General features: G+C 41.8%; 1 protein-coding gene across 1 annotated transcript; it reads right to left on the reverse strand.

Annotated features, from left to right (window-relative positions):
• Positions 1-9266: 9266 nt before the first annotated feature.
• LOC100394515 (putative polypeptide N-acetylgalactosaminyltransferase 8) lies at positions 9267-45253 on the reverse strand. Its single transcript, XM_035298973.3, has 11 exons — positions 44752-45253; positions 40146-40443; positions 33698-33864; positions 29770-29953; positions 28885-29082; positions 28210-28324; positions 23543-23728; positions 20717-20854; positions 20078-20173; positions 18932-19102; positions 9267-12741 (listed from the first exon to the last, which is right to left on the reverse strand). The coding sequence occupies exons 1-11, from the start codon at positions 44975-44977 to the stop codon at positions 12589-12591; spliced, it is 1932 nt and encodes a 643-aa protein (XP_035154864.2). The 5' UTR covers positions 44978-45253; the 3' UTR covers positions 9267-12588.
• Positions 45254-69997: the final 24744 nt, after the last annotated feature.

The following is a 69997-nucleotide window of genomic DNA, read 5'->3' on the forward strand; positions in this document are numbered from 1 at the left end:
CTTTTTCATAAATCAACCACAAGCCATCTGTCAATCTGTCTTTCCCTTTAGGTATGTCTATTGGAGATGAATGCACATTCAATATATGTGGTCCGCCTGAGTCATTAGCAAAGTATCCAACCACTGATATACTGAACAATGAAATGACTAGTTAACATAGATTGAGAGTTCATGTGCCAGTCACATCTCGTCTTGCCTAAGTCTCCCACCAAACTTACAGAAACGATGCAGCTGAGATCATGAAGCTCATGAGGACACCAAGTCACACAGCACTCAGTTGTGATTTGAACCCTGGGGGGTACCTGACTCCTGAGCCATCACCCTTGTTCTCATTGAGACAGCCTGTGTCCCTTCCTTTCCACAAAGCATATTCATGACTTGTGGGGCTTAAAATGCATGCCCATGACTTGAATATGGAAGAGAATAACTATTCTCTATAACTGGCTTCATCTGGCTCTGTAACCTCTATTTTTGTTGTGCCACTCTTGGGTAAATACCTACGAGTAGAATAGCTAGATCTTCTTGCGGTTGGGTGTTTAGCTGTTTAAGAAACTGTCGAGCTGTTTTCCAATGTGGTTGTACCATTTCACATTCCTACCAGCAGCATAGGAACGTTCTGATCCCTCTACATCTTCCCCAACACTCCAATCTTCTAAATTTCAGCCCTTCTACTAGATGCAGACTTCTATTTATTGAGTCAGTTTTTATGTTGTGATTTTTCAGGAAATCTGTTCATTTTTTCTAAGATATTGAGTCTTTGACATATAATTGTTTTTTGTATGTCTTTATCTTTTTAATGTCTGTTAACGCTGGAATATCTGCTCTCTTATTCCTGATAGTGCTTTTGTTTGTGTTTCTCTTTTTTTTTTTCATTAGTCATACATTGGGTTTATCTATTACAGTCATCTTTTCAAAGATCCAACTTTATTAAATTTCTCTATTATTTGCTTACATAGATTTTTGCTATTTCATAGACTTCACTTATTCATTCTGTTTTGCTCTTAAGCTCCCAGTATTTGAAGACTGTTAAGGATGTCTTATCTAGTACTGTTACTGATTTCCAATTTAATTTCAATGTAGCCAGAGAACTTACTCTTGAAGATTTCAATCTTTTAAACTATATTGAGACTTACTTTTTTTTGACCCAGCACTTAGTTTATCTGGGTGAATATATCATTGAGAACCGAAAATGAGTACATATTTTGCTGTTGTTGAGTGCAGTGTTCTACAAATAGCAGCGGGGTTGTTTTCCATTTATTCCTTCTGTTGTTGGTGCTACTGCTGTTAAAATATTGCTCTATTCTTGCCTTTTTGGAGAGGGTTAATCAAATCTTTCAGCATTCCATTTTATTCCTTTTATTGGGTATGTTGCTACAACTCTTATTTGTTTTTGTTTCTCTAGGGCAAATAATTCACATTCAGAATGTATCGAAGTCCATTTAGAGTCAAAAGATGTAATGGCCTTGAACAGAACAATTCCAGTTATGCGTCCCATTTTTGGTCTTCTTTTTATTATATCCTTTACTTCTACTTACATTCTTGATCTCAGCGTACAATGCTGTGAATTTCGCTTTAGTCTTTTCTTTTAAGAAAATTACAGAAATGACAGGAAGCATAGCTTTTTATGTTTAGCCACTTATTTAACATTTCTGGTGCTGCTCCCTCCCACTGAGGATCCACTGGTTTTTATCTTTCAGCCAGAAGAACATCTGTTTAGCCTTTCTGGGACTCTCCTCTGCTTTTTCTTAATCCAGCAGTTTGGGAAAAGCATCCGGCCTCTCGTTCTGCTTCCAGCTGCATCCTCCTAATGACATGCCCTAAGGATGCTTGATCCAATATTGTAAAAGAAACAAAAGCAAGATTTGTTTTGAGGACTGGTTGGCCCTCCTTTAAAAAAAATTAAAGACACCAATCCAGGAAGAGAGTTGGAAAAAAGTATCCCAAAATCGTCCCATTTACCTAGGCTGTCTTTAAAACCAATATCAATCACCAGAATTTACCTTTAGTTCCCAGGCAACAGGAAAACTGGATGGATGCATCAATGCTAAAAAGCTTGTATTGAATCAGATGCTTTCCTCAGAAGTGAAGTCCAAAGTGGAAAATACCTGACACCCTAGCTAATTTAAAGCTACTTAGATGGCAACTCCAGGAAAATTCTAGCTCAGCACCCCAAGATTTCTCAGGGGCTTGGATTTCTCTTTAACCTACTAGAAAAGAAATTGTCATCAGCAAAGCCCTTCCATAGAGAAACTTGAGATAAAATAGGTCTTTCAACAGGGATATGATTGTGTGAAAGGATATGAACTGGCAAGAACTGTGTTCCTCATTCTTAATGGAAGGTTAACATGATTAGGATCTCCAAAAGTCTCATGCAGCAAGATTAAATTCTATCTTAATTAACATCAAAATCTCAGATACTCAAATTTCCACTACGAGATTCAATTCTCCGTGTGCTCCCTTTATATGGGAAATCTGTAACAACCACAAAGCACACTCACTCCTTCCTCAGGCATAGGCACACCCAGACCCACCCACATATGCACAGGCCCATACATCCACATGTGCCCCCAGGCACCCGTGCATGGCTTCACACACACAACCCCACATGCAAGCACACCTCCATTCAACTTTCCCCAGCAACACGAACATGAAACCACATTACACACATGTACCTCTTCCCACAAGCACATCTTCCACATATGCACGTCCCCCTCCCCGCACTCATCCCTGCAGATATAATAGCACACATGATTCAGAATGTCTGTGAAGCCATTTCCAACCTGTTTTTGTAACAGCTTGTGCTTCTCAGTCCAAAAGATAGTGGAACTTATGTTTCCAGGAAATTACAAAATAGGAATTTCTCATTCTCTCAGCAGCATCCCCACCCTGCTGTACTAATGTTAGTCAGTGTTGCAAATAGCAGCAGCACATGTCAGACTGGCTGCCTCTCCTCCCCACCCAGTCCCTACTTTGCTTGTTTGTGATTGAAGAACAACAGACCGGATCTCATGCTTGGGCTGACCAATGAATGAGCAAAAGTGTCATGCAAGGCGACAGCCTTCTAATTCCGCATAAATTATTAAAACAATCCAACACAGAGACTTGTGCGATTTTCAGTTTCTAGGATGACAGGTGTGTCACCTTGCCTTCAAAGGGCCAACTCTGGCTCACTTCATTGGCTCCATTCTCAAGGTCTGATACAAGACCCAAAGAGGTCTATGCATCATGTGGCAAGAAAGTGGCATCCTCACAATCTGGAACCTGCCTCTGGTGAAAAGTGGTGTGTAGGGAATAGATGGTTGATCTTTTTACCTTGGCTGCTCACCACCCTTTAAGAGAAAATCTCCTCCAGATCTCTCTTCAAATCAAATGTGGGATGTCAGTGGTTCTAAACTATTGTGTTGTTTTGTTTCATTAATGCTGATTTCTAGCCCTTATCTGAGACCTACTCCATGAGACTCTCTAGAGTCTCTACAAACCATAATTTGGTTAGTCACTTGGGAAATGGAGGGGAAGCCAGGTTTGGAAATCACTGGCCAATACGGCGATACCTGTCCAGAGCCCGGACTTTAGAACACAATGACATCAACCACACTCATTCCACCCATCATGCCTCGAGATGTGGGCTCCCCATGCAGAGCACGCCTCTGTGCATGGTGGCCAGAGAGCACACCATCCCTCTTTGTGAGTTCTGACCCAGCCCCCCAGGCAGTCAAGGGCTAAAGGGAGAGGTGGGCCCCCCCTTGAGCAGAGGGGCCTTTGTAGTGTGGTGGAGGCTCAAGAGGAAATTTCCTGCCCTGTTCTGGAGCTTGGGCCCTCAGTCCTGTCTGAAGTCCCAGGACCCACAGAGACAGCTTCCCTAGACCTTGGAGATGAATCTTAATAATAATGGGGCAGGATGGGGTGCTAATTACCAAAGGACACTCACTCCCCATAGAGATCTCTTTCCTTACACAACTGATGAAAGTAAACACCCACATGGGGTATTTAAATAATGCCCAAGCCAGAATGTGTTAATAACCAGCAGAGTGGACATTCAGCAGCTTTCCATTTCCAGCACATACTCGACTGTAGGGAAAAGATGCTAGTAGCTACCTGAGGACCTTGGCATTGGAGGCCTAGTAGGTGAGCGAATTTGTCACAGTGAAATAATAAACTTGGTACCCCCAAAGACCACAGCTTCCCTTAATTGTTTAGTATATAAACGCTCCTAATTTTTTTGTAAGAATTCCACTTGCTTTCTAGTTCTGCTGCATACGTTTTCCATAAGGTAGTGGTTAAGGCTAGAGTGAGAGAAACCTGCTTTTAATGTATGACCCTGAGCAAGTGAGCCCATCTTTCTTAGACTCAATTTCGGCTTCTGTCAAATGGCTGTATTTACTTCATAGAATTGTTTACAAAATTAAGAAGGCCGGGCGCGGTGGCTCACGCCTATAATCCCAGCACTTTGGGAGGCCGTGGTGGGTGGATCACGAGGTTAAGAGATCGAGACCATCCTGGTCAATGAGGTGAAACCCCATCTCTACTAAAAACACAAAAATTAGCTGGGCATGGTGGCGCACGCCTATAGTCCCAGCTACTCGGGAGGCTGAGGCAGGAGAATTGCTTGAACCCAGGAGGCAGAGGTTGCGGTGAGCCGAGATTGCGCCATTGCACTCCAGCTTGGGTAACAAGAGCGAAACCCTGTCTCAAAAAATAAAAATATAAAAAAAAATTAAAATCATGAATATAAAGTATCAGTAAATATCAGCACAAAAATATTAGCAAATTACTAATTGGTAAATTACTAAATTAACTGAAGCCAGAGAAAAGGAAATTCCTTAGTTCCATAAGAAATGTGTATGGTAGATGTTTTGAGCAGGTTAATTTGTGGTTAAATTTTTGGGCCAGGTGACATTTTTATATGTATAATTTTATATCACAATTACATGTATATGTCTTTAGAAGCCTCCATCATAAGAGAACAAGAGAAGATTACTTTTTTTTTTTTTGAGACAGAGTCTCACTCTGTCACCCAGGCTGGAGTGCAGTGGCGTGGTCTCGGCTCACTACAGCTCCACCTCCTGGGTTCAAGTGATTCTCGTGCTTCTCGACTAGTTGGGATTATAGGCATATGCCAAAAGGCCTGGCTAATTTTTGTATTTTTAGTAGAGACGGGGTTTCACCGTGTTGGCCGGGCTGGTCTTGAACTCGTTGCCTCAAGCAATCCTCCTGCCTAGACTTCCCAAGGTGCTGAGATTACATGCATGAGTCCCCGCGCCCAAACTAAGAGATTACTAAAGAAAATGTTTATATGATATCTTGAAAAACATGCACCTAGAAGGAGCTTCTAAGGGTCACAGCCACCCAGTTAACTTTAGGGAAAAAAGTGCCAAGGTGTTATATTTTCAAGGATGTTTGAAGAATGTGTGAATGGAATTTTTTCTTTTCTTTTCTTTTCTTTTCTTTTTGAGACAGTCTCACTCTGTCGCCAGGCACCAGACTAGAGTGCAATGGCGCGATCTTGGCTCACCGCAACCTCCGCCGTCCGGGTTCAAGCAATTCTCCTGCCTCAGCCTTCCCAGTAGCTGGGATTACAGGCGCGCCCCACCATGCCCATCTAATTTTTGTATTTTTAGTAGAGACGGGGTTTCCCCATGTTTGCCAGGATGGTCTCGATCTCTTGACCTTGTGATCCACCCGCCTCGGCCTCCCAAAGTGCTGGGATTACAGGCGTGGTGAATGGAATTTTCTATGCAGTTTCACAGGGAGAGCAATTATTTGGGTGTCCTTCATAATTCAACACTGTATCTCTCTCGGTCCATTCTAATTTAAGGCTCTTTCCCTGCTATATAACTTCATTCATATTCTGCTTCTAGTGGAAATGGAGAATTAATATATAATAGTATTTTTAATGTTTAGGTTTAATTTTTTAAAGTTGTGAATTTTCAAGCTCTCAGCATCTCTTTAGATCTTTACAAGTCATGAGATTAAATACCATATTGACTACCATTTTACAAATAAAAAACTCTGAGAGTAGAGAATTTAAATCCTGTCTTTATTCAGCTTTTACCATAATGCCCCATTTTTCATCTTGAGTATAGTATCTAGCCATAGCTTTGTTTATTATTGAGTTTTCCTTAAATTTAGATGACAAATATACCTCCAAAATACACATCCAACTTAAGTCCTTCGCTAACAATATTTGAACCTAGAGTATTTAGAGAAATCCTGAAACAGAGACCTTTGCACCACACATACACACACAGGCATGAGAAGATCACGGAGGCTGTGGGGAAACTCATTGTTTCAAAAGCATTTGAAACACTTGGTTTGTCAAAAAATGTTATCCATTTTTTATTAAAATACCTGAAAGTACCACATTTTTATTTAAAATGCCTGAAAGATGTGTGTTTGCTTGTTTAATGGAGAACCCAGAGCAGTAAATTGAAGGAGACCACCTGGTAGGTTTAAGCAATGTTAGGGTAGTGTTTTCAACAGATTTGCAACAGATAGTATCTTTGGGACTCAGGAGTAAAAAAAAATCAGAACTCTCAGGAATTCTCCAAATCATTCGTCATTCTTTAAGTATTTCTAAAATTAATTATATGCTTTACTCATTGTTATGGATCTTTCATAATATCCATAAAAGTTATTTCATAAATAGAAAATATTAAGTTCAATAGCATTTATCAATACTATGGTCTGTAGCAGATATTCAAACTCTGGGAAATTCCAGCGAACATGATTGTGTATATTCAGATAATGTAATATTCAGGCACCCTAGTGAGCCTAGCAGCACTAGCTTGAATCACAGGTTGAAACTGCAGCTTAAGAACATATTTTGCTTCCAAAACCTGATATTTCTTAAAACACCATTCATAAGATTTGTATGAATATTTGCATAAAATATACCACATATAAAAACTTACTAATATGTATTTTATTTGCAACAATGACTCAACATTACAGGCAGACAAATCACAAACCCACATTTATAACATGGCTGTTGCTACCTCCAAGGATGATAAACTGATTAGATCATGACTGCTTTTTTTTTCTTTGCACTCCTGTCCTGGGTTTTGAAAATATCAACCTTAACCTTGGACTGTGTCTGTGTTTTCTGCTCTTGCATTCCACTGGGCATCAATGGTTTCATCAAACCAGTAACAGCGCCACGTCACTTGCAGAACTTTAATTCTCACAAGAGAATTGCAAAGCTCTTTTCTGTTTTCCCCATTTTTTCAACTGATTTTTCTTTGAATCTGGGATTTGGAAAACTTGAATTTCCTGAGCAATGCTAGGAAGGGATTACAATATGGAAAACCTGGTCAAGGTCTACTGCAGACCCATCAGGAAGGCCCACAAGCAGGGTCTCTGGAAAGCACAGTAGAGAGCCTGATGAGGGGGGAATAGCTGGGAGGCGGAGGCCCCAGCACACAGCCCCTGTGGCAACAGTAAAGCACAAGCCCATCTTCTTCAGTGTAGTCTCAGCTAGAAAATGTCCTGGAAGCAGAAGCACCAGCCTCACTTAATAGTCAATGAAGAGCCTTCAAAGATTGAACGGTTGACAGCTTCCTTTGAAAGGACGAGTCCTGACAGCCCTTATGACTTGTAAGAGAGAGAAGGAAAATACCAACATTAGGGAATGTTGACCTATCTGGTTTCATTAGTTAAAGTTAAAACTGTACCTACTTATTTTGTTAGATAAAGTTGAGTTTCTTTCTAGTTTTTTTTTTTTTTTTTGCTTCGGAAGCCAAATAGCCTTCTGGTGATATTGACAGATTCTGGTTTTTATAGTTCCAAAAAGATGGCAGATTTGGAATCTTGAGACGTATTTCTCCTTGGAACCACATTTGTTAAAATGATTGTGGGAGAAAATTGTTAAAATTATAACTTAAAGTCATGACCAGTTGATTTTACCCTTCAATCCTAGTGATAATTAACTCACCATGACATTATACGGACCTCACTCTATTTCATTATTCGCTATAAACGAACTTCACAGATTTCTTTAAATTTAGAAAATTAGTTGAAAGCACATTTCCTGTTGTTAAAATGTATTCCAAGTAAAATAAGGGAATTCTGTAAGAGATTAACTTTAAAATTCTAGAATGTCAATGCATTACAGCATGGCTCCCAGCTCTGTATCCTTTAGGTCTTATGCAGATGAGAAGGTTGCTTCCTCTGAAGAGAGAGTTGGGATGCTCAAGCCTCATGTGGGTGACGTTTAGGGTCTAGAGAAGAGGAACAAGCAGGCACATGATGGCAGTGACCCCTGAGTCTCCAGGCCCTGCTCCCTTTGGAAAAGTGCCAGAATCCTGGGGAAGTAGAGGCTCCAATAAAGAGCAGGACAGATCCAAGCTGCAGTTCTGGGATTTCTGTTTGAAATTTGGCGTTGTAGGGAGAAAGACAAGCAAAGCTGCCTTGTAATTTTAGTTTTGGATAGGAGGAATGACAAAAGAAACTCTCTTGTTTACTTTAGGGTCAACAAGAGAGGAATATTTTGTAACAGTAAACTGTGGTTCTTTAAGGCTCCTGTAGCATGGCTTATTCCCATGAGGGGACAAGTTGGGTATGGCCATCTGGAAATTGAGAGGTAACATGCGATGGGGAGAAGATGGCCATTTGCAAGATGCCCCAGGGATTTTTCACTCTGAGCCAAAGAGAGGAAAAGAATGACAGGTCCATAGTTCCAGAGGTCCGACTCCTGGAGTCAAACATGGACTTCTCTGTTGGAGTTTTGGTGACCTTTCATACTCCAGGGTCATCAACCACTTTACTCATCATATTTCCTGTTGTTTATAAGGTAACACTGACTTGTAGTAGAGATGCAATGTTCTTGCCAAAAATCAGAGAGAGCGGCCTCAGTAAATAATTAACTTGGTTGCCAAGGGAACAGTGTCCTGAGTGGACTGAAGACAGTCACTGAGATAACCTTCACATGTCCTGGCCAATGGAGGCTAGAAGCAGACAGTGACCAGATAAGCAGACTTCCATGTAGATCTCTGGACAAGGAATGAATAGGTGGTTTTAGGGCCAAGGAAGCAAATCAATACCTTCTTTGTTGTAACTAATAGGATACCCTAGAGAACAGAGTTGCTGGCTGAAACTCAGGACCTCTGGGAAGCTGGGAAGCCTAAGGGGCTTTCTATCATCCTCAGGTAAGTGTGAGAGAACCACAGATTTCCCTCAAATAAAGTACACCAAACTTGAATTAAGCTGCTATTGCTTATCACTGCAGTTCAACGGCGAGAGATTTTTAATGTCTATCTATATAGGCATTCTTTGAGTTTAATTTTTTTTATTTTTAAACAATTAGAGATGTACAGAAAAGTTGCAAACATAATACAGAGAATTCTTATAAACCCTTTACTGTTCATCCAGATTCACCTTTCCACATTGGTTTTATCATTCTGGGTTCCATCTGTCTGTCTATCCCTCCATCTATTTTTAGTCTATCTATCTCCCTCCATCCACTCCTCCATCGAATCTGCCTACTGCTCCATCCATCCATCCATCCATCCATCTATATAAAATCTCATAGATTATGCCCCTCCCCTCCAACTCCATCCAGTGACTATTTTGTAAAATAGAGAACATTCTCTTATATACCCAGAGTGCAATGATCAAAATCAGGATACAATACTATTATCTAATCAACAAACCTTATTCAACTTTCACCTATTGTCTACTGCTGTCCTTTACAATTAAAGTGGGAAAAAGCCCTCAGGTCCGGGATCTAATCTGGGATCACACATTATGTTTTGTTGTCCTGTTAGTCTCCTTTAATCTGGAACACTTCCTCCGTCTTTCTTTGCCTTCCTGAGTTGACATTTTTGAAGCATACAGACCATTTCTTTTGAAGAATGTTCCTCAATTTGGGTTTGATTGATGTTTCCTCAAGATTATAGGTTCCGGTTCTGTATTTTGGCAGGGAAACCATAGACGTGATATTGTGTTCTTCTTGCATTATATCAGGAGGCCCATGAGTCTTGTTTGTCTGACAACTGGTGATGTGACCGTTACTCAGATAAAATCACCGTTATTTACTTTAATATTCAAATGTCCCAGATTTGGCCAGTGGAAGCCCCTTCAGCCTGGTCATTGTGGTTTGTGACATGTCCCTGTAATTTTTTTGAGCAGTTTATAACTTTCTAAAATAGAAAGATATCCCAGCCCCAGCCCTAAAATTAGCTATTTCTCCAAAGACTCGTAATTCCTTTTATTGGAAAATATTTAGAAACAAGATCTCTGTGTTGCATGCTGGGTGTGATTTACATGTGTGTACATGAGTGAGTACATATGTGGTCATTTATAAGATAGCAATATAATTAGGTTCGCTTATTTTTGTGTATACTCCATTTTGGGTTTCTATCTATTGATTTTATATATTTATATTTTAAGCACTTGAAATATAATATGGTTCTAGAAGTCAAAACTATAGCAAATATATAGTTAGAGAAATGTCACTCTCCCACATGCCTTTTATCCTGTTCCTAGTCCCAATTTTTTCTGCCCTATTTCCAACCACTACCACCCATCGTAATCAATCTAATTATTTTCTCTTTTATTCTTCTTATGTTTTACTTTGCAGAAATGAACAGATACAGGAATATATTTCCCTTATTTCTTACGTAAAAGGTACATAGTATAGATACTATTTTTCTTTTTCCACTTAACAAAAGATACTGGAAAACACCCCATATCAGTTCAGAGAGATAGTCTTTGTTCTTGATCATAGATGCATACTACTCCATTGTATGAAGGTATTCAATTATTCTCTGATGTTCAGCTACATAGTTTTTTTTTCCCAACATTTTTCAGTTACAATGAATACTGCACAGAATTACCTTGTGCATAAGTATTTTCTTATTTTTGGAAGTAAATCTCTAGAGGTGGAATTACTGGTACAAATAGAAAGTGTACATACAGTATCTTTAGATATTGCTAAATATTCCCAGTTTGTATCTTTACCACTTATGTATAAGATTGCCTGTTTCCCACAGCCCTTCCAAAAGCATGTGGTGATCTACTTTTTAATTTTCACCAATTCAAGTGAAAAGTATCTCAATATAGTTTTCATTTGTATTTCTCTAAATATGAATGAGGTGAAACATCTTTTCATATGTTTAAGGATATTGTATCTTTTACCCAACGTTCTATCGAGTACATGCTTTTTCAAAACTTTCCTTTGAATTGCATTTTCCCTTCCATTTGCCAGGCAGAAGCTAGAAGTTATACATTTGCTTAACACTCATCTTGCCCCTTGATTTTTTCATCATAAAATCTTATCTACAGTAATTTTAGTTCTTGATATGACAGTGTTCACAGTGAAATTTAAATCAGGCTGTACATTTGTAACCTGTACATTTTTAAAAGGTCATTTTAAAAAGTTTTAATTGATTAAATTCTGTACCAAAGTATCACTGTCCTGCTTTGCACTGTTGGCAAAGTAATGCAAAACCTAATGATTCCCAAAATTATTCAGGCAGCCCTGACTTGGGATTAAAAGAAAAAAGTGACCCATTGAAGAAGGGGTTCTGGGAGCACATACCTGAAGGGTAGTCCCACAACCCAACACACACACACACACACACACACACACACACACACACACACACCTGGCCATCCTACCCTCTCTCCCACCATGGTGTCCAGTCCCACCAGCCTCCAAGACCTTGCCAAAAATTGCCTGGCTGAGATAGATCTTCCCAACTCACCAACTAGCAGAAAATACTTATCCAGTGGATAGCCATAGAATCCTTGGTTTTAACATTTTGCTTGCAATCTCTTCTTTGCCCCCAATAAGCGATGCCCCTGTGAGTCAAGCCTCATCTTCTCCATAATTTGCAAGAGGAGGAGGAGGAAATAGGTAATTAAATGTTATGACCTACTAAGAGAAAGGCTCCGATGGCCTTGGATTTTCTTACCCTTCTCAATACCCCATCCCCTGGACAGCTGTGATGAGTCGAGATGCCTTCTCTCCTCCCTTCAGCCTCCAGAATCTCTTTGGTGTGGGAGAGATTGATAATCCACATAAAACTGCCATGGGAGGGTGAATGGACGAATTTTTAAAAGTTACTTGTCTATTTGCTGCATCTCTCAGGGCAGCCCAGGCAGGAGGGAGAATTAGTGCCACGTGGAGACCTGTCACGCTGCTGGCCTGAGGGGGCCCAGCCTCTCACGTGGAATGGCCCCCAGCAGCCTGGGGAGCTCCCAAGTGGACAAGCTGGGGAGGAGGTGTGGGTCAGATGGCGATGGTAGCTGTTGGGAAGGAAGGCTAAACGGTGTGGGCAGAAGTCAAAGATAAACTTCCATCCTCCTCTTTCTCTTTCCATGTAACAGCCAAAAGATGCTGGTTATTTCAAGGAGTTTCCAAGAATGGCATTTGATGTATATCACAACCTTCCCAGGGAAGCTGGGGACGAGGCATCAAAGTTTCCTCTCCTCTCCCCAACAGAGACACCCCAGCACACGCACAGGCCCCACCTGAAGTTACCATACACACACACACACACACTTTTCTTTCTCACTGAGAAAGAAGTTGGGAGTAGAAGCCATTCCACTTGCAAGAACTAATGTCCTAGATCCAGGGCTGTCTGAGGATCACTGGCTGTTAGTCCGACCCCAGTCTCTGATGGTGTGCTGGATTTCCCACACTTGCGTGGTACAGGTCCGGAGTACAAGCACGTGTCTACCCGAAGGGTCCTTCTTCATCTCCAGACATCGCTTGGTATCCCTGTTCATGACAGCTCCCCCCTGGAGAGGAAGAGAAACAGAGCTAAGGTGCTGAAATGCCTCAGTAATTCATCATCTTTAGGGGCCCCTCAGTGCTCTGCAAGTCATCCAGGAAAGAAAAGGAAGCAGAATATAGGATGAGATTGCTCAGAGCTTCCTCTACCAGCCTCATGGCAAATTGACCAACCAGGTGATGTTGCACTAGCTTTATGTGATGCCCTCGGCCTCTCCTGAGACAGAAGTGTTGGGTCGGTACTGATTACCATGAAATGATGGCCTCTGTGAGAACTGTGGGCCTTCTCAACTTAGCCTTCCTTTCCTCATCCTTACCCCTGAGCCCGTGAGACCAATCACGGTCACCTTCACCTTGTGCTTCTCTCCCTTCTCAGGGAAACTATGTTGTGCACCTGGAGCAGGAGCCACATTCAGAAATCTCAGCCTCTGAGGAAGCTTCCTACCTCTCCTGTTGAGGGGACGTCACCAAGGTTTATAACTGAGAACATGATAGGCTTTAGTGCTAAAAAGTCAGGGTTGAATCCTTGCTGTACCACATACAAACTGTGTGGGTCTGGACAAATAACCTAATCTCTCCAAGTCTCAATGTCTTCATCTATAAAATGGGTTTAGAGTTAATATTAAAGTTAAAATTAGAGTTAATATTGATGAAGCATCTTGGACCTGACACATGAAACGGGCAACAAATCCTAGTTCATCTCTGCCACTCCCCATGAGATGAGAAAGGAAGGGCCGTCCTTCTCTTTGGTCCTATGTGATCCCCACAATCTCGCTGAGCTTCTTCCCCCTTATCTTCATATCTCAGCAACTGACGATCCTACCATCTGTCCAAACCACCATCTCTCCTGGTCCTGCCCTCTGCTCCCAGCCCTCTCTCTCCACATCCCTCTCAATCCCTTTGCAGGACTCACTTGAGCTGCATTAGTACCTGGGTCAGGCTGTATCTTCGTTATGCCCTGCACTCTGCTATCATCCTCAGGGTTCATAACATTCATTCTGATGGCGAGTGAGAAACCCTGACCTGACTGTTCCCCTTCAGACAAACTGCCACCAAGTTCTTGAACATCAAGTGGGACTGACTCTAGCTGTAACCTCTAAATTTCTGCGTCCCCTCTCACCATCACCTCCCTGCCTCTCATCTCTTCAAATCACAAAGTGCCTCCAACAGCCCTTGCGCCTCCAAAATTTTCCTGTCATTGGACTCCCCCTGGCCCCATCCACCCTTGCCTCCTCTAGGCACCCATCCAGCATTGGCCATTCAGGGCAGCTCTTCAGATTCTGGAACTTCTCCACCACCGCCACCACTCCTCTCTCTTGGTCCCTGCTTCCAGACCACAGAGCTCTTGTGGACAGGGTCTGCCAGCTGAGCCTGCCCACAGCAGCCTGGCCCCAGGGCTTGGCTTACTCCTCAGCGTTCCTTATCCAGGCCTCCTCCGCATGTTTTGTCTGTCAGCCCCCACCCCGACACTCACTTTAACAAAATGTCAAGAACACCACACTTCTAGTCGATCCTCCGCTCCCCTGTAAGACATCAGCCTTCCTGAGGACACCGCCTCACAGATGATCTCAAAGGAGCAGCCCCATGCCCGCCTCACCTGCCAGCCGTCTCCTTGGTTTCCCCATGCCCGCCTCACCTGCCAGCCGTCTCCTCGGTTTCCTGAGCCCTGGCCATCTCGATGCTGAAGAAACACTCCTCCTAACATCTGTCTTTTAGTTCTCTCTCTTTGCATATTCCTTTTCTACTGCCTTTAAATATGTCCAAATGTCACAATATTAGGAGGACAAAATAAACCCAGCCCTTAACTCTACTCTCCCTTTCAACCAACATTCAGTGTTTTTCTCCCTTTCAGAATCAAATTCCCAAGCAACAAGGCAATAGCACACAGTGGTTAAGATTCCACATTTGAATGGCGGGCATTTACTACACTGTGTAACCGTAGGCAAATAATTGGATTCCTCAGTGCCCTAGTTACTTCACGGGTGAGACCGGGCTAGTGATCATAGTTCTCTTAGAAGACTTATGTTTTATAAGAACTGAATGACATATTTACCCCAACGCCTAGTGCATATATGTATTTCAATAACTCTTGGTTATTATAACTTATTGTAACCTTTTAAACAGAGTCGGTGGCCTATTTTCTATTTCTGCTCAACTTCCATGTGACATGAGCTTTGAAAATGTTCCACCCATCCTCTAGTTTCTTTCACATTGTGTTCATCTGGATCTTACACATTTTCGTTTTGCTTTTTTTTGAGATGGAGCCTTGCTGTATCACCCAAACTGGAGTGCGGTGGCGCAATCTCAGCTCATTGCAACCTCCACCTCCCATGTTCAAGTTATTCTCCAGCCTCAGCCTCCTGAGTAGCTGAGATTACAGGCACCTGCTGCCACACCTGGCTAATTTTTGTATTTTTAGTAGAGATGGGGTTTCAGCATGTTGGCCAGGCTGGTCTCAAACTCCTGACCTTGGCCCGTGATCCACCTGCCTAGGCCTCCCAAAGTTCTGGGATTACAGGCGTGCGCCACCACACCCAGCCATTTTGGTTTTTATTTTGGGGTGTTACCTGTCCAAATGATATTAGAAGGGCAAAAGGTGTTTTTAAAAGATTTTTGTTTTTGTTTCTCTTTCAATTTTACAAAAATAATAGATACTTCTTTAACTTGGAAAATATATTTTTAAAATACATAAAACACTTCAAAATATGTGACCAGGGGCTCAGGGTACATGGGGGCTGCTGGCAGGTGAGGTGGGATGGAGCAGCTACTTTGAGATCATCTGTGAGGTCGTGATGGCTTTCAGGGGAGGGGATGATTGACTAGAAGTATATTTATAAAAAATATATTTTAAAATATTTTATATATAAAGTATATAAAAGCACTCACAACAAGACAACATTGTATATGTGGTCTTTACATCTTGCTTCTTTATATAAATTTAATATTGCATATACATATTTTCCAGTTTTATTAATTTTTTGAAAGAGATTATTTCAGAATATTTGAGTGGCTCTACAATATTCAGTTCAAGAGATGAGCAAAGCATCCCTAACTGTTGGACATTTCAATTTTCCCAGTGTTTCACTGTGATAATTATTAAGATATTTTCCACATTAATGCTGGCTTATATTCTATACTATTCCTTAAGTAAAGATATTGTCCTAAAAAAGAATTAGTGCCTTAAAAAGAGCTGTAGTTAGTTTGGGTTCTGAGGAGTGTGGGGTTTTCCTGCACGTGGGCAAGTTGCTTCTGGAGCTATGCCAGTCTCCATGCTTACAAGCGGTGTGCGGGAGCACTCCCTCCACACTTCCTCTTTTCCCACACTTTCAACCTCTCACCACCAGTGCTCTCCTCCTCCTCACTACTATTCTTAGAGATCCTCTTTGTATTGTGAGCTGCTGCTTCACCCCAAAGATGGATGACCTTCCCCAAATTCCCCCTTATTTCAGTGGCATCACCATCTCAACACTGTGCTACTGAACTTAAGGTCCATATGTCTGAATAGGCCTTCTCTTAAACTGGGTCCCCTCTCTATCACTGGCTCTCTTGTGAGTCACAGGGCCATAGCCTCCTCTGGTATACCCAAAACACAGAATCAAGAAATCAAAGAAAACAAAGGGATGATCTAGTGTCATCTCCCTCTCAATTTTGGAAAATTCCTTTGGTAACTTTTTAGATTGATTTGTAAGTTGTGCCTACAGAGTAAAGTGAGAACCAGAAGAGCCCAACATTCAATCAAGTATCATTTTCATATCTAAAAGAAGTGTAGACCTAAGAGGTAAGATGGATGGAAAGAGATCAGATGGAGCGAACCCATTCAAGACTAACTTAATATTATGAAACACACCAGAAATTACAGGATCACCTCCCTTTTTATTTTTGTAGTTCTTGACATAGTGGCCATAGAAATGGAAATTTAAGGTATTAAATTTGTAAATACGGTTAACAATGTTTAATGGCATTTAGTTTATTAAATTTTAAAAATCCTCTTTCTTGTCGAAAGTTGTCAGGCTTATAGATAAAATAATAAGATTTACAAGCTGAACTTAAAAGCTTAAAGAAAAACCATGATTCTTTCAACACTCCTTTGCACCGAGTACCATACTAAATGCTTTACAAACATCTCACTAAATTTTTAAATTTATAACTTATAATTTTTATTTATAACATAAATTTTTAATTTATAACTTTATAAAAATTAGTGAATACTAATTTTTTAAAACAAAGTAAATTTGTAGTAGTTTTCTTCACATGAACAGAAAAGTATGACTAAGGACATCAAAAATTCATATTTAGCACATGAGGCCTGCCAGGTGCTCCAACATGCTGTGCTTGGTGACTGCCATTTATGGGGAACTCACCACCATGCTAAGCAGCCTATTCATTTGTAGGAAACCTGAAGCTGTGAGGCCTTTAGTAAGCCCTCCCCTTGCTCCTACATAAGTAAAAATCTGCCACCTTAAACTTTATCTGTTGGTCTCAGTTCTGCCCTCCTGCGACACTAAACTAATCTACTCCCTCTTCCTCAGGAAGACAGCGTCATTTTTTTTCTATCCACAGGCCTAACAAGCCTTTCAAGCTATATCTCCATGCCTGCCAATTTTTCATTTGCTCTGCAACCATTTGTTGAGTGCCTGCCATGTTCTAGGGGTTGTGCCAGATGCTAGAGAAAAAACAGCAAACGCCAGGCCCTGCCCTCCAGCTCACAGCCAAATGATGAAAAGAAGCAAGTGAGCTGACAATTGCAAGAGCTGGTGAGACTAGGGCTAGAAAAGGGCCCCCGAGAGCTCATAGAGGAACCACCTGCCTGACTCCTCTGGGGTCACAGAAGGCTTCCCAAGGGAGATGATGTCTAAGGCCAGGGGAACACTTTCTAGTTGGCCTGGTGAAGAAGTGGGAGGAGAGGGAATAATACCTGCAAAAAGGTCTAAGGTAAGAGGGAGCCTGGACTTTCACTGAATTCCCTATAGTTCCATAGAATTGGAGTTTAAAGGGAGACATCAGAGACTGAGAAGACATTACCCCCCTTCTTCTAATCAATATTGTCTAGTTCAGGAAAGCTTAATCTGGGATGCAAAAAAAAAAGCAAAACAAAACTCTGAAACTGTAAGCAAATCTTGCACATAGGTTCATTGGTAGGTTTTCCTGGAGAGAGAGTCCATAGCACACAACGAATTCTCAAAGAGGGCGCTAGCTTTGAAAAGTCAGAGACTGCTGAACTAGATTGTCCATGTGGCACTTGAACAAAGCACAGTCCCTTATTCAGAGACACGGTCACAGACAGACCAGTAGCATCCTCCAGGAGGTACTGCCCCTTCCTACCACATTGGCCCGAGTGCAGAAGCTTTTGCAGTAACCCCATCCATTGTCAATTCCCCGCAGACTGTAGTCAGCCAAGACCCTTGCATCATCATCATGTACATCTGCCAGATTCCTTCCACCTGTCTTTGGTCATTTGATGTTGAAGTTAAAGGCAGAGCTCCCACATTGGCCCCTGTCAGATTTCAGCCTAGTGTTCCACCTCCTCTGAAAATTATTAATAATAAGTGGATCACAATGGCAAATGCATATTGAACACTCCTCTGCTCCAGGCAGCACGCTAAATACTTTACACACGCTATATCATTTAATCCTCTCAACACTGGCCTACAGAAGATATTATCACCTCCATCATTTTATAATGAGGAAACTGAGCTTCAGAGAGGGTAAGGAATTTGCTAGGTGACTGAGCTAGGATGTGGGCCCAAACTCTCAACTGTTCCACTACAACAGATTCCAATATTTCTTCTCCTTAACAACCCCTGCCTTAGTCAAGAGACTCAGTGTTTCATACCCAGTTTCCTGTTTCTAATCTTTTCCCTACATGTTGCCACAAGAAGTAATTCTCCTAAAACACTATCAAATCAAATCTGAACCTCTCCTATATCTGTCCTTTGAAAAACATGTAACTTGCTGGACTCATGCCTGTAATCCCGGCCTGGCCAACATGGTGAAACCCAGTTGCTACTAAACATACAAACACGTGGTGCCATGTGCCTGTAATCCCAGCTACTTGGCAGGCTGAGGCAGAAGAATTGCTTGAACTGGGACCTGGGAGGCAGAGGTTGCAGTGAGCCATTGCACTCCAGCCTGGGTTACAAATCGAGACTCCATCTCAAAAAAAAAAAGGAAAGAAAGAAAAAAATCCATGTAACTCACCTGTTTAAAATCCCAATATATGTGCAATCCATTGGTAGCTGCCTTGGAGCATCGTTCTAAGGTGGGCTTCTCCTCTGCTTTGCCAGGGTCTGTCAGGCAGCGATCACTGTCACTGGCCTCTGCAATCAGTTGTCCCACATAGAGCTCCCCAGTTAGGTGATAGTAGACGTACTAAAAGAGAGCAGAGGACTCGCCATTGGCACTATCAGCCAGCAGGAGACCCTAGCCAGAGGGTGGGCAGGAAGACTGATCTTGGAGCCCCTAGACACCTAGTTTCACCAGGAGCACTGAACCTTCCTGGACAACACGAAGCCACCTCTGCTTCCCTCTACTCCTTAGTCTCCCCTTGAATCCAGGGAGAAGGCCAGGCCTAGGAGGGCTCCAACAGAATCATAGCTTACATGGATGAAGAAGCTTGTCTCTGGAGGAAAAACAAAACTGAATTCCAGAATCTGTCACTGAAGGCCTCAGCTATGGATTTGTTGTCAGAAAACCTTTCAAATTCCTGACTTGACATGACCTTGCTCAGAGAGCTTGGACAAGTAGTTTGGTCATGTGTCTCCATTTTTTCATCTAAGTGGAAATGATATCTATCGTGCATGCCTCAAAAGGTTGCTATGAGGGCAGCATGCAAAGTAAGATGTGAATATTGTCTGTTAAAAAAAAGTCCCCTGGCTGCCCCTTCCACATGGTGCCAGGGCCCTTCCATCCCTTGGAGGAACATCTGCTCAGCCTCTCTCCTCTCTAGCTCTGTTTCCCTCTCTCCAGGAGAAGCATAGGTGGCTTCACCTGTCCACTCTCCCAGGCATTCAAGGAGCAGAGAAAAGACTGAGGGAGCTGTGGGAGGAGGGGAAAAAGGAAGGGACCAGAGGTGACTGTCAATGCAAATATCACCATGGAGAATGAATGTGACAGAGCATAGCCTTTCCACCTATCCTGTAACTGAAATGAAACTACGTTGTCATGGCTCTCTGAAGAAATTAAGACGTGCTCAGTGACAAGTGCAGGTCTGGGTTTCACCCTTACCCAGGATGCTCTGCTCCTGACTCCCCATCACCTATCACGGAGTCTAGACCCAGCAAAGGTTATTGGGGCTGAGCCACGACAGACTCGCCCAGTCAGGGCCAAGAAGACTGGGAAAGATACCTGTGAACTGAATCCATGGCAGTTATACATGATGGGGGTTTTGCCTGGAATGACTCCCTGATCTAGGCAGACATTTTCATCCAATAGGTTTTTCATCTGAAGGGGCAAAACACATGGCGACACTGTTAGAAAGAGGCAGAGAATGAGCCCCATCCTTCCCCAGACCTACATTTTCCCCAACATGCTGAGGGCACCAGAACAACCAGCTGAAAGGAGCAGAGAGCTGGGATCCCGGCAGGCATTTTTTCTAAGCACTGGGAAACAGGCCAATGCTGAAGGGAGGTGCGGCGGCACTGCCCACATTCTGCAAACACCCACCACCTCAGAGCATCACCACACAGGGACGGGCGCCTCTGCGGAGTTCAGGTGGGCAAGGCCAGTCGCTGCAGTTGTTGGAGAAACCGAGAGAGTCCAGGCAAGAGCTACAGTTTTCAAAGGGACTAGAAGCAGAGACAAGGAAAAGAGATGGGGATCGGGGAGCAAGGAACGAAAGGAAACTGAGAGGGTTGAGGGCAAAGAGCTGAGGAGGAAGCCAGGTAAGAAGGGTGTCTTGGGCAGGACAGGCAATCACATGATTCAGGCTGCATTTTCTTTACAGTCAAACACGTAAAATCGAAAATGCAACTTCATCATACGCACCATTCCATAGCCTATGATGGTGTGTATTGGCTTCAAGAGTGGGTAAACATTTTTCAGGTACCAGTCAAAAGATTTACACTTCAGTTTTTCCCGGAGTGCCCTTCTGGAAGAAATGTCCCCAAAATCGATTCCGGAGTTCTGTAAACAAAACACCAAGTGTTTCTGTGCTTTGATTCATGAAAGTTCGTTAAAGCAAACTAAATATGGACTGTGAAGAACGCTGTATTTCTCTATTTGAGTCCTTGTGGATGAACTGCAACCTAACTTAATAGATACACAAGATGGAAAACCTAACTTAGGACTATGCGCCTGTACCAATAGCTGAGTCTACCTCAACCACTCAAACGCTGTCCAGTGTTCAAACTGTGTTCAAATAAGGCAAATGTGGAGCTGTAACCAGTCCAGCTGTTTCTATACTTCACTTCTGACATGTTTGTCAATTCCCTTTTTGTGTCTATCAATCTTCTTCTACCACATGGCTGCGCTGGAGTGTCTGAATCTGCTGTGATTCCGACTGCTGCCCAATTTGTGAATCATTCATTGCTCAGTCAAACTCCTTTAAATTTAATTTGGCTGAAGTTTTTCTTTTAACAGATCCTTAACTCCACCAGTGAGTATGGGTCACGCATGATGGAACTGAATATTTTTCTGATAGCCTGTGAAGTAACCTTGATGTTTTCATATTTCCAGGGAAAGTGGAAAACCCTTAAACCCTAGAAAATTCTGCTTTTTCAAATTCTGCTCTTTTAAGGCCTGCATAGTGGGGCCGCTCAGGTGTATTTCTCCTCATCAGCTAATGCAGACTGCTCCTGTTTGAGATGATATTTACATCAATAAATCCCCAAATCCTCCTCATGATGGCCGGAAAGGCTCTTGGGGCCAGGCATGGTGGCTCACGCCTGTAATCCCAGCACTTTGGGAGGCTGAGGTAGGCAGATTGCCTGAGCTCAAGAATTTGAGACCAGCCTGGGCAACATGGTGAAATCTTGTCTCTACTAAAAATACAAAAAAATTAGCTGGGCATGGTGGTGCATGCCTGTAGTCCCAGCTACTCAGGAGGCTGAGGCAGGAGAATTCCTTGAACTTAGGAGGTGGAGATTGCAGTGAGCCAAGATCGTGCCACAGCACTACAGCCTGGGTGACAGTGCGAGACTCTGTCTCAAGGCTCTTGGAAGAAATACTCTAATACCAACATTTGGAGATTAAAAGAGACGTGTTTAAAAGTGATATTTTGTGGAGAATCAATGTAAAATAATACTGAAGAGGCAAATTAGAAAAGGAAAGCAGAAACCACTTGTGTATCTGTCCTCCTCCCAGAATTTTCCCATGGTGCTCATTTAAGATCATCCCCTTTGAAAGTTTAGATCAACCTTAGATGGTTCAGTTGCTTTACAGACCATTCTTTGTACAGGTTGGGACAGTCACAATATGACTCCCTAGAAATAAAAAAACTAAGGATGTCCTGGAGGGTACTTGTTTTCCTATCATACGTTGGTATACTGGGACATCAGAATCTATTCTTACCCATCTTTCTTCAAACAATGAGCTAACTGTAAGAAGTTATGAGCAGCTTGGATTACAAAAGGAAGGATTTTGCTGACTTTAAAGAAGGCTCAGGCATTTCTGCACGTTTTTACATTCTCCCGACCTAGAGATCCTAGTGTTAGCCTGGCTCCTGACCCGAGGAGTCCTTCCAGACTTTCTCTTCTAGGTCCATCCACGGCTACCCACCATCCTGACCCCCTGGCTTTCTGGGGGCTACATCAGAACCCACTGTGATGGAGGGATGAGTTTGTCAATGAGATGACTGCTTCCTGTTGGTCAGCATGGCTCCATATGCTCTAGGCCAGAGCCAGAGCTCAGGGACATGAGACAGCATAGCATGCCAACCTTAAGCAGCCAGGGTATAAGATGTGGGCTGAGCTAAGAAGGCCATCGTTGGCTGGGCGCAGGGGCTAACACTTTTCATCTCAACAATTTGGGAGGCCAGGAGTTTCAGACCAGCCTGGGCAACATAGCATGAACCTGTCTCTACCAAAAAAACTTTTAAAAAAGTGCTATCCTTATTCTTGTTCATCCAACAAGATTACAGTGCATTCTTCTACCACCCCACACCACACATGCCATGTTTATGTCTCCCATTATGGAAGAGAGATGACGAACATGGAACTTAGGAACCAGATTTCCTTGGTTTGAATCTTTCTACCTGCATTACCATAAACAAGTTTCTTTCAACTCCATGTGCCTCAGTTTCCTCATCTGTGAAACTTAGAATAATAAAAATAAAACCTATCCATCCCCTACATATGTTGTGATGGCTAATAAGTCAATATATAAAAGGGTCCAGAATACAGTATTGTACTGTTACATAGATGTTAAAGCCATTATTACCACACCATCAGGACCTTACCCTAATTTTTTTTTTGAGATGGAGTTTTGCCGTTATTACCCAGGCTGGAGTGCAATGGCGTGATCTTGGCTCACTGTAATCTCTGCCTCCTGGGTTCAAGCAATTCTCCTGCCTCAGCCTCCCGAGTAGCTGGGACTACAGGCATGCGCCACCATGCCCAGCTAACTTTCGTATTTTTTTTTTTAGTAGTGACAGGATTTCACCTTGTTGACCAGGATGGTCTCGATCTCTTGACCTTGTGATCCACCCACCGCAGCCTCCCAAAGTGCTGGGATTATAGGTGTGAGCCACTGCGCCCAGCCCTTACCCTAATTCTTTAGGGCTGTTTTGGTACTTTTGTTTATCTCTCCCCATTACATAACTGCCATTTCCTCCTCTTTCATTCTTCCCTGCTGCTGTTCAATTCCATTACTCACCTGCAGAGGTATGTTCCAGGCCAAGTAGACCATGTGTTTATGCTCATCCATCCAGATTTCGGCCACTCGCAGAGCATTGCGCTTTAAGGCAGGGGTCAGATCCAAGGCATAGGGCTTGTGGTGTCTCTCTAGGTGACCAATACGGGAGCAGGGCAAAACTTCGATCTTCCCTCCACACTGCCACACCTGCAGAAAAAGACAAAAAAGATTACCTGTGCTTCACAGTCAGTGAATTGCATAGCTTACTGACACAGGAGACTACATTTTAGAACCATTTTTAAAGAATGTATTTCAGTCCTCCCGCTCCTGTCTTTATATTGCCTCCTATCCTTCTTATCTAAATCGTCATTCCTTAGAAGTTTACCAAACTGCTTCTCTCCTGTCATCCAAACAACTGCTGAAATCATACTTCTTTCAGGAAGTCTTCCTAAATGGACCAAAGGAGGGGCAGCCTCTGCTCCCTTATCCCCAAGGAAAGTGCCCATGTCCTGAGAGGTGCCGTGCCCTGAGCCACTCTCACTGCACTAAGTTTCTCATGCCCCTTCTCTGCCTGCATGCTAGACATAGGGCAGTGTGGCAGACAGACGCCAAAGTGGCCCCATGATTCCTCCTCCTGGTGTCCACAGCCTTGCCTGATCCCCTCCCCTTGAGTGTGGGCCTGTGACCTGCTTACAACCAACAGAATATGGCAAAGATGGCAGGATGTGCTTATTACATGTATCATGAATACACTCCAAAATGTAGAGTCCATTTTGCCAAGAGATGCTCTCTCTCGTTGGCTTTGAAGAAGCAAGCTGCCATGTTGTCAGCTAACACACGAAAAGGGAAGACATTAAGAGTGGCTTCCGACTGATACCTAGCATAAAACTGAATGCTTCCTGAGCCTGGAAGACCTTAGGGAACTGAATGCTGCCAGTAATAATGTAAGTCTGAAAGCAGTTCTTTCCACAATGAAGCCCAGATGAGAACCCGACTCTGGCTGATACCTTGATAGCAGTCTTACGGAGGACCCCGCTAAGCTGTGCATGGATCCCAGACCTGCAGAAACTGTGAGATAATGAATGCTTCTTGCTTTAAAACACTAAGTTTGTGATAACATTGTTATACAGCAATAAAAAACTAATTTGCATAATTTGACCAAAAGATACCAGGGGCTTATCTTCTAAGACCCAATTATAAACATTTGTTTTTACCATCCTAATGGGTACAAAACACACATTCTAATATTGGGCTTAGAAAACATGATCTTCATCTCAGTAGCTAATAGTACTACCTAATCATATTGGATTGATGCGATGTCTCCTGTGTCTTCTCTTCATGGTTGCCTAAGTGAGCTGCAGTTTCTAAGAGGTAATTAGCCCATAGCAGTGGCTACAACCTACCACACTCATGCCAAAGGGAGCCCCCTGAGAGAGGAGTGTGTAGCTTACCTCCCACTGGTTCAGTTAACATATCAAAACAGTGTCCAACGGAGTAGTCAGTCTCCTTATCTGACTTTCACATTGTTTTCATCCTTTTTCCACTGCTTAAAACCCTAGATTTGCCTTCCTCTGCACCCTATTTCCCAGAATAACAGAGTAAAAAAAGCAAGGCTTTGAAATCAGACTGACCTATGTTCAAATTCTGGTTCCATCACTGTACACCTGGCGGCTAGAGTGCTTTGCCTCCTATCCTTCTAATCTAAATCGTCATTCCTTAGAAGTTTACCAAACTGTTTCTCTCCTGTCATCCAAACAACTGCTGAAATCATACTTCCTTCAGGAAGTCTTCCTAAATGGACCAAAGGAGGGGCAGCCTCTGCTCCCTTATCCCCAAGGAAAGTGCCCATGTCCTGAGAGGTGCCGTGCCCTGTGCCCTGAGCCACTCTCACTGCACTAAGTTTCTCATGCCCCTTCTCTGCCTGCATGCTAGACATTGGTCCCCAGAATCATGTGGAGGTTACATCCCGCTTGCACTCAGGTGTTATTATTCTTTCTAGCCAAACATTCGAAAATCCAAATACAACCTTACTCCAATTTTCCTAGTTGATGAAGGTTTTCAACTCATATAAATGAGGGGCAAAAAATTAACTGTTGGCATAAAAAAAATCTTAAATTCAAGTTAAAAGTCAAGATTGCCTAGGCTGGGCATGGTGGCTCATGCCTGTAATCCCAGCACTTTTAGGGGGCTGAGGCGGACAGATCACTTGAGGTCAGGAGTTTGAGACCAGCCTGGCCAACATGGTGAAACCCTGTCTCTACTAAAAATACAAAAATTAGCCAGGTGTGGTGGTGCGCACCTGTAATCCCAGATACTCAGGAGGCTGAGGCAGGAGAATCACTTCAACTTGGGAGATGGAAGTTGCAATGAGCCTAGATCACACCACTGCACTCCAGCTTGGGGAATAGAGCGAGACTCTGTCTCAAAAGAAAAAAAAAAAGATCGCCATTTATGAAATAATGCTCATAATTAGCTTTCCCAAAAAGTTTTCAAACTCTGCTCTTCAAATTTAGTCCCAATTGTTAAACTCCTTTCATCATTTTTCTTTCTCTCTCTCTTTCTCACATACTCATATAGAGACATTAAGCTTCTCCTAATAATATTACTTTGTGCGATACACTGACCTAATACTGTCCATAAATTTAATCCTCACCATGCCGGTATCCCCCTTTAAGTAACCTGTCCATGTTTATCAGCTAGTAAATGACAGAGCTGCACTGTGAACCCAGGCAGTCACATGTTCAGTTCTGGCACAGTGCAAGAATACACAAGGTGCTCAACAAATGTTGTTTTGTTATTGTTGTTTTTGAGACAGAGTCTCTTTCTTGTTGCCTGGGATGGAGTGCTATGGTGCAATCCCAGCTCACAGCAACCTCCGCCTCCTGGGTTCAAGCGATTCTCCTGCCTTAGCCTCCCAAGTAGCTGGGATTACAGGCATACACCACCACACCTAGCTAGTTTTGTATTTTTAGTAGAGATGAGGTTTCCCCATGTTGGTCAGGCTCGTCTTGAACTCTCAACCTCAGGCAATCCTCCCACCTCAGCCTCCCAGAGTACTGAGATTACAGGTGTGAGCCACCACACCCAGCCCCATCTCCCTTCTTAACTTTTCCTACCCATCATCTCAATTTACACACATTAATGAGCACCATCCCTGCCATGGCCACTAGATGTCAGAGTAAAGCACTCCATGCAGCTCTGATATTCAAGATCTACTACTGGATAAAGATCTTAATAAGGGCTTAGACGTTTTAAAAGGCAAATAGTCACACACAAACCAAGAAGCTGGATATAAGCAGAACTGCTTGATCCAAGGAAAAAGGGTGACTGTATATTTTAATCAAAGTCCATTTTAAAAATTACAAAATATTAAAGAAATAGAATTTCTTGTAGAAACTGAAATGGCAGTGTTCCATGTGTATTTGGAAGAATGAAAACAGAGAGACTCAGCCTAGATGTAGAAGAGGAGAACAAAGCATAAGGAACTCTGAAATAATAAGGGCTTTGGGTCCTAAGTTGAAGAATTGGGGTTCCAGCCAAATTCACCTAAAGTTCTGGTAGATAAGAAAACCAGCCACAAAGTCTGGGGTCATCCTCAAGGTTTTGCTAAGTGCCATGTGTAAAGTAATTCTTTTTGCATTTATATTTTGTATGTTAGAGACTACTTGTACTCCTGATGTGTATTCTGCTCTATATTTACAATTATAGAACAAACATCTGGGCGCATAACACACTAAAGTCTATACTTCCCAGACTCCTTTGCACACAGGTGTGGCCATGGGACTAGGTAATGATTAATAGAATGTGAAAAGAAACAACATACACAACTTTCAGATAGTGCTCTTAAAAAGAAAGAGCTTGCTTTCTCTTTCCCCCTTTTCTCTTACTACTGGCTAGAATACAAATATGGTGTTGAATGTGGCAGGACCACAGAATAAAACTCTTGGTCCCTGTCACCCTAGAGCCACCATATCAATCCTGAACTGCTTATGTTCAAGTAAGTTAAGGAAAGAGAAATTACTTTCTATCATATTGAAGATTCTGTTATTTTAGCCTCTGTCAGAGAAGCTGAATGAGCATTCTAATTAATATCCTTATAAAGTCATATCAAATTCATTATTACATGATGACTTCTTATGAAGTACATTAAACAAAATCTTTCTCTTAATTTCACAAATGGGAAAACCGATCAAGACCACTGTATTTGTCTGTTTTCATACTTCTATAAAGAAACTGTCTGAGACTGGGTAATTTATAAAGGGAAGAAGTTTAATTGACTTACAATTCAGCATGGGTGGGGAGGCCTCTGGAAAATTACATCTTAAATTATAATCCCCATAATCCTCACATGTCAAAGGAGAGACCAGGTGAAAGTAATTGGATCATGGGAGGGTTTCCCACATGCTGTTTTTCTGATAGAGAGTTTTCAGAAGATCTGATGGTTTCATAAGTGTTTGGTAGTTCCTCCGGCATTCATTTTCCTTCCTGCCACCTTGTGAAGAAGGTACCGTGCTTCCCCTTTACCTTCCGCCATGATGGTAATTTTTCTTATGGGCTAATTACCTCTTGGAAACATGAGACTGTATCCACCTTGAGTCAATCCCAGAATCCTAGAACAAGGGGTCCTTCTACCTTTCTATTACTTCCATTTCTGCTTTGTCCCATAAAGTGAAAGGAAATGTACCCACCCTTAGGCTAAGTTCCACGTTCTCTCCTCCATAGATGAGCATTCCACCATCCAGAGACCCGATCTCTCCCAGGAAGAGCCTGTTAGCAGCCAGGATGCCCATGATTGAAGGACTCCTACAGAGCACACAGCAAGGGGTGGGATGCTCAACGATCATTTGAACTTCAGAACTCTACCTAAGTCTGTTCTTATGAGGCCCTCCCTAAACCCTCAGGCTGGACTAAGTGCATGTAGCTTTCCCTGGCCCACTGTGTTATCATAACCCTTCTCAAAATATATTGAAATTATATCTTTTTCATCTAGATATCCTTACTTCACAGCCTGCTAATGCTTGCAATGGCCCAAATGCTTTCCACAATTTTAAATTTTGGAAATTTTTCATTTAAAAATAACTAAAAGAATTTTAAATTTTGGAAAGCATTTGGGCCAAGCATTAGCAGACTATGACGGCTTGATTTTTGCCTGAAAGTCCCTAAATAGCCCAACATGTCTGTGATTTCTTAACTGGGATAAGTCATTGGGTTTTTTTTTTTCCCTCTATCCCTTGTCCTTTACCTCAGCCCCTCCCTTCCTTCCACCTCACCCCAATTACACCACCAAAGATAAACAAAATCCATGCAGTTCATCCCTGCCTTCCCAGGTGCTACCCACGTTCCCTGAACCTGCTCAGACTTACTTCACTGGGGCAGTGACATCACGCAGATCAATCCAGGCTTGTGGCAGTGCATCGTAGCGACACCAGAGTTCCCAGTTAAACCCATCAACTGCCAGTTGATACTTATCCAGTTCAAAGGTGTCAAAATGAATGTTGTCAAACACAGGAGACACAATCACGGTGTGGTCTTCCTGAATCCGAGCCAAGATTGGCTCTGCCCTAGAAGAAGAGCGTCTTCTTCATGGGCATCTGCTCCAAGCACCTTGCCCTAACATTGAGCACCTCCTCCATTTAGGCTGTGCTGGGTTGTGAGTAGAACTCTCCAGAGTCCAGAGAATCTCTGTACCTTTTGAGGTAGCCAAAGCTGCTAGCAGCCAACCCGTGTCAAGAACAGGTTTGAAACTAGTACCCAAGGAGCACCCCCTGGCCATTGTGAAGCAGGATTATCAGTATTTATATTACTTCTTGAATTTACGTTATCTCTTGATTCTCCCTGTTTCCAAAATGATGCTTCTTTCCTGTCTGATTCTCCACATTCTCTAAAGAACATAGCACTCTTTATTATATCGTGTCATTTCAGGGCTGCAGAAAAATCTTTAAAATAAAGACTAATCTATTCATCTTTACAGTTAAAGATACAATGTCTAGTTAAGTGAAGTGACTTATTCAAATTCACAAAGTATTTGACAAAGTCAGAGTTATGATCCAACTGTCAATACTCTCCACCACGCTACTTCTCTTAGCCAAGCAAAATGCCTGCATAAAAGCATGCTCTTTTGGAGTTTCCCTCTGTTCAAGGTCTGGTGCTGACTTTCCCTATGTCCACAGTATCCTGTCTTGTGTTTAATACACGCCCAAGACCTCCTCTCTGCCCCTTCCAGAAGAATCAGCTTCCTTGAGCCTTACCATCCAACATTGACTTCAATGTGAGCATCCAAGATGGCGACCACGTCTGCTGTGGCAGCTTCCCAGCCACTGTTGCGGGCTTGAGCAAGACCTTTCCTCTCGGGGTGCCGTATTATTTTCAGTAGTCCTGGATACTTCTGGTTGTAAAGTTTAATCGTCTCATTCAAGTGTACCTTTAGTTCTCCTGTCAACCAAGTGCACACCTATAGAAATCCTGAGTGCAATAATCAATGTGATACAGAAGTTTTATACTATTCTATAATAGTGGCTGGACTATATCCAGCATAAAATGGGCACTTTGAAGAGTCAACTAGAAGAGTAGTATTTCCCCTGTGCCTGCCTCTCTTCTTCCTTTCACCTGAAGTGTACTGTGATCATTCCTAATTTCCTTTCCCTCACAGTTAAACTATCTTAGAATGATAATACTGCTTACTATGTGTCAGGCACTGTCACAGGTGCTTTTTAACATTGAGAAGTTCTTGACAGAATGAGTAGGACAGACCTAGCCTAACTAAGGTACCATGGTTCTCCTGGGCTCTGGCAATCCTCTGCCTTGGCCTCCCAAAGTGCTGGAATTACAGGCATGGTGACTCATTGTCACCATATATTGTATAACCTACCATATTTTGTAGATTGTATATATATACATACAATCTACAAACGTACCAGATATTCAGGACCCTTCCAACTCTAAATTTTTATGACTGTAGATTCTGAGTCACCTCCTGAGAAATAATGCCTATCATATAGCACAAAAATTAAGGATGCCTCAACGGGCCTTCTGAAGACAACCTATGCTCCCTTCCCAGCTTGCCCTCCTACTGGTCTCTTCCCCAAACCTGTTATTTCAAGCTGGTCAGCTCAGGGTGCTTCTGTATTCCTCATTTTTGTTCATACCATTCTTTCTGCACTCCCTAGTTCTCTACCCCAACCCAGTTTCTGAGTCTTCCTTCCTTTCCTCTGATGTCTCAAATCCTACGAAGCCTTCAAGTCCCGATGCAAGCCCATCTCCTCCAGAAATCCTCCTTAGATCATCACGCCCCCCTCTCTGTGCTTTCTGATGCTCACTGACAGTTCACTTGGTTTGTCACACTATCTCTACACATTGACATATCTTTCCACAGGTTGTCTTGCCTCATCAATTAAGATGGAAACTTCTTGAACTCTCTGACATCCTCTTCCCTGCCCAGTGCTTGGCACATGGTAGAAACTCCACATGTAGCTGTTAATTGTGTAATTTTCCTAAAATTAGGGAGAAAATACAGCATTCCATCTACCTTGATATAATTTCTAAAAAGCTTAGATCTCATCTAACATTTAACATTCGAGCTCAAAATATTTGTGTGATGTGAATAAAGCTTAACATCTAGGGAAAGACAGAAAAGAGGCAAATCTCTGGTGCTGGGTTGTAGCATTTCAAAAGTACTACAGATAATACTGAGATAGGTGATAGGCGAGGAGCAGAACACTAGCTAGCACGTAATGGGAACAGGCTCTCTCCTGAGCCCTTTACACATGATTTAATCCCAGAACTGGTCCTACCAGGCAGACACCATTATTTCCTGATGTTACAGATGCAGAAACTGAGGTGCGAAGTGGTTGAGTCAGTTGCCCCCAAATTCACATGGATAGTGAGTTTCTCTTTAGACATGCATAGTAGAGAGTTCCATTTATTTTCCTGTTTAACACAAAACAGATATTTGAGTTGTGCTTGGTGTAGGCCCAATTTGGCTGGTGTTTTCCTGGTCAATGAGAGAGACTCTCTAATTCCTGTCCCTGTAACACTGGAGAATGGCAGACAGTCTTGTGTGACCATCCAAACAAATCATCTCTGTGGAAAACGAAAATGGGCTTTAGACCCAAAGAATGTGTTATGATGGAGTGCAATTTAGAACAATAAGAAAGCTTTGGCTTTTCTTTATGTGTCTACCCTGTATTTTTTTTTATTTTGTTGTTCCACAGGAAAAAGTCCCAAATTAAGTCTTATCTACATCCCATCAACATAGAGGTATAAGCTGACTGATTTTTTTTTCACAGGAAAAGGTATCTTTCACAGTATTCCAGCTCAACCACTGCAATTGCCTCATGAAGACCCTGAGTCCCAAAGAGGTGAGGGGACTTGCCTAAGTGTCTTCAGAAGCCTAGGGCAGACATCTTTCTAATCAAGCTCCTATTTTTGGCTTGGAAAACCAGGTGTGCAACTTGTTAACAGTCTCCATGCCCAGAAATGAATGAAATCTGTCTCTTTTCTCTGGTTTTCAGTGGAATTTTACTTTAAGAATTGTACCTTCTTATTTTTGTTTAGTTACATTGGAAGCATAAGAGAGGAAGATCTGCAAAGGATGAAGATAAATATTTTTAGTGTGGAAGTCTAAAAAGGAAGGTTTAAGCAATCATTTTGTTTGCTCTCTCCTGAGAGACAGGTTGAAGGTACAATAACCTATCTTGTACTTATAGATCCCCAGAGAAGGAACATAATCTGCCTCCAAGGAGCTGCCACTCCATAAACCTTATAGTCAGAAATTTTTTCCTTACTGCTAGCCCAAACATCTAAGTTTTCATAAGTTAATTCTGCTCTCTTTTATTTGTTGCATAAAATCAATAAAACTAAGAGCCGACACTTGCTGAGAGGCTACCATGTGCTAAATGCTAAATGCTTTACATAATTCATGTTTTTGGTTTTTTTTGTTTGAGACGGAGTCTCGCTCTGTCACACAGGCTGGAGTGCAATGGCGCACTCAAGGCTCACTGCAACCTCTGCCTCTTGGGTTAAAGTGATTCTCCTGCCTCAGCCTCCCAAGTAGCTGGGATTACAGGTGCACAGCACCACGCCTGGCTAATTTTTATATTTTTAGTAGAGACGAGGTTTTACCATGTTGGTCAGACTGGTCTCAAACCTCGTGATCTGCCCTCCTCAGCCTCCCAAAGTGCTGGATCACAGGCGCGAGCCACTGCGTCCGCCCATAATTCATGTATTATAAAAGGAACATAGTGATTAGAACTAGGGCTCAGAACTTTGAAGTTTATGGTCAAATCTCAACTCTGTCACTTACCATCTGCAGGATATGGAATGAGTTCCTTGATCAGTCCATGCCTTAGTTTTGTGCATCTGTATAATGGATCAAAAAGTGGTTCCTTCCTCATAGGGTTGTTATAATGATTAAAATAATTAACACATGTAAGGTGCTTAGAACAAGCAATGTTAGCTGCCATGATTATCTCATTTAATTCTCACTTAGTTCATAAAACAGTTATTATCAACATTCATATTTTGTGTATAAGAAAACTAGAGCATGCAGTCGTTGAGTTACCCAAGGACGTAACTCTTACAAAGGAGAAGCCGGAGTATGAACTCAGAAAGTGAGGACTCAGGTCCACTGTCTTCCACGTCTCTTCCTTGGGTGGGCTAGACTCAGGGCAGGGGGCACCCTGTGGGCAAGAGCCGTTGCCACTTTGAAGAGTCAGCACCCAAAGCTCTCTTTTCTCCAGGCTTAGTGATCCAGGAAGAACAGTCTATTCCTCATAAGGAGCAACTCTAAGTCCCTTCCTGGCATCTAGGGTCCTCCTCTAGACTCTGTTTCACCCCACAGGCTCCTTCGTGGTAACTGGGAGGGGCGCAGGTAGATTTGGAGGCACACAGTCCTGGCCTAACTCTCAGCTCTGCCACTGGCTCACAGTCCAATTTAAGCACACTATGTGATCTCTCAAAGTCTTAGTTTCCTCATCTGTGTAACTGAGATAACTATCCTCTGTCTTGACTTTGCGAGGATTAAATGTGGCTAGCACAAATAGACCCTCAACTAATGATCTTTTTATTTTCCCTACAAGAGAAACCCAAGGTGTCCTAAACTCTAAGCCAAACCTCTTTCCAGCCAAGCACAGATGACAAGTGACAATTTTTACAATTATTCTTTATCATGTTGCTCACCATTTGAGCTGAAATCATCCACCAAGATTATTTCCTTCAACCATCGAGATGGTGTCCGGTTGATGACACTGGTGATGGCCCGTTGTATAATGGACAGAGCTTCATCCATGAATATGAGAATGACACTGAGGGATGGGAGTTGGGAAGGATACATCTTCTGAAGACACCTATAAGAGATCGTTTTTATAACCATATTTTTTTAATTACTGAAACACTGCTATCCAATCTTTCCCTTCACTCTATATGATGTTATATCAACCAATTCATCCACCTCTCAAATTCACTGGAAAGCAAAACTCTTAGTGGCTTATCACAGTAGCAAGATTTTATATTCATTTATGCAAAGTTCTTCTGTTATGAGGATAAACCATCTTGTATTAATCTTTACTAAATGTTTCCGTTTGAACATTCAACACACTTCAAAAGGAATTCCCATTCCTCTCCCGCGCCCGGATTAGTTTCCTTGCTGGCAGCCTTTTTCCTGTCATTGCCACAGCCCTTTTAGCATGTTCTCAGATCCCAGTTACCTTTGACACAACCATCTACTTCACCACCAGAGACAGGTGGTAGACTGCTCAGAGAATTGTGCTTAACACATTTTTTTAAATCCTAGCCTACATTTTTATTAAATGCTTACCATATGCTAGGCACTGGTTTACCCATTTTATAGCTTTATTGGGGTTTGATACACAAAAACTGCACATATGCACACACCCACAATACCAATATAAAGGTAATAAACTTATATATCAGTTCCAAAAGTTTTCTTCTATATCTTTGCCCATTTTTAATTTGTTTTATTATTGAGTTTTATAAGCACTCTTTATATATTCTACATTTCTTATCAGATGTATGGTTTGCAAATATTTTCTCCCACTCCATGGGCAGTCTTTTCACTTTCTTGATGGTATTATTTGCAGCAAAAACAAAGTTAGTTTTGATAAAGTTCAACTTTTCAATTTTGTTTCACTTATGCTTTTGGTGTCATGTCTGAGAAACTCTTGCCAACATGCTCTTTCTCAATATTTGATGTTTTTCTGTTTTCGTTTTTGTTTTGCTAAGAGTTTTATAGTTTTATCTCTTGTATTTACATCTATGACCATTTTGTGTTAATATTGGTGTATGGTGTGAAGAGGGATCCAACTTCATTATTTTTCTTCTAGATATCCATTTGTCCCAGCACCCATTTGTTGAATAGACTATTCTCTCTCCATTGCATTGTCTTGGCACCTTTGTCAACAATCACTTGATCATAACTTTAAGTGTATATTTCTTTTTCCCTGTGTAAAAGGGTACAGGGAGCTAAAGTTGGGTGTTTTCCTTTCACCATGTAGAAAGCTAAAGCAGGCTGGAGTTGAATATTCCCCTTCCTCCAGGTAAGTTAGTGTCTTAGTCCATTTTGCACAACTCTAACAGTATACCGGAGACTGGATAACTTGTAATGAACAGAAATTTATTGGCTCATGGTTCTTGAGGCTAGTAAGTCTAATATCAAGGTGCTGGCGTCTGGCGAGGGCCTTCATACTGAGTTATAATACGTCAAAAGGCATCACAGGGCAAAAGGAGCAAACAGAAGGATGAAAAAAACAAGAACCCAGTCCCATGATAACAAACTCACTCTCATGATAATGAAGTGGTAAGAGCATTACATTAGCCCATTCACAAGAGCAGAGCCTTCATGACCCAAATACCTCTTCAATGTCCCACTTCCCAATACTATTGCAATGGCAAATAAATTCTAATTTGAGTTTCAGAGAGGACAAGCATTCAAACCACAGCAGTTAGGCTATCATAAAACCCCAGCAGGTTAGGCTCTGGCAAAATAGTTTCTCTTTCAGGCAGACCTTGTTAAGAAGAACAGAATAATCTGGCAAATTTCAAAATGGTTCCTTTCACCTCTTCCTTCCCCTCTCCCTCCCAGAGGCAGGAGGAGATTTTTCTCTGATATTTACTGTGAGGATCTGGTACAGGTCCTGGAGGTAAAATGTACACAAGTGTAGGAGCCCCTGTGACTGTGTCTCCTTGGAGTGTTTAATTCTCAGACTTGTCCTCAGTTCATCAATTTTCAGTACAGGTTTTCCTATCCAAGCACTGGTTCCCATAGCTTCTGCTGTGGTAAAGTTGTGAGTCTCTGTATCCATTTGTCTGTCTTTCCAATTCTGGGGGGAGCACTTTGCCCTGCAATGTCCCTTCTCTAAAAGACCTGAGAAGAGTTTATTTTTCCATTTTTTCTGCTTTTTACTGGTTATTAGGATAGAGTTGGGACTTCTAAGCTTCTTAAAAGCCACAGCAGAAAATGAAAGTCAAACTCCTCATTTCTATTACTGTACTTTTCAATTTTAGAATGATCATTTGGCATCTTTTTAAAATTTATAAGTTTTTATTGGTAGTTTCTGTTTCATGAGACATTGTCATTATAACCTTCCTTTAATGCTTTAGACATGGCTAACTTTAGTTCTTTGAATATATTTATAATGATGGCTTTGAAGTCATTATCAGCTAAGTCCAATATCTGGGCCCCTTCTAAAGTCTGTTGCTTTGTTTTCTCTTGTGCATGAGTTACTACTCTTTCCTGTATCTTCGTATGTCTCATAATTTCTTATCAAAAATTCATTATTTTAGACTAAGTGCCTAGTCACTCTGTATATAACCCAGGAGTAGATGTCATTGTAATTTGCTTGGTTGTTCATTTATTCTGTTACTGATTTGGCTGAACTAATGTGCAAAGTCTACAAAATCTATTTCTCCTGCAGTGTTCAGCCTTTAATGCTCATGAGCTCGATCTTTTTTTTTTCCTTGTTTGTCTCTTTTAGCCTGGTTACCTAGGGGTTGCTTCTAGGTCATCATAAATTACTTACTCATCAGGGATTGGATTTAAAGCTGCTTGGTTGATTAGATTTTTGGATATATGCGGCATGGAGGCTGTGATCACAGTTCAGGGAGTTGACAGTTTGACCGACATACTGGTAGCTTGGATTTTTTCTCTGTGATAACTCCTAAAAGAGCACAGCTGTAGGTATGCACATAGTCTTCCAGATTACCAGGGATGTGCATGATTTTATTTTTCATCCTGACTTCCCAGTAGTTGCCTCTGAGTCAGAGCAGTTTATTGTTCAAACAGTATTTGTTCAGAAGTTGGGCTTAAGCCTCTAGTGCCAGTGAGGCTTCAGCTGTTTGCTGACAGATCTGTGTTCTGGCTAGCAAATGGTTTTTAGTCTTCCCCTCATTCTACTCTTGCTGTTCCTGAGCAAGTTCAGTCTGGTGCTTGCACACAAACTTCGAGATCACCCAGAAATGAGTGTGGTCCGAGGGGGACTCTTTTGGCAGTCCTTTTCCCTGATTCTTCCTGGGAAATTTCTGGTGGTTCTGCCATTTGGCTTGTTGCTATCAGTACTATGGAGCTATGAGCATACTCTTTAATTTTCTCCACCAAGATCTCTATTGTTTCAGACAATACCATTGGGCGTGGAATTCTTTATCATCTGTTCCAAATAAGGTCAGTCCCTAAAATAGAGCTGGGGAGGTTTTCATTCATCCTGCCTTTCCTCCTTAACAGAACTTCTGCACTACTGCACAGGAGCTGGAAGTGGAGACAGAAGCCCACTTCTAGAATGACACCCTGCTCTACAGGTAGATGTGGGCTGGAGGGAAGTAGCTGGCAGCCCCGGGAGCTCCTGGCCTTAGCTTGTGCATTCTGGCATGGAACTTCCACAGTTGGGGAAGGGGCAACTGGAGCCCAGTGTTCTTGGACTCATGCACATGGAATTGAAATTTCACCCTATGAGTAGAGGCAAAGTGGAAGAAAGAAGTCACAATTGTCCCTCTCAATCCCCTCCACTAGGAATAAAGCTTTTGCATTCCTAGTGGAGGAAGGTGAAGATGTGAAATGTGGGTGGCCTGCCCTTCCTGGGGTGATACTAAGGACCCATGGATGCTAGGACCTGCAGGGACAGGAAGCCCCCTTCCTGACCACAGCCACCCAGAGCAGAGAACCGTGAGTAGTTTCTGTAAGACAGTGTGAGGGTAGGTGGGGGGAACGAGTCATGGCTGCAATACCACAGACTCCTGCTGTTCTTAGGATATTTAGTAGGTTTTCTTGAAAGAATGTTTTTCCATTTGCATATTCCCTTAGGACGGTTTATAAAAAAATTTAAATAATTATAATTTTATCCAGTCAAATAGTTGTTTTGCTAGGGAAAGAAAATGTTGCACTCAACACTTTGCTGCTCTGGAAGGAAGCCTCCATTCACACATTTTTTAAAAAATTTAAAGTAGTTGCCAACATATGAATCCAGATTTATTATCTCTCTGACAAACCGAATATTTATCTCACTGCAACCACTTTTCCAGCAGATAGCCCCTGCTCTGTCCAGAGCCAGGGCTCTGCAGTTACAGTGTAGCTCATGTTTACCCATTCACCATTGCCTTCACCCCAAACTCTCACATCGTGGATGCTGGTAGGGATTTGAATTGCACCTCTGAAACTGCAAGGGGATTTTAGGCAAAAGCCAAAATGCAGGTGAATGCCAGGGACACAAAAGGACACACAATCTTTGGAGAACTGCCCTGCTTAGTAGTAGAGCCAAGAGATATGAGGCTTGACAGACAAGAGGGACTGAACATTGGAAGCTAGGAAGATGGACTTTACCCTAGAGGAACTAAAAGATTTTTTTTTGAGACAGAGTCTCACTGTCACCCAGGTTGGACTGCAGTGGTATGATCTTGGCTTACTGCAACCTTCACTTCCTGGGTCAAGCGATTCTCCTGCCTCAGCCTCCTGAGTAGCTAGGATTACAGGTGTGCACCATCACACCCAGCTAATTTTTGTATTTTTAGTAAAGACAGGGTTTCACCATATTGGCCAGGCTGGTCTTGAACACCTGACCTCAAATGATCCACCCACCATGGCCTCCTAAAGTGCTGGAATTATAGGCGTCAGCCACCACGTAGGGCCTAGACTAAAGGATTTTAAGCAAAGGATTGGTATGATCACATCATCATTTTAAAGAAACCATTCTGGCTGCCATGAGGACGACAGAAAGTAATCAGCCACATGTGAACACCATAATAGGGTGGGAAGGTATGAAGACCTCACCTAAGGCCTACCCTGGAAAAAGAAAGGAGTGAAAGGAAGATACTTTCAACCTGATTTCCTCATCACTCATTACTCAAATGTGGTGGGCAGATGGAAGTTGGAGGGGCAATACTAGATCACAATGCTTCTCAGATGCCAACAACACCAGCACACAAATCACTTGGGGATCTTGTTAAAGGGCAGACTCTCATCAGTAGATCTGAGCAGGGTCTGAGATCCTGAATTTCTTCCAGGCTCCCAAGTGATGCCAGTGCTCTAAGAGTGTGGGACAGTAGTGAGAGAAGAGGCAGAGTCTCCAGAAAGACCTGTATTCACTCGAGCTGCAGCTGTCACTTTCTATCTGCATGATCTCTTTGTGCTTCTCTTCCTTTTCTTATTTGTAAAATGGTGAGGGTGGTGGTGGTAGCAGTAGTAATCCTCATATCATAGTGTTATTATGAGGTTCAAATGTGGTAATGTGCAGAAGTGCTCAGAATAAAAGAAGCTCCATAAAGGTTGTCTGCTATTCTTACTACTTTGGTGGTTATTATTGTTCTTGTTGCATTATTACTTGGACAATGGCAACATTCACTGAGCTAGGAGCTGTAAGAGGAGAAAAAAAATTGATAAACTTAGCTTTGGCCATGTGGAGTCTGAGATGCCTCTGAGTCACACCATGGAATTCCCTGGCAGGTCGCTGCATATGTGGTTCCAACTTCCCTCAGAGGAACAGTCTGGATTACAGTCCCGTGGATTTGGGAGTCATTGCCATGTAAGTGGTGAATTAGTAAGTGGATAAAATCACCTTAACTACCAGCAGAAAGGAGCCTTGGAATAAAGCCCAAAGATAATCAATACTTAAAGCACTGGCAGAGGAGCCTGGAAGAGATGAGCTTTAAACTTTTTCAAGCCTAGTGGCAGTTCTTAATGTCTGGTACAAGATGGTTATCTAAGAAATCTGTATTCAATTGAGAGTAAGAATCGGTGATTATGTTAAATTAAAGACTGATTAAAATTCTGCTGAACTTCTCTTTCCTCTAATTCACATAATCACATCAGTGACTTAGATTTTCTTTCCTCCACCAGTTCCTGTCCATCTTTTGCATATTCTTGGCTATATTTTAAATGCTTTTACGACACTTCTCTTATCCATACCTGCATTTTCTTACCCACTGTATATCAATCAAAAGAGTTAGGAGTCGGTTATCTTCTCTGAGCTGTCATTATAAAATGAATTAAAAACAAGAACTTTGCTCAGCCACGACCCCTTCCCCACCAATCCCTCACTCCCCCAACCTTCAATGTTCACTGCTCCCAAAGCTCATCCTCAAATCAAACTGAGGTCACTGAAAGCCCACACCTGGTTCCTCCCACCTGTTGTCTCGAGTGTCGGGGATGGTGCGATTGAGAGGCAGCTGGTTGCTGAGGTACACATTGTAACCAAACCTCCGGAAAAGGTCCTGGGCCTTTATCTGCTGGGCCTCGGAAAGATCCTCACCCCAGTGCCTGAAAAGTTGTGAGTGAGGGAAGAGTTTAACTTGGGTTTTGTGCTTCTTTGTCTCATTCACTGTGGCTTCCACTGCCTTTAGCACAGGTCGTACTTCATCTTTCACTCTCTTCAGTGTGGTGTTCACATTTTCCTGTTGCCTCAGAGCCAATTTCACACTTTCTTCTGCAAATGAAGAGGATGGGGGTGGGAGAGAAAACATGTCAGGCCCTCGTCAGTTACCTGGGGATTCCTTTCCATCCTAATTTCCTTCAAATGGTTTACTCCCTACATCTTAAAATTCACAAGCTCTTGTCTCAGAGGATGTAATATATCAGGGAACTTGTCCAGCCATGCAAGGCTGTCCCAGCAAAGTATGTACTAGATACATCTCTCCCTTTAGCCCCATCAAAACTCCTCCATCCCACATCTTCAAAGCTCCTGGAAAAACTGACTCACTATGATCTCAGAAATAGGTGGAAAATCAGCTAATTTTTTTCAGTGAGGCCCGAGAACCACTTACATCAAATCATCTGTTGTGATTTTTTAAAAATGTGGATACCCAGGCTAATCTCCAAATCCACTAAATCAGAATCTGAGAGTCACGTGGGAATGCAGATGGGAGAAATTACAACAATCTGCTTTTTGGCCAGGCGCAGTGGCTCACACCTGTAATCCCAGCACTTTGGGAGGTAGAGGCAGGCAGATCAAGAAGTCAAGAGATCGAGACCATCCTAGCCCATATGGTGAAACCCCGTCTCTACTAAAAATACAAAAAATTAGCCGGCTGTGGTGGTGCGCGCCTGTAGTCCCAGCTACTCGGGAGGCTGAGGCAGGAGAATTGCTTGAAACAGGAAAATGGAAGTTGCGGCGAGCCGGGATCAAGCCACTGCACTCCAGCCTGGCGATAGAGCGAGACTCTCTCTCAGAAAAAAAAAAAAGAATCTGCTTTTTAATAAAACCAAGGAGTAATGCTTTTTATAGTAAAATTTAAGAAACACTTACTACACCCTTAGTGTCTAACAAAGGCAAATCTGCTGTAACCACTGCCACCATCATCCACCCCTGCCCTGGCTTCTCGTGTGTTTGATTTATGAGGAACTTCAAAATTGGAGCTGTCGTAGTCTTGCAATTTCCAACTTGCATGATCATAAGAATGTCCTCAAAAGCTTGTTAAAAATACAGAATCCCAAGCCTCCCCTACAGATTCTGACTCAGTTCTAGGATAGAGCCTGAGAATCTGTATTTGTAACAATTGCTCTAGATAAATCTAATTGTCGCATTAATTTGAGAAACACCGCTTAACACAAAAGAATGAACAGAAAGTGATAGACCCAGGCAGAGGATGTTTTACACAGAAGACATCCTCCAGGATCCATGACATCATCTATTATTTACCTCACCTTTCTACCCAGTAAGATTTGTACTGGAGTGTCTTATCATATGCACCTTGAACTCCCTCAAGCTCAATCTGTGAACTCAGCAAAAAGGAAGAAAAAGTAACCATTTTAGTGTTTAGTGATTATGACATTCTTTGGCACTAAATCCCACAATGGTGATCAAGGATTTCTGACACAGGATCCACTTCGTTCCTGCTAATCTTCCCCTAAACCCACACTAAACTTCAGCCAGACTGACAGGATCAACTTCATTCGGTTCAGCATCTTCCTACAAGCTAGAAGAAGGCATTCTTCTTTTCTGGATGATTGTAACTCAGGGTCACCAGCTTGGTGAGGGGACAGCCCCATTTTGTGAATTTTCTCTGGGTAGACGCATCTCATGCCACAGCACATGGCTTGGCAAGCAGAATGTGGGCTGGATTTCAGATCCATATGCAGCCCCCAAGAGGGAAGCAGGTAAGTCCTATAACTGGGAGGAGAACATGTTTGTAAAGTGACGTAAGACTGGCCCAAAAAGAAGGAAAAGGAGAAAGAGAATCAACTCTCGAAGAGGTTAAGACAAAAAGAGGATAGTCAAAAAACTTGGGCAAAAAGTAAATGGTAGATCTGTCAAAGGAGGCTCATGTGAACACCATGCATATTTGCTCGGGTAGAAAAAAGAAGTGAGAGCATACTGCTTACAGTGTCCCGGATGAAACAGTATGGTTATTCATACTTTTCTGTCCTAAGCATACAGGGGTCGCAGGGTGGAAATGGGTTCTTCCTACCTCTAAGCTCCTCTGCATTCTTCCTTGGGAGATATCTGATGTTCTCCTTCACTCATGGCTGTCAGTAGGAGCTGGTTTGGACTTGGACATCCTAAAGTCAATTTAAGGAAATGCATAATCTGGTAGTATGACTACAATGTCACTAAGACACCCCCATAACTTATATTGAAACCTTCCAAGCCCCAAAAGGGACATGCCCAATGACACTGCCCTGATGGGGCTTTTATGAACCCTGAGGGAGGTTCCAGAAAACTGGCTTGGAGTCCTTGATCCCTCCCTCAATAGGGATATAATTATTATTGTTTGCTTTTGCTCTGGATAGCTTGCATGATTCAACCAAGCATACTTATTGACTTATGATTTTCTTTCATCTTCCTGGGATCCTGGAGGCAATGAGCAAACAGGATGAAGGGGAATTAAACAGGCTTTAGCTGCAGGAACCTCTGTGGGGAAAAGAGCACTGGGGATCTAGAAACAAGGCCTAGAAGACTTTCTGAGGTTCATCTCAGGTGGTAGTGAGTCTCTGACATCACATCACTTCAGAGAAAATAAAATGTGGGAGCACCAAGAATAACAAGAAAGGTCTCTGCAAAGAAGGAAAGAGAACTAAACCAGATGGCTCTGGCTGGCTCCTCATGGCACGCTGTGTCCTAGCTGAAGGAAAGAATAGTGGGGCTGTGGGTAGAACTCCTGCCATCTTACGGCTTGAGGAGGCTAGGCCTTGGGAAAGGGTGAGTCCTGGTGTGGCCTGGGTGCTCTGCCTAGAAGTGAGGGTGGCGCTGGGGTTACCACCCTAGGTACACAGGCATTCTCCTGGGGAAGCTGCACTAAGCATATTTGCATGAGCAATGTCCAACCCACCCAGGTAAGCCAGGGCTTGTGGAGCTGACAATCCTGTTTCCTCCGCTCTCTTGCTGGGTATCACTCTTCCCGTCATTCCTGTCTGCCTGTCTTTTTCCCTCTCTTTCCTAGACCCACCCATTCATTTATTCATCTATGTAACTTCTATGTATGAATAGAAATGAGTAGTGAATGAGACGTTCATGGAAACAGCCCTTATGAAACTCGCTTTCCGGAAAACTGTATCAAAATAAAATATGATGAGGCTTATGAAGGAGGATGTAGAAGGTGCTATGGGTGCATTAGGCCTCCTCCTCTCTCCTTTTATTCTCTCCCCTCCTGTGACACTTTCCTGTGTTTTCTTCTTGTCTCCATACAAACTCTTTCCCTCTTGTTCCCTGGATTCTCTTACTTCTCTGCTCCTTTCCTGTCCCATCCCTTTTCTCCTCTCTCATCTGCCTTCTCGCTTTCCCCGCTCATTCCCTGATCGCTTCTCTTGCTTGTTCTCTTCTTGCTTTTCCTTCCACCCATCTCCCAGCCTCACCCTGAACCCTGACAGTGCTCAGTTCTCATTTTAAAAGGCACTTTCCCCAACTCAGCCCTATGTGCAGACACATCCCTGCTCACACACAAAACACCTCCCCATGGGGTTCCAGCATTTGATCCCTGTCACCTGGGAGCAGGGGGAAATTGCTGCTTCCCTTGTTTGAGTTGGATGTGCAGGCAAATAAATTCAGAGGCGCTAGAGTTCCAAGGTAAGCCGGAATCACAAACAAACCCCGGAATTTGTTGAAATCTTACCCTTAACTTTAAATGAAGAGGTTAGAATTTGGCACTAGCAATTTACAGATCACCTTCTGCATATATTTCACCACCTATCATCATTGTTGTCCTCATCTCCATTTACAGACCAGGAACCTGAGGCTCAGCGAGATAAGCACTTGCTCAAAGTCACACAACCACAATGGCATATCAGGATTCGATCTTAGGTCCCCTAGCGAAGTCCTCATTAGTTCACCATAGGAACACAGAGCAAAATGGAAGTGAGGGCTTTGCCCCAGAGATTGCCACCTCTCTTTAGCAGCCCCTACCACACATAAGCCTAAGGTCAGGCCTGTGCTAGACATTCCTTGGGATTCTTATTCTGTCTCTTCACCTGCATACATGTATACATATGCCGGCAAAGAGACAGAATGTACATGATGTGTACAAGCCCATACACGCTTACACACATGCATGCTCACTTCCCCCATACTGCTTGTTCTAATTTCAGCTTCTACTCACCTCATTCTCAATACTCGACTCCCATTTGAAGGCACAGAAATCAATGAGCAACTGAGATGAAAATGTGACCTCTTACCCATTTTTCCCTCCACACCCCTTTTTCCTAAGTGCCCCTAACCACACACACACATACACATGCACACACACATACATGTGCGTGCACACACACACACACTCCTTCCAGGTTAGTGCTGTAAACTTACTCAGATGCTGCAATTCCACCTCCAAGTGGGAGAGTCTCTTTATGACTGCCACGTGGCGCTCAGACAGAGGTAAAGGAAGCTCCTTGTGGAGACCACCCATAAACAGGTTTTGTAAAGTCCCCTTGGTAAAAAATACCAGAATGAGATTGACAGCAATGGCCAGAGTCAGCCCAATACAGAGGGCTTTGGGGAGTTTTCTCCAAAACATCTTCTGCCTGAGGCTCATCTACTCCCTGTGGGACTGAGTGCATCACTCCCAGTGCAGGTTAAGAATCAGGACCAGCCTAGATTTGTCTCCACGCAGCTGCATAAATGACACCCTGCCTGCTAGGCCAGATATTCTCCTGCCAGGAACACTATTATAGCTGCCTGGCTTCTCCCTGAGCAGCGTCAGGTGGAGGAGTGTGCGTGGCAGCTGCCCAGCGATACATAAGTCACCTGGACACACCTTGTACTGTCTCAGAAGTCAGAGGACTGTTTGCTCCTGCAGCCAGTTCAGGCTGCCTGGGTGAGAGGCTTTTCTCTATATATATCTATGTTTGTTTGATTTTTAATGTTTTCTCTCCTTGAAAAAAACACCTGGGAGACTCTGATAGGCCATGTGAGATCTGGTCCTGTGGGTATAAGAAGGGGGGCAAGGATCTAAGGTGTCTTTTAACCTAAGTCCACACAGCTTTGGACATAATGGTAGGTGTGCAACAAATGCTTGTTCCACAGACTTAAGGAGAGACTTTCTTGCTAGCTCTTGAGACCTCACTGCCTAGAAGCAGGTGGAGAAGAGCTGGAGGCAGTTCCCAGGGGTTGAGCCTCAGGAGATGACCCTGGTTCACAGGTCTCTGTCCTTTGCTTGTCCTCTGCACAACTTCACACACTGGGCTTCCACTCTGCCCCAGCTTCTAGTAACTCCTTCGCCTCCACACCTCACACTTATAATACGTTTTGGACAAATCACCTAATGATTGTTGTAGAATAAATACTCAACATTGTTCCCCAAGGCTGAAAGTTTAAAGTTCTCAGTCGGCTGGGCGCGTTGGCTCAAGCCTGTAATCCCAGCACTTTGGGAGGCCAAGGCGGGTAGATCATGAGGTCAAGAGATTGAGACCATCCTGGTCAACATGGTGAAACCCCGTCTCTACTAAAAATACAAAAAATTAGCTGGGCGTGGTGGTGTGTGCCTGTAATCCCAGCTACTCAGGAGGCTGAGGCAGGAGAATTGCCTAAACCCAGGAGGCGGAGGTTGCGGTGAGCCAAGATCACGCCATTGCACTCCAGCCTGGGGAACAAGAGCGAAACTCTGTCTCGAAATAAACTAAAATAAAATAAAATAAAGTTCTCAGTCTACTGTCAGTCCCTCCAAAATCACAACTTCTACTGTGTCCTGGCTCTTTGGGGTATTTACTAGGTCTCAAACACAACACATGGTGACATGTGCTGAGGTGGACATGTGGATTAAAGGACAGAAATGTGGCTTTAGGAAAAACAGGATGAAAATGAACAAAATGAAAAGGAATCAGTTCTTCTGTTTTACAGGGATAGAAAATGTCTCCCAGTCTCCCACCTGCAAATTAGACTCAAAACTCATAAACAATGCATGATCCCTTCTGCTTCTGAGACAAGATGAAATACATACATTTATCTCTGTTTCTTCCCACAAGGGCAAGTGAAATTCTAAACATTATATGAAAAAAAAAAAAAAAAAAAACCTAAGAAGACTCTGAAAGGTAGAGAGAAGAGGGTAGACTGACTAGAGATCTCCAGATACCCTGGATATATTAGGAAATAGATTCCAAGTTGCTGGATGTGGGAGCAGTCAACAACTCGGAAATACCAACGGGCACAGAAAATGAAAGCCCAAGGAAAAGCTGCTTTCTCTAACCAAAGAAACGAAATGGGAAGCCTTGCAAGACAGAAAATGTTTAGACAACTGTCCTAATCCAGCCAAATGCCACTGAAAACTTTGCAGTGCCGTGCCCACCCCATCCACAGGCCTCACAGGGAACCTAGACTTCCAACCTCACCCCAGCTGTGATGATGTGCCCCTGTACCCCCCACCTTCCCCTCCAGGGTGGGGTCAGTGAAGATCTCCTGGGGAGCCAGCATTTTTATCATTGTCCCCACATGATGTCGGTAAAGGAACAGTGGCCCTCCCCTTTTCAGCCAGTGTGGCATCAGCAGAGACCAGTGGGGAACCTGAACTCCCCCCGTCACCCATCACTAATGAAGCAGCCCTTTCCACCAAGTGTCAGTGGAGGCTAAGCATGGAACCTGGGCTTCCACTCCCACCTGGCAGCAATGAGATGACATCTCCCTTTCCCCACCAGAACAGTGTATGAAAGATCTGCTAAAACAGATTTACATAGGATCCAGAGTCTCATAAAGTTATATTCAGAATGTCCAAGAAGCAATCAAAAATCATTTGTCATATATACAACCAGGAAAATATCAACTTGGATAAGAAGAGGCTATCAACGGACACCAACACCAGCCGGGCATGGTGGCTCATGCCTGCAATCACCGCACTTTGGGAGGCTGAGGCAGGAAGATTGTTTGATCCCAGGAGTTTGAGACCAGCTTGGGCAACATAGTGTCACTCTGTTTCTACTAAGAAACATAAAAAAAAGCATTTTCTTTTTTTAAAATTGGGTTGGCATGGTGGCTCACACCTGCAATCCCAGCACTTTGGGAGGCTATGGCAGGCTGATCACTTAAGCCCAGGAGTTCAAGACCAGCCTGAGCAACATGGTAAAAAGCCATCTCTACAAAAAATACAAAAATAGGCCAGACGTGGTGGCACATGCCCGTGGCCCCAGCTACCCATGATACTAAGGTGGGAAGATGACCTGATTCTAGGAGGTTAAAGCTGCAGTGAACCATGATTGCGCCACTGCACTCCGGCTTGGGCAACAGCGTGAGACCCTTTCTCAAAAACAAAATTAAAACAGATACTAACACCAAGATGACACAGATGCTGGCATTGTCCGACAAGGATTTAAAAGCAGCCAAGTAACATTGCTTCAACAAGTGATTATGAACATGCTTAAAACAAATGTCAGCAAGGAAATCATATGTTTCAGCAAAGATATAGAAACCTCAGGAAAGAAATTGAAGACACAAAAAAAGAACCAAATGGAAATTTTAGAAATGAAAAATACACTAAACAAAATTTAAAAATCACTGGGTGAGCCTCAACTGTAGAATGACAAGGACAGAGTGAAGATTCAATGAACTTGAAGATGGAACTATAGAAAATGCTCAGTCTGAACAACAGAGAGAAAATAGACTAAAAAAATAATAAACCTCAAAGACCAGAGAGACTACAACAACCAATCTAACATTCATGTCATCGGAGCCTTAGAAGGAAAAGAGGAAGTATGGGGCTAAACAAGAAGGTACAGAAATAAGGTCTGGCTGGGCACAATGGCTCATGTCTGTGATCCCAGCACTTTGGGAGGCCGAGGCGGGTGGATCACCTGAGGTCAGGAGTTCGAGACCAGCGTGACCAACTTGGTGAAACCCCGTCTCTACTAAAAATATAAAAAATTTAGGAGAGCGTGGTGGTGTGCACCTGTAATCCTCATTACTTGAGAGGATGAGACAGGAGAATCACTTGGACCTGAGAGATAAAGTTGCAGTGAGCTGAGTGCCACTGCTCTCCAGCGGAACTCAAAAGAAAGAATGGAAAGAAAGAGAGAGAAAGGAGGGAGAGAGGGAGGAAGGAGGAAGAGAGGGAGGAGGGAAGGGAGGAGGGAAGGGAGGAAGGAAGGAAGGAAAGGAGGAAGGAAGGAAGGAAAAGAAAAGAAATAAGAGCTGAAAATTTCCAAAAGTTGGCACAAGACAGAAACCTACAGATTCAAGATGCTGAGCAGATCCCAAATGGGACAAAGTGAAAAAATTCATGCCCATCTGACGCCCAGATGTATTATAATCAAACTTCTGAAATCCAAAGACAAATATAATTCTTGAAAGTAGCAAGAGAAAAATTACACTGACAGGGAAAAAACAATTCAAATGATAGAGTTCTCATCAGAAATCAAGAAGACCTGAGGAAAGTATCACCACTTTTCAAGTGCTGGAAGAAAAGAATGGTCAACCCTGAATCCTACAGCCAACAAAAATACCCTTCAGGAACAAAGAAGAAAGAAAGACATTCTCCAATAAGAAAAGTAATAGAATTTGTTTCCAGCAGACTTACCTCAAAACGATGACCACAGAAACTGTTTTAAGTAGTGACAAAAGAAGGAATCTTGGAACAAGAAAAAGAAAAGAACGAGTTAAAACCTGAGTAAATACAAAGGACTTTCCCTTTCCTCTTGAGTTTTGTAAATTGTGTTTGGCAACCAAATACTATACACTGTCTCCTGTGGTCTGAAAACATATGAAGAGATATTTAAGACAACTGTACTATCATCTTAAATAGTAAAATAGGGAGGGCAAACTGGGGACCTAATTAAGGTAAAGTTTCTTCATTTCACGTGAACTGATAAATGACAACACCAGTAGACTGTGTTAAGTTATGTACATATGGTGCTGATGAAATAGTTCTAAAGTATCTTAAGTGACAGTGTTTGCATGTCTACATGTGATAAAATAGCATAGAACTATAGACATACAGGATCAATGTCAATTTTCTTGTTTTGCTATCGCACCGTAGTTATATAACTACATATATAATACAGGAGTGTCATCAGTTTCTTTGCTATTGCTCTATAGTTACATATGCAGTTATATATCTTCCTTCTGGGAATACTAGGTGCCCTGCCATGCATCCAATCACTGCTCAGTTATAAAATTATATCTACAGTTATATAAATATAATATAGTTATAGTCATTGGGAAAAACTGGGTATAGGAAGTAAGAGTAAGAGAACTGCTCTGTACAATTCTTGCGAATTTTGTGAATCTGTAATTATTTCAAAATTGTTTTTTTTAAAAAAAAGATTCCTACCCTGCATTAACCGACTGCTGACATAGATCACTTTCTAAAATGACAAACTCTTTATTAGAAACACACACAAAAGTCATGGCTACCTCTAGAGTTGGCAGGGATTGGAGAACTGAGGACTAGAGGTGGGAAGAGACTGATTTTCACTGAATAATTTTTAAATATATTCTACATTTTGTGTCATATTGCGTGAATTATCTATTAAAAATAAATAAAATAATTTGATCAAACATTGCACCATAATTGGTATCATGTTATTGCTGTCTAGTATAGGTCAAAGTTCACTCAGCTAAAGAGACCAGCCAATATTCCTCTGCAGTCTGGCGTGCACTTCTCCTTCTCCACTAAGAAGCTGATGAGGCTCCTCGTTCTGGGAATACTGGGTGCCCTCTCATGCATCCGATCACTGATCAGAACACTGGGGCAGTAGTCTTCCAAGGTTCACTTCATAAAATTCATAAAATTCACCTGGATGTCCAGGTTCTAGCCAAAAAATCCTATTCTGTAGGTCATTAGGGGACCTGGACACCTGCATTTTTAACAAATGCCTCATATGAATAGGTTTACACCTCTGCCCTGAGGGAGCCCACAAATCCGTGGGAGAGGGGCTGATTTACAATTAGAGTCAATGGGCTTACTACCCTGTAGGAAGCCCCAACTTGCACCAAGGGTCACAAGAGGTCAAGGGACAGTCTGCATAGGGATGTGGCATCCTGAAACATTGAGTGTGTGTGTGTGTTTCAGTTCCTCAAGGAAAGGGAGCGTGTGTAAGGAAGGTTATGGGGACAAGAAAGTACAATTTTTTTTAATTTTAAAAATAACAGGGGCTGGGAGTGGTGGCTTACACCTGTAATCCCAGCACTTTGGGAGGCCGAGGCGGGCAGATTACGAGAACAGGAAATTGAGACCATCCTGTCTAACATGGTGAAACCCCATCTCTACTAAAAATACAAAAGGTGTGGTGGCATACGCCTGTAGTATCAGCTACTTGGGATAGCTGAGGCAGAAGAATTGCTTGAACCTAGGAGATGGAGGCTGCAGTGAGCTGAGATCATGCCACTGCACTCCAACCTAGGTAACAGAGCGAGACTCCATTACTGAGTAATTATTACTCTGAAAAACAGTAATAATTATTATTGTTATAAAAGTATATAATAAAATAATAATAAAATAAAAACAATATAAAAATATATAATAATAGGGCTGGGATCTCACTTTGTTGCCCAGACTGGCCTCAAACTCCTGAGCTCAAGCGATCTGCCGGCCTCAGACTCCCAAAGAACTGGGATTACAGGCATGAGCCACTGCACCCGGCCACAAATTATTCTATTGAAGATCGAATGGATAAAAGCAGTCAGAATGTGGAGGCAGAGACTGCAATAAGAGTCGTAAGAGCTGTTTACCTGATTTTTGTTTGCAATAGCAAATAATAATAAGCTGGACTTCAAGTTTCCAACCACAGACAAATGGTTAAATAACAGTGCATAATAGTTAAGTAAATTATACCGTCTCCCCTTCACGGAATATTAGAATATTATGGACAGCAAGGAGATACTGTTGGAGAAACTATAGATTTTAGAGCAAGGTAATAATTCTATTACTTATTCTCCAGGTAAATGAAGGCAAATTATTTCACCTCTCTGAACCTAATTTACCTTATGTACAAGATGGGGATATATAATACTCTTCTTTGCAGAGCTGTTATGGGATATGGGATAACCTTTGTAACTTGCCTGGCCTATTCAATAAACGTTAGGTAACTTTCTAAAATTACAAACTCTTCATTAAAAACACATATGAACTCAGGCACGATGGCTCAAGCCTGTAATCCCTGCACTTTGAGAGGCTGAGGCAGTCGGATCCCTTGAGCTCGTGAGTTCAAAACCAGCCTAGACAACATGGCAAAACCCCATCTCTTAAAGAAAAAATACAAAAATTAGCTGGGTGTGGTGGTGGTGGGGGGTGCCTGTAGTCCCAGCTACTCAGGAGGTTGAGGTGGAAAGATGGCTTGAGCCCAGGAGGCAGAGGTTTCAGTAAGCTGAGATTAAGCCACTTCACTCCAGCCTGGAGTATGGAGCCAGACCTTGTCTCAACACACACACACACACACAGACACACACACACTCACACACACACACACACACAAATAGTGGTTACCTCTAGAGTTGGCGGGAATTGGAGAACTGAGAGATAGAGGTAGAAGGAGACTGATTTTCACTGCACAATATCACTGATTTTCACTGTACAATCATTGCTGTGGTTTTTGTTCTAAAATATTTGAAGGCCATATTGCAACATTGAAAACTGCTTATAATAAAATGCTAAGTGAACAAAAAAAAGGCTAGAAAATGGTTGAATTTTCCAAATGGGGTCTTATAAGAGTCCTAAATAGTGTCACAGTGCCACTGCCAGCCCAGATTGATTGTACCCTTACCAATCTCCTCAAGTACTTCTAACGGTCCTCAGAGGGTCTCTGAAGGGGTCCAGCAAGGCTCCAGGTGGCATCTTACAGCCTTCTTTCTCACGTTCCCCAGCACGCTTGCCTAAGTTGTCTCTCCACCAAACCCTGCAGCCTCTCACAGCCCACTCTGCTTTGTTCTGTGGAATACCCAGGCCCCTACTGCCTCAGAGAATGGGCATCTTAGAAGTGCTCAAAACTATGAGACTTTCTGTGACAAACCTGGAAAAATTTAACCTACTTTTTATGTTCCATGTAGTTGAGGACAACAAGCAGCAAAGTCAATGTAACTTACAGTCCATTATCTTACAGTATTTAATGAAAATGACTTTGGGTGTTTACCCACAGACCACCTTTTCCCCCCAAGAGAATGACAGGAATGTTGAATAAGAGATCATGCAAATGTCACCTACCACACCTAGTCAGAATCACTTCTCCCTCAGGGGATGAGGACATTGTATTTGACCACATTGGTCTGCCTGATTCCTTTCCTTAGCTTGGGTTCTTTCCCAGGAGGCTCCCAAGGTCTTAATGGACTCAGGGTTGCCTACCCTACCACCCTGCCAGTTGTGCCCACAGATGACTAAGTCTAAGCAATGAGCACAGCTTAGACACCAGATGGAAACCTCACTCCCACCCCAATGTAAGACTGTGATTACAGCCATGTGTAAAAGAAAATCTAATGCCCAGACTCTTCAATACAAGGAACCAGTGTAACTTTGGACACATGATTGATTATAAAAACGGAAAGAGGCCAAATGCAAGATGAACCCAAAGCATCTCATAATACCAGAAAGTAAGAAGGGGTGTTGGGGGAAGAGAGATGAAAAAGGAAAGAAAACCAAAACAAGAAAACCTAACACAAATACAATTTTTTAAAAGACTGGAAGGAAATATGTTGAAATTGTAAGAGTGATCATCTTAAGGTGGTTTAGACTATAGGCAATTTATTTTCTTCTTCTATTGTTTTTATTCTCTGACATGGTCCTATCAGCTTTATAATGGAAACCATTTACAAATTAGTGATATCTTAAAGTAGAATCACTACTCGTGGTAGCCATTTGAAAACAGACACTGAGGGGAAAGAAGTGATGAAGGAGGAACTGAAGGTCCAGCTTCTGCACCTGTATGCTTGGTAGTGCCTACAGAGCTTATAGCTTGCAGTGAGCGTCAAGAATGAAGTACTCGGACAATTCCAGCTGAGCAGAGTTGGGGGTAGCTCTTCTGAGAAGTGTCCGCCCCAGCATCCATCTACCATTTATTGAAAGGGCTTGTATTAACTACAGCAATGCTCTAGATGGTCATTTGAGGTGGGTTACTGAGGCATCTGTGACCTTGTTCACACTCAAACTGCATTCTCAGGAGGCTGTTTTCAGCTTTCCTTATCACACCACACACTCCACTCCCTGTCCTGTTTTCAGGATCAAGGAGTTTCATTCCCATGCACAAATAATATACACAGTGCCTCAGTATTTTTCCATGCCCCGACCTCAAATGCCTTGTACATAAGCTTGAATATGTTGCTGTGTGCCCCCTACAGTGCACATAATGGAGGAAGAGGACAAAGGGGAAGAAGAGAGACGAGGGGAAACACTTAGGTTAACTAGGCACCTATTTCATTGGGAAGGCCTCTGAAGATCAGATGTATCCTGTAAGCAAATGGAAATTTGAGTCTCAAGCACTGGAAACACATCAAAGGTAGAAAATTTCCTCAGAGGAAATGAACAGAGTTTTGAAAGCAGAAGTGTACTGGAGTTAAACATTACAATGAAACATTCAATAACAATGGAACATTTAATAACAATGGAAATTTTTATGTTTATGTTGTCTTAAATCCTATTAGGGAAAAAAAGGTGATTCAACCATTAATAATGTCTTTCTTTCCTATCTCTTGCCGCAAAAGCCTCTAGTCAAACAGGACATGTTTCAGAAAGGATTACTTTTGCTGATCATTATTCTGACCGTCTGTGGGAGAAACCCTTCATATTTCATCACTAAAATTTCTGCACATTCTATTCTTATTTGGGGATAATATGTTCTCAAGACATTAAGCTGTATTCTTACTAAATCAGTTACAAATATCTGTATAGGGCTGGGTATGGTGGCAGTCACCCACAGTCCCACCTACTTGGGAAGCCGAGATAGAAGGAGTTCAAGATCAACCTAGACAAAATACCAAGACCCCATCTCTAAAAAATTAAAATTAAAATTAAAAATTAAAAAAAGACAGGTATTTGGCAACTTCAGAAGATGTGTTTATTTTACAAAGATAAGATTGATAATGGAGGCTTTTAAAAAAAGTTTATTTATAGATTGTGAACATGTGTTGGAGGAAAAAAATAATAGATATTTTGTAAGCATCTTGTAAGGGCCAGCCAATGTTAGGTCTTTCATACATGTGATTTCATTTGGTCTTCACAATCACCCTGTGGTGCAGGAATTACTATTTCGTTCTATAGGTAAGGAAACTGGGGACAGGAAAGTTCAATAATATTCACTCTAGATCACATTGCACTCTTTTCTTTTTTAGTGTTTTAGGTCATATTTCTTTATGCTATCATTTTGGGGGTTAGTAGAGACAGCCTGCACATAGTTTTTCTTTCGCATATAAATCCACTTCCCAGTGTCCTTCCTGATCACCTGGGTTGGTTGCCTACACATTTATCATTGTGCTAAACTCTATATATGAAACAGACCCAAGTGTTTTGACCCCAACTACTCATCCAGGAGGGGAAAGTGAGATAATATGACTCAGGAAGAAATCATAAGGTAAGTAAGATTGCCGAGTAAGAAAGCTTTCAGGAATAACTCAGTTTAAACATGGTCTTTTCCACAAAAATCAAGAGGCTTAGACAAATCTCTCCCAGCATACGAACAGAGGAAAAACAATCATACCACAGAATTGGAGAGCATGATAACATGTAATTCAGTTGCACATAAAGTATAAAGAGGAAGAACCAATGGTGTAGTCAATATTGTTGCTAAATAATTAACTTTGAGCAACGGCAGAGTGAAAGAATTCTTTGTAATTAATTAATCATCCCAGAGTGCCTATTCTTAAAAAAGGGAATTGATCCAAGGAATAAGATTATCCTGGAAAATAGACCAATATAGATTGCAGAACAAGGTAACAAAAGAAGAGGAGCACTGGGATCAGAACTAAAATATGGGGTCTGGTTTATTTGTCTTGCTGTTGCTGTAGTTATTTCCCATGCCTGGTTATGAGTTTCATTAGTGACCTAGCAAGGAGGACTTGGCCACTAGCATCGGAACTACTTTAGAATAGAAACAATTTTTATACAGCCCATATGTGTCCATGTAATTCACTTTCATGAGCATGCTATCTGATAGATAATGATTTGAAGCACTGCCTTACCTACCAGCTGCCACCTGCCAGCCAACAGCCCAGTTTCCTTTTCATTTAGGCATTCTAGTGAGGCTTTAAATAATTCAAAGGTAGAGCTATCAGTTTATACAAATATTGGAAGAAGCACTTAGGAAAAGTTACTTTGGAATTTCAGCCAAGTAAGGGAAAAGTCTTTCTAGTCCATTCTGTTTACCTATTTGTCCCTTCTTTTGTCAATACCACACTGCCTTGATCATTGTAGCTTTAAAGGAAGTCTGGAGGCCAGGCACGGTGGCTCACGCCTGTAATCCCAACACTTTGGGAGGCTGAGATGGGTGGATCACTTGAGGTTAGGAGTTCAATACCAGCCTGGCCAACATGGCAAAACCTGGTCTCTACTTTAAAATATACAAAAAAAAAAAAAAAAAAAAAAAAAAAAAAGCTGGGTGTGGTGGCACACGCCTGTAATCCTAGTTACTGGGGAGGCTGAGGCAGGAGAATCTCTTGAACTCAGGATGCAGAGGTTGCAGTGAGCTGAGATCATGCCACTGCATTCCCAGCCTGGGTGACAGAACCAAACTTTGTTTCCAAAAAATAAAAAATAAAAAAAAGCCTGGAATTCAGGTAGTCTGTGTTCTTCCATTTTTCTTTTCTTTTTTTTTTGAGACGGAGTTTCCCTCTTGCTACCCAGGCTGGAGTGCAATGGCACGATCTTGGCTCACTGCAACCTCCGCCTCCTGGGTTCAGGCAATTCTCCTGCCTCAGCCTCCTGAGTAGCTGGGATTACAGGCACGCGCCACCGTGCCCCGCTAATTTTTTGTATTTTTAGTAGAGATGGGGTTTCACTATGTTGACCAGGATGGTCTTGATCTGTTGACCTCGTGATCTGCCCACCTCGGCCTCCCAAAGTGCTGGGATTACAGGCGTGAGCCACCGCGCCCAGCCATTCTTCCATTTTTCTTCTCCTTAAGTATTGTGTTAGCTAGTCTGGATTTTTTGCCTCTGCATATAAACTTCAGAATTAATTTCTTGATATTCACAAAATAAATTGCTGGGATTTTTATTGGAATTGCATTAAATCTATAGATCAAGTTGGAAATATGCAAATTTTGACAGTACTGAATATTCCTATCCATGAACTTAAAATATCTCTCCATTTATGTAGTTCTTCTCTGATATGTTTCATCAGAGGTTGTAGTTTCTCTCACATACATCTTGTATGTATTTCATTGGATTTATATCTAAATATTTCTTTCTTGGCGTATGATAACATAAATAGTGTTATGTTTTTTATTTCAAATTCCAATTGTTCATTGCTGGTGTATAGGAAAGTGGTTAAGTTTTGTATGTTAATCTTGTATCCTACAAGCTTGCTATAATCACTTCTTAGTTCCAGGAGGTTTCTGGTGATTCTTTTGGATTTTCTACAAAGACAGCAATATCATCCTTTCCTGTGCTCCTTTTATTGATTTCTATTGCTTTACTTCCAGTGCAATGTTAAAAAGAAGTGGTGAGAGGAGACATGCTTTTCTTGTTTCTGATCTTAATTGAAAACCTTTTAGTTTCTCACGATTAAATATAACGTTAGCTATAGTTTTTTGTAGATGTTCTTTATCAAGTTGAAGAAATTTCCCTCTAATCATAGTTTGGTAACTGTTTTTGTATCATGAACGAGCGTTGGAATTTTCTCAAATGCTTTTTCTGTATCTATCAATATGATCATGTGATTTTTCTGCTTTAACCAGTTGATGTGATAGATTACGTTGCTGATTTCCAAATGTTGAGCCAGCCTTGCATGACTGGAATAAATCCCATATGAATCTAGTGTTTAATTCTCTTCATACATTGTTGGCTTCAATATCCTAATATTTTGTTGAGAATTTTCACACTTAGGTTCATCAGAGATATTGGTCTGTCCTTTTCTTATAAAGTCTTTGTCTGGTTTTGGTATTAAGGTAATGTTAGCTGCAAATAATGAGTTAGGAACTGTTTTCATCTGCTTCTGTCTTCTGGAAGAGACTATAGAGAATTAGCATAATTTCTTCCTTTGTTTGGTAGAATTCACTGGCAAATTGATATGAGCCTTGTGCTTTCTGTTTTGGAAGAATATTGACTATAGATTCCATTTCTTAGATACAGGTTTATGCAGATTGTCTATTTCTTCTTGTATGTTTTCGCAGATTGTGTTTTTCAAAAACCTGCTCATTCAAAGCTCATTGTTTGTATGAAAACAAAACAAATAATCAAAAATGTTGGTCCATTTTATCTAGGTTGTCAAATTTGAGGGCATAATTATTCCCAGAAATAAAGTCTTTTCTTTCTCTCCCTCTCTCTTTTTTCTTTTCCTTTCACTTTCTTTTCTTTCTGTCTCCCTCCCTCCCTCCCTCCCTCCTTCCTTTCCCTCCCTCCCTCCCTCCCTCCTTCCTTTCCCTCCCTCCCTCCCTCCCTCCCTCCCTCCCTCCCTCCTTCCTTCCTTCCTTCCTTCCTTCCTTCCTTCCTTCCTTCCTTCCTTCCTTCCTGCCTTCCTGCCTTCCTGCCTTCCTGCCTTCCTGCCTTCCTATTTCTCTCTGTCCCCAGAGTCGCGCTCTGTAGCACAGGCTGGAGCGCAGTAGCACGATCTCAGCTCACTGCTACCTTCGCTTCCTGGGTACAAGCGATTTCTGTGTCTCAGCCTCCCGAGTAGCTGAAACTAAAAGTGCAGGCCACCACACCTGGCTAATTTTTTGTATTTTAGTAGAGACAGGGTTTCACCATGTTGGCCAGGATGGTCCTGATCTTCTGACCTCATGATCTGCCCGCCTTGGCCTCCCAAAGTGCTGGGATTACAGGAGTGAGCCACTGCATCTGACCGATAGTTCTTTTCCTTCCTTCCTTCCTTCCTTCCTTCCTTCCTTCCTTCCTTCCTTCCTTCCTTCCTTCCTTCCTTCCTTCCTTCCTCCCTCCCTCCCTCCCTCCCTTTCCTTTCCTTCCTTCCTTTCTTTTCTTTCATTTCTTTCTTTTTCTCTTTCTTCTTTAATGTCCATGGGATCTGTAAAGGATGTCCCTACTTTCATTTCTGATTTTAGTAATTTGTATTCTGTTTCTCTCTCTCTCTCTTTTTTTTATTACTTTGCTAGAGGCTTATTGACTTAATTGATCTTTTCCAAGAACCAACTTTGGGTTCACTGTTTTTTCTCTTGATACCCTGTTTTCAATTTCATTAATTTCTGTTCTAATTTTTATCATTAATTTTTTTCTGCTTGCTTTGGATTTAATTTGCTCTTCATTTTCTAGTTTCCTAAGGTGGAAGCTCAGATTACTGATTTTAGATCTTTCTTCTATTCTAATATACACATTCTATGCTATAAATTTTTCTCTGAACATTGCTTTCACTGCATTTCATAAATGTTGACATATTGTATTTTCATTTTCATTTAGTTCAAAATATTTTAAAATTATGCTTGAGATCTCTTTTTTGGCCTGTGTGTTATTTAGAGCTGTTTTGTTTAATCTCCATGTTTCTAGATTTTGCAGATACCATTCTAGCTTGATTTTATTGTGGTCTAAAGGCATATATTGTATTATTTCTATTCTTTTAAACTTGTTAAGGTGCGTTTTATTGTTCAGAATATGGTCTATCTTGGTGAATGTTCCAGTGGAGCTTGAAAAGAATCTGTATCTTCTGTTCTTGGATGAAATATTCTATACATGTCAGTTTCCTTCAGTTGATTTTGTTATTGAGTTCAACTATGCCCTGACTGCCTGACTGCTGAATCTACTACTGATAGAGTGATGCCAAAGTCTCCAACTATAATAGTGGATGCATCTATGTCCTCCTTCAGTTCTTTCAGTTTCTGTCTCACACATTTGATGCTATGTTATTAGCTGCATACATAGTAAGCATTGTTACATCTTCTTAAAGTATTGATCTCTTTATCATGATGCAATGCCCCCCCTTATTAAAACATTCCCTCAATTTCTGTTCGTTTGAGAAAGCATTTATTTCTCCTTTACCTCTGGAGGATAGTTTCGCAAAATACACAATTCTAGGCAGGTGAGTTTCTTTTTCTCTCAACACATTAAATATTTCACTTTACTCTCTTCTTGCCTCTATGGCTTCTGAGGTGAAGTCAAATGTAATTCTTATGTTTGCTCCTCTATAAATACGGTCTTTTTAAAATCTTCTTGGCTTGTTTCAATATTTTTTTTTATCTTTGATTTTCTGGAGTTTAAGTATGAAATACCTAGGTGTAGGTTTTGACACTTACCCTGCTTTGTGCTGAGTTACCTGTATCTGTGGTTTGGTGTCTGACATTAATTTGGGGGAAATTCCAAGTGATTATTGTTTCAGACATTTCTTCGATTCCATTCTCTCTTTATTTTCATTCTTGTATGCTCGTTACACATACATTACACCTTTTATAATAGTCTCACAGTTTTTGAATATCCTGTTTTTTTTTTAATCTTTTTGTCTTTTAGTTTTAGAAGTTTCTACTGAATATCCTGAAGCTCAGGATTTTTTTCTCATCCAAGTCCACTCCGCTAACCAACCCATCAAAGGCATTATTCACTTCTGTAACAGTGTTTTTGAAAGCACATCTTTTTATCCTTAGAATTTTAATCTCTCTGCTTATGTATTAGTCATCTATTTTTGCATACTGTCTACTTTGATCATTAGTGAAATTACCATATTAATCATAGTTATTTTAAATTCCTAGTCTGATAATTCCAACATCCTTGCCATACCTCGTCTGGGGTTGATGTATGCCTTGCCACCGCAAACTGTTTTTGCCATTTTTAATTTTATTTTACCCCATAGGTGGGACAAGATGACTAGAGGTGGCTGGGGTTAGATATCTCTCTCCCCCTAGGCTCTGACAAAACTCCCAGGTCAGGTTAGGCTCAGGCTTGCTAAGAATAGAGTGGTCTAGCTTACTTCAAAATGTCGACTTTTCTCCCACTCCTACTACTAGTGCATAAGTGGATGTTTGAGATTCACCATGAGAACCTGGTTCAGCTCCTGGAGGTAAAACTCATAAAAGCATTAAGTGGCCCCCTAATATGTGACAGCCCTGGATATTGTGGCTCCCAGACTTGTCCACACTGAGTCTCTGGCAATTCATCACCTGCAGTTTAGGTTTTCCTATCCCAGTACAGGTCCCTTCACAGGCCTCTGCTTTTGGGTTTCTATTCTGCGGAGCTGTGATCTTCTGTACCTGCCTGTCTGTCTTTCACATTTTGGTGGCAGTGGTTTGCCCTATGGCCTCAAATTTCTGAGCGTTCTAAGAAGAGCTGTTGATTTTCAGTTTGTTCAGCTTTTTACTGATTGTTAGGATAGGGTGATGACTCTTGCTTCTTACATGTTGAACCAGAAATTGCACATCCAAGCTGTTTTGGAAAGTAAAATTTTGTTGGAATACATAAGTAAATGAGTATTTGTGACAGAGTCCAGGGGCTCACAGATCCAAAAATATTTACTATCTGGTCTTCCACAGAAAACATTTGCTCACCCCTGGGCTACATGAGATAAAAAGGCAAAGCTCAATTATATTCTGCCACGATGACATTTTTTAAATTTAAATTTTTTATTTTTTTTTGTTTCAACTTTTATTTTAGGTTCAAGGGTGCATGTGCAGTTTGTTATATGGGTAAACTGCATGTCACAGGGGTTTGGTGTACAGATTATTTTGTCACCCAGGTAATAAGCATGGTACCCAATAGGTAGTTCTTTGATCCTCACCGTGAGACTCATCTTAAATATAAGACACAAGTATGTCAAATGTAAAAGATTTGAAAAAGAAATTAAAAAAAAAAACAAAAAAAACACACTAAAGATAAGAAAATTGGTACAGTTATATTAATATCAGACAAGAAAGACTTCAAACAAGTTTTTTCAGAGATAAAGAAGTAATTTTTATAATAATAAAAGGACCAATTAGTCAGTAGGACATAAAAATCCTAAATGTATACGTACCTTGATAATCTTCAGGTCACATTTGTCAATTTACTTAAAACAGGCTTTCAGAGTAACCCACCTTGGGAAGGTCTTATGGTGACATTCTGTCCTTGAATAAAGAATCTTACCATCAGTTCCTCAAATTATTGACTCATTGATTGATACATAACCTACTGACATTGAAAAGGAGGCTCATTTATTGCTGAATCATGAAGTTTTATTGATGGTCTTACATGCAGACATTTTAGCCTCTATATTGCAATGTGTATTCAATGATTGTAACCTTTATATTAAACCCGCCAATGAAAAAGGACAAGTTTGGTATAAGGAGTTCTCCTCCCTGCTCCTGAATTTTTCTATAAAAGCCTTTCAATTTGTAACAGATTCCAGAACATTAGCAACTTTGTTGGTGTGTTTTCCCAAGTCACTCTGTACATTTGGCTTCCAATAAACCTTTGTCAAACTATTTCTGCTGGTTAGGCACAGTGGCTCATGCCCGTAATCCCAGCACTTTGGGAGGCTGAGGCAGGAGGATTGCTTGAGCCCACAGGTTTGAGATCAGCCTGGGTGACATAGTGAGACCCCATCTTTACTAAAAATAAAAAATAAAATAATTTCTGCCTCAACAGCCTTAATTTCAGTCAACAACCACATAACAGAGCATCAAAATACATAAAGAAAAAACTGACAACCAAAATGAAATAGACATATTTATGATTGTGGAGAGAATAACAAATAAAAAATTAGAACAAAAATAAGTATATTTATTAGTTTCCGATTGCCGAGTAACAAATCATCCCACAGCTGGTGGCTTAAAGCAACACAGATTTGTCTGTCAGAAGTCTGGGCAGTCTCAACTGAGTTCTCTGCTGAATGTTTATGGAGGCCAAAATCAAGGTGTCAGCTGGCCTGGGGTTTTATCTGTAGTATCTGGGAAAGAATTTGCTTACAAGGTCATTCACATTGTTGGCAGAATTCAGTTCCTTGCAGTTATAGAACTGAAGTTCCTGATTCCATGCTGGCTGTCAGCCAGAGCTGCTCTCAGTTTTTAGAAGCTACCTGCATTCCTTGCCACCTGGCCCCCTCCCTCATCAAAGTCAGCCACAGTACATTACATCCTCCTCATGCATGGAGCCCTTCTGACTTCCTCTTCAGCCACTAGTCAGAGGAAATTATTTGCTTTTAAAGGGCTCATATGAATAGAGCAAGTCTACTCAGACAATCTACTTATCTTAAGGTCAACTTAGTAAACTTAATTGTGTCTGCAAAATCCTATGTTGACATATAACATAATACAATCCTGAGAGTAACATCAGGGGGTGAAAATCATAAGCCCCATCTTAGATTCTATCTACCACAGTTATGATATAGAAGATCTGAACAACATAATCAACATGGCTTAACTGGCATGTATAGAACACATATTCATAAAGTTAAGCATAGACCTATACTATGATCCAGCTATTCCTCTCCTAAACAATAAAAATACTTTTATATCAATATTGGCAAGATTGCATAATTAACAAAATAGAAGATTCTAATGGTACAATTAAAGCATGTGTCTTTTCAGCATGAGAAAAATAAAGGTAATTAGAAACTCCAGAAAAAAAATTCCTTTTCTGAAATCACTGAAGAAATGTAAGACAGCCAGAGAAGCTGCTAAATAAATGAAAGGAAAGGATTTCCTTATGTTTGCTTTCTCTTTCTCCTTCCTTGGGACATTGAGCTCTTAGCTATAGATTTTGGACCAGGAGTAGCCTAGCCAGGACTTGCTTCATTCAATGCTGGGATGGTGCACATCATCGGGGTAGGAAGAGGGATTGTGAGAAGAGCATCCACAGATGATGAGGGGCTCTGTGCATGTGCACTGGTGCTGGTGGTGGTGCTGCTGGTGGTGGTGATGACGGCAGTGGAGTGAGTGAAGATTGCTATTTTTGTGAAGGTCTGGAGGTAGCCTGGGCTGTGGATGCTTCTGAGGCAGCTGCTACGGTTGCTGTGACTTCTGTTAGACATTCCTAATGTTTCCACAATGAGCTTATTTGGGAGGCAGAGAGAGAAATGTGTTGAAAAACTTATTTTGAGGTTTTGTCATACTTCTGTCTCTCTGGGAATAGACTCCCATCCATCCCTCTGGGGCTTTAACATATACATTTTCTCACACCTTTTCAGGAAGGTAGCCAAAGTAAGAGACAACCCATCATGCATATTTGTGAGGCGTGTGTATATATGTACATAGTTGGTATCTTGGCTTGATTGTGAACACAGCTGATTTATTCAGACAAGTGATGGCATGACCTTCAAACTGGTGGAGTGGTTATACCAAAGGTTCTGTGCTTCAGGGCTGAGGCGGATCCTGGGAAAGAGCCTGACACTCCTTCCCAGTGTCCCTTCTCCCACCCCAACACAGCAGCAGATAAAGTCTGGCCATCCTTCCCTTCCCTAGGCAGTTTGCCATTAGGAAACTCTGCTGCCAATAACTAAGACTAGTTCTACCTTTCCAAGGAGTTTGGCTTTTTATTCCTAGTGCTCTAAGCCAGTGGTTTTTCCCCATGCTCTGAGAAGCTCTAAGGACTCCATACAGATGCAGTGGGGATGATGTAAGGGTCAGAAGGGGAACAAGGCATTAGCAGAGCACTAAGGCTCCTGTGCTCTGCACCACTCCCTGCATCTACCAGAGTATCCTGCTCTTATCTGTTTCATACATAAGCTACTAGAAAAGGAAGATTCAACTGAAGAAAGTGTTAGACTGCTCAAAAAAAGAAGAAAGAAAGGAAGAAGAAAGAGAAAAAAGAAAGAGAGAGAAAAAGAAAGGAAGGAAGAAAGGAAGAGAGACAATACTTTCTAACGTTTGAAATGTTTATTAACTAATGTGCTATGCGGCAAAAAATCCCTTATTGTCATTTAAATTTGCATTTATTTGGTTACTAATTAGGTTTGCCTTTTTCATAGGCTTATTAGTCAAATATCTTTCTACTTTTTGAATATTTCCATTTAGATGTTCCACAGGCACCCGCAAAGTTTTGATTTTATCTTCTTCCCCTTGTAAATCTGCTTCTTTTCCAATGTTCCATGCCTTGGTCAATGGTACCACCAGCCAGCAAGGTTCCCAAGCCAGGAACTTTGGAAGCATCCGTGATTCTTCATCTTCCACATCCAGTTTATCACCAGAGGTATACATTCAACTTTCTAAATATCTCTTAAACTGACCCACATTTTTCTATCCACTCTTTGGAACGATCATGTCTTGTTTGAATGACTTCCCCATACCCAGCCAGTCTCCCACCTCCAGCTCTGCCCCCTTCTGACTTCCTTTATGTCAGAGAGATCTTTCCAAAACACAAATCTGCTATCACTGTTTTGCTTCAAGCCCTTTAGTGGCTCCTATTTCCAGCTGGATGAGGTCCAAGCCTCTTAACATGCTGTATGTGTACATTCCTGACCCCTGCTACTTGACCAGCCAAGTTTCTTCATAGCGCTGTGTCTTTGTTCCCCCTGCCTAGAACATCCTTCCCCTTTTCTCTTGCTTCATGGTGCACCAAACTCCTATCCTGCCGGGTCCAGCTTATTACATGTCAGCTTCACTGTGATGCTTTTCCTAACTTTCTATTCAGCCAGTTAAGTGCTTCCTGCATTTCCATGTGGCTTGTATCTCTGAAAAACCTCTAGAGAGCTGCTTTAATTTATCTGTTTACATACATTTCTTCCCCACTAGACTTCTGCTCCTTAAAGACAGAGAAAGTATCTCCTTCATCACTACTTTGCATAACCTAGCATAGAGCTCAACACATAGCAGTGTCTTAATAAATCTTGAATAAAAGAATAAATAAATGAAACAATACAGTGAATTGTTGATTCTCCAAAATGTTTTCTTGAGGAAAATGTGTTCTTCCTTTCTGAGCTCAATTCTATGACTTCTCATTTCATCCAAGATCTTGATCCATCAAAAACCAGGCAGATTTTAGGTATATTTCACTGGATATTAAAAATCCTATAAAGCTACAATAATTAAAATAGAATTCAACTTGACACAAAGTAATCAATGAAACAGTCAAGTTCCAAACCAGACCCAAACAGTGACAAAATTAGGTGCATATTAATAGCCAACACATATGCGTCATTTAATCGTTTGAGGGATGCTTCAAAGTGCTCCAGACACATTAATTCATTCAATTCTCACAACCATCATGTGAGGAGACACTATTAAAACCATTTCACAGATGAGCAAACCAAAGAACAGAGGGGTTAAAAATGCTTGCCCAAGATCACCAAGCCAGCAGTTACTGAAGTTAGGATTTAAAACTAGGCAGGGTGGTTCCAGAATTCATGCATTTAACCTTTCTCTTATCACATAGATGGCATCATACATTATTGGCTAAAGAAAAGATTACTTAGTAAGCAACAAAAAAAGGACATGAAGTCAAAGATTCACCAAATACTCTGTCCTAAAACAAAATTCATGTTTTAGAGTTAAACATTAAAAATTAAGAAAATACAAGCATCAACTTGATATTGGAAAAGAGAAGAATAGTAGAAGAATTCAAAAATGAAATCTTGTTTTTTTTTTGAGATGGAGTTTCACTCTGTCACCAGGCTGGAGTGCAGTGGCATAATCTCAGCTCACTGCAACCTCCACCTCCTGGGTTCAAGCAATTCTCCCAACTCAGCCTCCCAAGTAGCTGGAACTACAGGTGCCCGCCACCACACCCAGCTAATTTTTTATTGTTAGTAGAGATGGGGTTTCACCATGTTGGCTAGGATGGTCTCGATCTCTTGACCTTGTGATCCACCCGCCTCAGCCTCCCAAAGTGCTGGGATTACAGGCATAAGCCATGGTGCCCAGCCAAAAATCTTTAATAGATGACTTAATACAGACCTCTGCTAAAATGGCTGAATAGGAACAGCTCTGGAGCGCAGCTCCCAGTGAGAGAGATGCAGAAGATGAGTGATTTCCACACTTCCATCCAAGGTACCAGGTTCATTTCAATGGGACTGGTTGGACAGTAGGTGTAACCCAGGGAGGGTGAACTGAGGCAGGGCAAGGGCGGTGACCCCCCCCCCCCGGGAAGTGCAACCGACTGGAGGATCGGGGACTTTACCCACTCTGCACTCCAGTTCAGATATTGAGCTTCTCCCATGCCCTTTGCAACCCACAGTCTGGGAGAATGCTGCAGGGCTGAGAATCCCTCTGAGTTTCTAGCACATAACTTAGTGACAGCTCCAGCCATCCCAGTGCTGTGAGATTTTTGGCACAGAACTGGGCAGAGGTTTTGGCTAGCACCAAGAGTGCCTGTAGGATGGATCTACCCACCCCCCAGAAAGAGGGAGAGCTGAAAGCAGGGAGACAGGTGATAGGGCTTGGCAGGTCCCACTCCCACAAAGGCCAGCAAACTGAAGCCCTCTTGCTTTAGAGTTTCACAGCCAGCACATCAGTTCGAACTTGAACCTAGAGTGATTGAGGTCAGTGGGGGAAGGGCATCTGCCATTGCAAAGGTGGGTCTAATCTCACCTCTGTAAACAAAAGCCAGAAGCAGCCTGTACAGCAGCCGGGTTGAATCCAAGGCAACCCAGCAATGCCTCTGCAGGCAGACAAGAGACAGATTGCCTCCTCAAGTGGCTCCCTGAGCCCTGTATAACCAAAAAAAAAAAAAAGCCTCATATAGCAGAAGGGCCTGAATGTTAGAAGGAAAACTAAAAAATAAAAAGAAATAACTTCAACATCAACAGAAAGGCCATCCACTCAGAGACCTCATCCAAAATCACCAACTTCAAAGATCAAAGACAGATAAACTCACCAAGATGGGAAGAAACCAGTCCAAAAAGGATGAAATCATTACAGACCAGAACGCCTCTCCTCCTCCAAGGTATCACAACTCCTCACCAACATGGGAACAAAACAGGATGGAGAATGAGTTTGATGAATTGACAGAAGCAGGCTTCAGAAGGTGGATAATAACAAACTTCTTTGAGCTAAAGGAACATATTCTAACCCAATGCAAAGAAACTAAAAACCTTGAAAAAAAGTTAGATGAAATGCTAACTAGAATAACAAGTTTAGAGAAGAACATAAATGACTTGATGGAGCTGAAAAACACAGCACAAGAACTTCGAGAAGCATACACAAGTTTCAATAGCCAAAACAATCAAGCAGAAGAAAGGCTATCAGAGATTGAAGATAAACTCAATGAAATAAAATGAGAAGGAAAAAAAAAGAGGAAAAAGGGAAAAGAAACAAAGCTTCTAAGAAATATGGGATTATGTGAAAAGACCTAATCTACACTTGATTGGTGTACCTGAAGGTGATAGGGAGGAATCTAAGCTGGAAAACACTCTTCAGGATATTATCCAGAAGAACTTCCCCAACCTAGCAAGGCAGGCCAACATTCAAATACAGGAAATACAGAGGACACCACAAAGATACTCTTCCAGAAGAGCAACCCCAAGGCACATAATCATCAGATTCACCATGGTTGAAATGAAGGAAAAAATGTTAAGGTAGTCAGAGAGAAAGGTCAGGTCACCCATAAAGGGAAGCCCATCAGACTCACAGCAGATCTCTTGGCAGAAACCCTACAAGCCAGAAGAGAGTGGGGGCCAATATTCAACATCTTTAAAGAAAATAACTTTCAACCCAGAATTTCATATCTAACCAAACTAAGCTTTATAGGTGAAGGAGAAATAAAATCCTCTATGGACAAGCAATTACTAAGATATTTTGTCACCACCAGACCTGTCTTATAAGAGCTCCCAAAGGAAGCACTAAACATAGAAAGGAACAACCAGTACCAGCCACTGCAAAAACGTACCAAATGGTAAAGACCAACAATGCAATGAAGACACTGCATTAACTAACAGGCAAAACAACCAGCCAGTAACAAAATGGAAGGATCAAATTCACACATAACAATATTAACATTAAATGTAAACAGATTAAATGCCCCAATCAAAAGACACAGACTGGGAAACTGAATAAAAAGTCAAGACCCATCAGTGAGCTGTATGCAGGAGACCCATCTCTTGCGCAAAGACACACATAGACTCAAAGTAAAGGGATGGAAGAAGATTTACTAAGCAAATGGAGAGCAAAAAAAAGCAGGGGTTGCAATCCTAGACTCTGATAAAACAGACTTTAAACCAACAAAGATCAAAAGAGACAAAGAAGGCATTATATGATGGTAAAAGGACCAGTGCAACAAGAAGAGCTAATGATCCTAAATATATATATATATATATATATATATATATATATATATATATATATATATACCCAATACAGGAGGACCCAGATACATAAAGCAAGTTCTTAATGACCTACAAAGAGACTTAGACTCCTATGCAATAGTGGGAGACTTTAACACTCCACTGTCAATATTAGACAGATCAACGAGATGGAAAATCAACAAGGATATCCAGGACTTGAATGCAGATCTGGACCAAGTGGACCTAATAGACATCTACAGAACTCTCCACCCTAAATCCACAGAACATACATTTTTCTCAGCACCACATTGCACTTACTCTAAAACCGACCACATAATTGGAAGTAAATCACTCTTCAGCAAATGCAAAAGAATGGAAATCATAACAAACAGTCTCTCAGACCACAGTGCAATCAAATTAGAACTCAGGATTAAGAAACTCACTCAAAAATGCACAACTACATGGAAACTGAACAACTGGCTCCTGAATGTGATGACTGGATAAACAATGAAATGAAGACAGAAATAAAGATGTTCTTCAAAACCAACGAGACTGAAGACACAGTGTACCAGAATCTCTGGGACACATTTAAAGCAGTGTCTAGAGGGATATTTATATCAATAAATGCCCAAATGAGAAGTGAGCAAAGATCTAAAACCGACATCCTATCATCAAAATTGAAAGAGCTAGAGGAGCAAGATCAAAAACACTTAAAAGCTAGCAGAAGACAAAAAATAATTAAGATCAGAGCAGAACTGAAGGAGACAAAGACACAAAACAGCCTTCAAAAACTCAATAAATCCAGGAGCTGGTTTTTTGAAAAGATCACTAAAATAGACAGACCACTAGCCAGATTAATAAGAAAGTAAAGAGAGAAGAATCAAATAGATGCAATAAAAAAAGATAAAGGGGATATCAGCACAGATTCCACAGAAATACAAACTACCATCAGAGATTATTACAAACAACTCTATGCACATAAACCAGTAACCTGGAAGAAATGGATAAATTCCTGGACACTTGCACCCTCCCAAGACTAAACCAGGAAGAAGTTGAAACCCTGAATAGAACAATAACAAGGGCTGAAGTTGAGGCAGTAATTAATAGCTTACCAACCAAAAAAAGCCCGGGTCCAGATGGGTTCACAGGTGAATTCCACCAGACATACAAAGAGGAACTGGTACCATTCCCTCTGAAACTACTCCAAACAATACAATAAGAGGGAATCCTTCCTAACTCATTTTATGAGACCAATATCATCCTGATACCACAAGCCAGCAGAAACTCAACTAAAAAGAAAACTTCAGGCCAATATCTGTGATGAATATAGATGCAAAAATCTTGAATGAAATACTGGCAAACCGAATG

This window comes from Callithrix jacchus, chromosome 5 (genome assembly GCF_049354715.1).
Source record: "Callithrix jacchus isolate 240 chromosome 5, calJac240_pri, whole genome shotgun sequence".
Taxonomy (NCBI): Eukaryota; Metazoa; Chordata; class Mammalia; order Primates; family Cebidae; genus Callithrix; species Callithrix jacchus.

Excerpts from the sequence above, each read along its gene's own strand:
- LOC100394515 (XM_035298973.3), bottom strand. The coding sequence starts at position 44,977 with ATGAGCCTCAGGCAGAAGATGTTTTGGAGAAAACTCCCCAAAGCCCTC. Across the intron at positions 23,729-28,209 it reads ACGTGGAACTTAGCCTAAGG|GTGTGGCAGTGTGGAGGGAA; the intron begins GTGGGTACATTT and ends CTTTTTCTGCAG. Across the intron at positions 20,855-23,542 it reads CCTGGAACATACCTCTGCAG|AACTCCGGAATCGATTTTGG; the intron begins GTGAGTAATGGA and ends TTTTGTTTACAG.